Source organism: Andrographis paniculata, unplaced genomic scaffold, assembly GCF_009805555.1.
Source record: "Andrographis paniculata isolate CXL003 unplaced genomic scaffold, ASM980555v1 Contig46END, whole genome shotgun sequence".
Classification (NCBI taxonomy): Eukaryota; Viridiplantae; Streptophyta; class Magnoliopsida; order Lamiales; family Acanthaceae; genus Andrographis; species Andrographis paniculata.
This window is the reverse complement of record NW_026137580.1, coordinates 3,115,835-3,180,726: the sequence shown is the minus strand read 5'-3', so window position 1 is coordinate 3,180,726 and position 64,892 is coordinate 3,115,835. Positions and strand designations below refer to the sequence as shown.

The 64,892-nt window shown below is 33.6% G+C and overlaps 5 protein-coding genes and 1 non-coding gene across 6 annotated transcripts in view; 4 read left to right on the top strand and 2 right to left on the bottom strand.

The window, feature by feature from the left end:
• Nucleotides 1-14,943: 14,943 nt before the first annotated feature.
• Nucleotides 14,944-20,819, top strand: LOC127252479 (vacuolar-sorting receptor 3-like). The gene is made up of 12 exons (XM_051276670.1): nt 14,944-15,478; nt 16,785-17,477; nt 17,555-17,643; nt 17,765-17,834; nt 17,904-17,987; nt 18,074-18,150; nt 18,224-18,305; nt 18,390-18,472; nt 18,558-18,621; nt 19,505-19,633; nt 19,727-19,836; nt 20,348-20,819. Exons 1-12 carry the CDS (start codon nt 15,178-15,180, stop codon nt 20,444-20,446), a joined length of 1,881 nt encoding a protein of 626 aa, XP_051132627.1. The 5' UTR covers nt 14,944-15,177; the 3' UTR covers nt 20,447-20,819.
• Nucleotides 20,820-36,711: 15,892 nt separating this feature from the next.
• On the top strand, nt 36,712-43,086 carry LOC127252667 (uncharacterized). Its single transcript, XM_051276947.1, has 10 exons — nt 36,712-37,075; nt 38,661-38,728; nt 39,312-39,337; nt 39,782-39,872; nt 40,932-41,027; nt 41,308-41,376; nt 41,549-41,607; nt 41,717-41,839; nt 42,447-42,518; nt 42,591-43,086. Exons 1-10 carry the CDS (start codon nt 36,980-36,982, stop codon nt 42,653-42,655), a joined length of 765 nt encoding a protein of 254 aa, XP_051132904.1. The 5' UTR covers nt 36,712-36,979; the 3' UTR covers nt 42,656-43,086.
• A 9,313-nt stretch (nt 43,087-52,399) lies between these two features.
• On the top strand, nt 52,400-55,651 carry LOC127252407 (uncharacterized). The gene is made up of 4 exons (XM_051276559.1): nt 52,400-52,552; nt 53,158-53,394; nt 53,626-53,883; nt 55,289-55,651. Exons 1-4 carry the CDS (start codon nt 52,400-52,402, stop codon nt 55,649-55,651), a joined length of 1,011 nt encoding a protein of 336 aa, XP_051132516.1.
• A 2,982-nt stretch (nt 55,652-58,633) lies between these two features.
• On the bottom strand, nt 58,634-58,740 carry LOC127252741 (small nucleolar RNA R71). The gene has a single exon (XR_007839134.1). It is a non-coding gene; the product is annotated as a small nucleolar RNA R71 (small nucleolar RNA).
• Nucleotides 58,741-60,320: 1,580 nt separating this feature from the next.
• On the top strand, nt 60,321-62,038 carry LOC127252406 (uncharacterized). Its single transcript, XM_051276558.1, has 6 exons — nt 60,321-60,546; nt 60,842-61,136; nt 61,198-61,265; nt 61,345-61,589; nt 61,640-61,751; nt 61,797-62,038. The coding sequence occupies exons 1-6, from the start codon at nt 60,321-60,323 to the stop codon at nt 62,036-62,038; spliced, it is 1,188 nt and encodes a 395-aa protein (XP_051132515.1).
• A 1,933-nt stretch (nt 62,039-63,971) lies between these two features.
• Nucleotides 63,972-64,892, bottom strand: part of LOC127252323 (uncharacterized) — a 3,739-nt gene continuing 2,818 nt past the window's right edge. The window contains exon 4 of the mRNA XM_051276447.1: nt 63,972-64,228. Within this exon, the coding sequence (XP_051132404.1) occupies nt 64,218-64,228 (11 nt within the window). The 3' untranslated portion in view covers nt 63,972-64,217. The remainder of the gene's footprint in view (nt 64,229-64,892) is intronic.

Genomic DNA, 64,892 nt, shown 5'->3' with positions numbered 1-64,892 from the left:
ATAATTCTTTTCCATAAAAGAAATATGATAGAATAAGTGAGATAGTCGAAAATAAAAAATTGAACACGATAAATAGAACAGAGAAAATATTTAAATTTGACCGCATTAAAGGGGTGTTTGGCAAATAGCTTTTTGAAGAGCTTTTAGCTTATTGAACAACTTAGCTGTTTGACCAGTCAAAAAACTAATTTAGATGTTTGGTAAATTAGCTTTTTGGAATAGCTTTTTGGACCCGAAAAACTAATTTCTGAAAAGCTAACTTACCCAGCGTTTTAAAATAGCTTTTTCTGTAAAAAAAATTTTATTCCTTATATGCCCTTAAAAATTTATTATACATTTTACGCAAATAAAGATATTTTGATTATTTATTAATTATATTAGAATATTTTATTATATTATAGTTTTACTTTTATAAATTTAAAATAATTAATTTTTATATAAAATTATTTTAATTGTAAAATATATAAATTTATTAAAATCAACATAAAATAAAAAATATAAATATTAATAATTTATTTTTTTATTAAAATTACATTATATAAATTTTATACTAAAAATAAATTAAATAAATTAAATTTATTGAAAATTATAAATATAATGAACTAATCGATAATTAACATAATAAATATATACACGAAAATTTATTATTTTATATTTTACATCATTTTCAATAAAAAACTATTTATATATTTTAATAAAAATATATTATTTTTTAAATCTAACTGTAATAAAAATAAATACTTTTATAACACTTTTACAATTTTCAATAACTAATAACAAAAAATTTTAAATATTCTAAACTAAAAAAAAAATATATAATTGAATATATTAGAAACAAGAATAAAATAGAAATATCCTCAATTGTCATTTTACATATAAACAGCTAATATCAAACAGTTGTTTTACCAAATATTTTAATATAAACAACTAATCGAATCAGCTAGTCAAACCAGCTAATTGAATCAGCTAACAGCTAACAGCTATCATCTAATTACCAAACACGCCCTAAGAGGTAGAAGTGAGCAAAATATTTAAAATTCGAATTAAAATTAAAATTTTGTTTTGAATTTTTGAATTTGACTGAATAATACTTTTAGTAAATTTTTAGTTTTCGACCGACTAAAATTAATATAATAAAATCTTCAACCACCTGAAAATATAATATATATTAATATTTTATTTTATTTAATGGAAAAAACCAAGGATTTTATAATCCATAAATAAAATAATAATTACATAATACATCGGACATACAGGAAAAATGTAAAGAATCACAAACTCATCAAGGACCAAACTCAAATATAAAAGAAACTAAAAAATCCATAAAATAAAATATTAAATATTTTATTATTACTATTATATATATTTAATATTTTAATCACATATATTTAAACAAAATAAAATTATCAAAATTTGGCTTTTCAAACATATTATATAATTCAAAATTTTCAATTTGGTTCAAATTTGAAAATTGAATTTTAGTTTTTCAAGATTTCGAAATTTTGGTTTACTTTGGATTTTCAAAATTTTAATCGGTCCGGATTGATTTTTACTAAAGAAAATTTTTGAAAATTTTCGATTGATTCAAATTTAATAAAATTCGAATAAAAAATTTGAGTACCCATCCTTTTTTTTTTTTTTTTTTTTTAATGTATAGAACGGTGAATCTACTTTAGTTAAAGTTGATTACGGATTGTTGAGTTTTGTATTCAATCCAATTAAATGTCGCACTAAATATTATAGTATAAAATGATTTTCCATGTACATGTAAAATACTAATTTACAACCTGATGCTTGTTAAAATATTTTCACATAGTTAACAAAAGAAAAGGTATTTTCACACATATTTTAAATTATGAATTTAATTATATGTCAATATAAGGATCATTTATATATTATATTTTGAAAAATATCAAATAATAATATGGTTCTTAATTGAAGTTTAAAATATTTTCACACAATGTATAAAATACTGAATTTTGTATTTAATCTCGTCAAATGTCGTGTTGAATAATATATGATAAAATAATTCTCATGCACACATAAATGCTAAAATTAATAAAATAAAATAAAATATTAATTTATTTTAATTAACAATAATATATACAACAACGAATGCTAATACATATTACCCAAAGGCTAAACTGAAGCAAAATAGGTGTTAATAGTTTAACTATTTTAACTTTGTAATAAAGTGTAATGCATCAAATGTTCAAATTATGTCACTATTTATCTTCCATTTTGTCCATCCAGTTGAAGATGTATATTCGAATTACAATATGTTATCATCTCATGATTATGATGCATTATCTTAATATTTTATAATTTGTTGCATTCTTTGTACTTTGTTATTGATACAATATTTCATGTATTGTATTTGATACAAGTTCTTTTTTATTTTTATTTTTTTCATAAATCTTAATCGTAATTGCAAACCCTTTGTTATGTTCATAGTTACAATATAAATTGTAAGCATCATCTAATTTTGTGAATTTCATTGGATATTAATTAATAGATTTTGTTTATATATTAAATGTAAGAAAAAGACAAATAATGTATTGTCTATTGAATGCTAAGTTTTGTGTATAATATGAAATACTCTCTCATGCACATATAAATACTAAACTCAACTGCACAGGATATTAATTTATTTTAATTAATAGTCACTTCAATATTGGAAAAATTTTAAATTTTAACCTGTATGTGGGTCCAATTATCATTTGTAGACATTTTTTTTAATACTTTCGCACTTTAGGACAATATGTGTACTCCGTGCCTTATTTTTGTCATCCGGCGTTGGAAAAACGCACATGAGGGTTGTTGAGATGGTGTTGCCTAAAAAAATAAAGTGAAATTCGAAATAAGCAATATTTTGAATTTAATGTTATGTGCCTGATATTGGGTAATCCCTGAGCACTGAAATAAACATAAGCAATAGTTTGTTACAACATAAAACAAAACATAATAACACAAATTACTGATTATGGGTTTTTTTTGTTCCCCCATTCAAATGAAAAATCTATGATAAATACATTTCAAACAGGCACAATATTTTTAGGCGGTTTCATTTCTGATCGGGCGGTTTTGCTTTAGTTTGTATATTAACCGTTCGAAAACATCCCAACTTTCCAACCGCCAAGGTAGAAACCGTCTTAAGCGTCCGAATATCAACGGCCTCCGGCCGACCGATTTGCAGAACTAGTGTCCTATTGGCCCTTGGCCCCAAACCCAGTAGGCTATTAGCCCAAACGAACCCGAACGCTGACCCATCAAACCGCCATTCTGAACCTCTTAGGTTTTGACTAGTCGGCCACCGCGGGGCCCATGGGCCCAACCTTAATTTTCGTGGCTCAACAATTTACCGCCCCCGAGATAATGTCAAGGATTACGTCCCGAAAGGTGGTAGAACGTGATCTTTAACATGACAGCTACCCCCTGCCCAAGAATGGCAGAGGCATCATTACCATAACAGGGTTTTAGACCAAAACCCTTTCACCAGCCATATGCCATTTCTTCTTCGCGTATCCCTCTGCAAATTTCTCTGTTGATTTTCCTACAAGCTTCTCTTTGCTCGTTGCTTCATTTCTTCATCAATCAATTGTTCATACTGCCATGGAGATCACAACCATCATTCCGTTCGATGGATCCGCTCCGCAACTTGCTTTGAATCCGTCCTCCACCGTTACTCCGATAGTGCGTCTCTTTGTCTCCACCGTCGCCGAGGGAGCCCCCACGTAAACTTTTCTTCAACACAACCGCCGTTTCGCTATTCACGATGGGGCTTTCAACGCCACCCGTCATTGGGACGGAATCAAAACCAACCTCTTGGACCCAAAAGATGAATTCCGCACCTAGTACGAGAGGGTGGAGTAAAGCTTCGGAAAATAATGGAAACAACAGGGTCTCGATAAAGCTATCTTGTTGTCATGCCAGAACTTCAACATCCATGATACGGTAATCCTGGCAATGACAGCATTCCGGGATCCAAAGGTCAGTGCCTTCATGCTGCCCTCGGGGCCCATCGGCCCGACCTTGATGGATGTCTCCACGATCGCCCATATTTCGATTGTAGGGGAAGATCCAATAGTCGGGATCCTTACCGGTCAGGAGCCAGCAGCCGACCATTCAAGGTAGAAGATAAAACTTCTCCGTACAACAAGGTCGTGGCCTGGGGACCTTATATGAAGATGCACCTTCCGAACTTAATGTTTTGACTCTACTTTCTTTGCACAATGTTCTTATGTGATTCCATTTTCCGGACCCGATAGATACAAAATCTGTCCTTCCTCTCCATCAGTACCTTATTCCGTGTCAGCCTATTTGAGGGTCTTGCCAAAACCTGTCCGAAACTATCTAGTTCCGCCAAACTTGACACCGTTTTCTCCGGTCCAGTTTTATTTTTGGAACTCTGGTTCCGTCTATACTTCAATTCCCTCTTTTTTGGCCGGCCACCCCTAATTCTTGATTCGGATATATCATTCGGGCAGTACATACTATTCTTATGCTCCGACCGCAAGGGCCACAAAGACCCTGAGACCACTATCGGAGCCCTTTTAAGTGTCAACCCCATTGATTGAGATTATTATCCCTACTTTCACCTTAATTCCTTACCACCCCACCCTTTTATGTTCCTCTTCCAATTCCTTTTCCATACCCGCCTCCCTCCGAATCGCCTCACCCAACCTTCAAATACTCTTGGGAGGCGCCCTAAAACCCCGATCCTTTTTTGCTTGTAAAAAGATAGAAAAAAATAAAGAAAGCATATACTGCCTTTCCCTATTATCTACACTACTTATCCTATCAATTCGGCTTTTTCCAAGGTATTCTAGACTTAACCTTCACTCCTCACCTGATTCGAACCTATGCCCAAAACGTCGTAGCCGAATACACCATCAAACTATATACCGATCAACTTACCAAATATTTTATCAAACACATCTACACCCCCTTCCATGATTGCCCTGATACAGTCCAAGCCTTTCAAGAGTGGTGGTTGGATTTGACCTGGCATGTGGTTGGAAAACTTGTGGCCGATTGTCTTCGCCTCATATTCCCTCATTAAAAGGCTTAGTCGCGACATCTTCATGATCAACCTTATGTAGTGGGTTGTCATGTATGGGAATGGGATCATGGGCTTGTCATCTCATATGTTTTTTTCTTAGATAGCCTGGCGGGAAAGGGTCAGTTCTTGCTTATAGTGGAACATTATTGGGGTAGGTGAGAGGTGACTTCCCTCTATCAGTTCTACTTGGAATGGTAACGCTCAGAATCATGCTTTCAATATAAGATAGTCCTGCAAAGTTCGCCTGAAGTCGAGAGGGGGACATTCTTGATGGTGTGGGAACCGATTGGAATGTGACTCTTGAAAAAAGCATGATCCAATATATTTTGCATCAAATTTTGTTGATCATGCAACATTGCTTGCACGGTGGCTGTTTGTTGGTTGTTCAATTGTTGAACATAGGTTACCTATTCGGCGGGTACTTGAGTTGCGTCTCATGTAGACGGGATTGCGGCGCCGGTCATTTGGCTCCTTTCAATAATCCAACCGGATTAGAGTTGAATAAAGTTATCGCGGAATGTATGGTTGAAAATCTTGTTTCTACTCCCACTGTGGTCGCCAATTTGTTGAGATGGTGTTGCCTAAAAAAATAAAGTAAAACCCGAAATAAACAATATTTTGAATTTGATATTATGTGCCTGAGATTGGGTAACCCCTAAGCACTGAAATAAGTATAAGCAATAATTTATTACAACAGAAAACAAAAGATAATAGCAAAAATTACTGTTGTGGGTTTTTTTTGTTCTTCTATTCCAACGAAAAATTCATGATATATAAATTCCGAACATGCGTAATATTTTCGGGCGGTTTCATTTCGGTTCGGGCGGTTTTGTTTTGGTTTGTATAGTAACCATTCAAAAACATCCAAACTGCCTAACCGCCAACGTAGAAACCGTCCTGAGCGTCCGAATATCAACTGCCTCCGGACAGACTAATTTGCAGAACTAGTGTCCGATTGGCCCTTGGCCCCAAACCCAATGGGTTACTAGCCCAAACAAACCCGAACGCTGACCCACCAAACCCCCGCCCTTCTAAACCTCTTAAGTTTTGACTAGTCGACCACCGCACGTGCCTATAGGGCCAACCCTAATTTTTGTGGCTAAAAAAGGGTCACGTGCGCCTACACGGAAACGCCGGTGCAGATGTGGACTTCGTTAGAGCTGAGCTGACACGCAATTTGGTCCATGGTGGTGATAATGTGGAAATTCAAATTTAAAACAATAAATTAATAAATAAATTTTTGGAAAGTGATGTGATGAATGAGGGCGATGATGTGGAAAATTGATATTATTAAAAAAATATATAAAATTTATAAAATATGTTAGAATTATTTTTTTTACACTCTATCTACTTACAATCATAAATATAATTTGTGAAATTATTTTAAAAGTAAAAAATATATACAAAAATTTATTAAAATATAGTTAAAAAAAAGCCAGGGGTTTTCGTCTTCTGCTCTTTCTTTGCCTTCATCTTCCTCATCTTCCGGTAGCCTTCGTTTTCTTTTCACATATCTAACTAGACGGATGAGGAAATCGATTTGAGGATTTATTATTTTTTTGTTTTGTCGTAGGAGAAAAATTCAAAATAAAAAATAATATTAAAAAAGGAAAAATTTAAGGTTCAGATCTGAAAAAAAAAAAAAAAAAAGGCACAGAAGGTGGAACTCCGTCATGGTTGTAGACCACCGACAACACAGGATTTGAATCTGATGCGCCGCCCGAGCGCCATGCCAGGTTGTGAACCTCCCTACCGACTTGCTCAGAAAACAAAAAAGACCAACAATAGAGAAAATTTCATCACAATCTCCTTCTCGCACTATAATTTTACAAATATCTCTTCAAACTTTGAGAAAACAAACCAAAAATTATTCGTAGCTGCGCTAAGTTGGGGCAATTGCCTGGGTAGATGTATATGTGCGCAGTGGTGGAACCAGAATTACTACGGTAGATTTATGCTTCTGTTGCTACTACTGTTAATTGAAATATTGTTAGTTTTTTTTCCGACGAATCACCGGTGAAAAGAAAAAAGGCAACTGCCTTAGAAGAAAACCCTAGTCTCAAAGTCTCCTCAATATTTCCTTTTGTTTTTTGAGTTAGTATTTGGGACTTTTAAGGTTTTCCAGTTGAGTTCAAATTGAAGGAATGAATTGAGTTTCAATGAGGTTGGGGACCAAATAAGAAAATAATATATCGGAATTTTGTGTTTATTTCAATTTGGTCCAATTGGACCAAAAAATTGTAAAAAAAATATCCCCACGTATACCCTATTATCACATTTTTCCTTTATTTATCTCGCTGTAATATATTCTACATGTTTGCAAATGTTGCTATTTTTATCTTTTGGCCAGTGTAATGTTCACACAACGACTGTCCCCCACGCGGCCAAAAGACAGAAATGACAATTTTTTTGTAAACATGTAGGATATTTTTTTTCCAGTGAGATAAATAAAAGATAAAAGTGATAGTTGGGTATATATCACTACAAAAAAATAATATATTTGTAATAGAATTTCGTCCCTAAAGTTCACTACCTAACGTAATTCCATTCCTAATTCCGTTTCTAATGTCATTAGTAACGGAAAAAGTAGATTTAGAGACACAAATATTTTGTTACAAAAATGATTTTTTCTTGTAGTGCATGGAAGATATTTTTTGCAATTTTCCCTAATTGGACCAAATTGAGAATGTTTTTTGTAATTTGGTCCAATCGGGCCAAATTGAGATAAAAAAAAAATTATTTTTTCTTTATTTCTTATTTTTCTAAAAAATCAGACTTTCCGGTTCATGCTAGCGACGCCCATATCTTGCTGCGCAAAGAAATATTGGCGATGTCTATCTTTGCAGTGGGGAGGGCACGTAGGTGCACGTGACCCTCACGTGCGTTTTCCTGGTGCCAGAAGACAAAAATAAGACTCGAAATACACTTATTCTCCTAAACTGAAAAAATGGAAAAATAAAAATGTCTGAAAATGATAATTGAATCCACATAGAACATAAAATTTGCAATTTTCTCTTTAATATTTTAATACAAAAAGAATTGCTAATACATATTATCTAGATTCCTAACAGATGCAAACGGTATTCTTATACTTGGCTACTCTCCAACTCTTGAAAAACTATAAAAATAATCATATTTATACAATTTCATAAATTATTCTCTAGACTTTTCTAAACATACAATATTTTTATCTATCTATTTTTCTAGGATTGATTAATATATAAGTTCACACAATTTTATAAATCGAATCCAATATATTTTTTTTTAAATTTTACTTGGTTGGATATTTTGACTTCGTCATCCGATATTTACTTAATTTTTTTCGATGTCTCCGTTGCTTGTTGAACAATTGATTAAGGTTGGATTAATGGTAACTGAATTTTGTTTGCTTCCATTGATCTTGTCCATTAATTTTGTTTGAGATTTTTTCTCAGTTTTTGTACGCATAAATTGAAACTACGAGAGGAAGAAGACGGTTATATAAATCAATAGTAATTAAATTACTTTTATATTCTTAAATTAATACAGGTCAAAAGTTTTAGTACCTAATTTCTAATTTTGGGTGTTCTTCATTCTATTTTTGCATTTATGAATGCCTTTTTTTTTTCTTATTATAAAAAATTCATTTGCCAACCCTATCGGTTGATATTTACAACTTCGCCAATAAATTAAAATATTAGTGTTAACTATGAAATATTAACAAATGGAAATCATTTTTTAAAAAATATTTGATTTATTTATTTATTATTATTATTATTTTTTAACTTGGAGATGAAATCTCCTATGTTTGGAATAAAGAAACTATAATGAAAGAAATGATCCTCAAAATAGATTCTTTTGAACTTGGTGTGGTCTACTAAAGATGCCTTGAAATGGTAAAGCTGTTAGGGCGTATTTGTTTGTGGGTTTTAGTTTTTGGATTTGGATTTTTGAATAGTAAAAAGTTGAATTTGAATAATTGTTTGATGTGATATAAATAGAGGAAACTTTAGTGTTGTTGGTGTTGCCTCTGCAGAGTATCGCTTAGCACCAAAAGTTCTTTGATTTATGTGCGTTCTCCACTAGCTTCAATTTGAAAAACTATTTATGTTTTTCCAACACATCTATTTAAATACCCTCACAATCTCCTTGATTAGGACAGAAAAATTGACAAGACTTGCTTTTTGGGAGATTGTACTGCAAACTTCATACAACCCTTTAGATGCAACATCCCTATTAGCTCTAGCCAATTACTCCAGCTGGCTGCCAAGTTTTCTATAATGTCCCTTGCCTCAAAGGCTACCTTACACATAATAGAGCTGCCAACTATAGCATAGAGTGTAACACTTAGATATTTGTTAATTCCTATACAAAATGTCTAAATTTCTGGATACTATGGGATTTCATGATGTGGGAGTTCCTCAGTAGTTGTTTGTATCTATTTCAACCTTGAGAAAGGGATTTGACAGTCTCCCAAGATGTATTTCTATACCTTAAACTCCAATCTTGATCACTTTTGAACGATGCAGCGGAATGGAATGCAAACTCAAAAGTTTTTCTGTGTTCAGAGAGATGTTGTCTGCTTGAGATTCGAACAACAAACAAGCAACAAGAAATGCAGTGCAGAGTGAATTAAAACAAACAGCACACCGAAGTTTGTTGACCCAGTTCGGCCCTCAACCGGCCTACGTTTGGGGGTTACCAACCCAGGGAAATTCCACTATAAGAAAAGCAGGAACTAGATACAAAAACTCCTCACACACACTCCAAAAATCAACAGCCACAAACCCAACTTAAATGTATTGGTTTCCCTACCACATACAAGTGCATCTTCCTTCGCAATGGCAAGCATGCAAGGCCTCGACCTCCATTGGTTGTGCTATGAAATGGGACGTTGTTGTAGGCAACTTGTCACCTTCTCCTCCTTTGACTCTCCTTGGAATCCCCTTTGAACCAAACAAACACTCGGTAGTTTGTCGACACAGCAGACTGTTGTGATTCCTTCAGGATGTGATTTTGGCTTCAAAACTCCAGCAACTTCGACAAGAATCAGACCCAATGTAATAGATAAAAATCCTCCCATATTTTTTACTCAAAATATGGTCTAACCTCCCAAAAAAATTCCTCAAAATAAAAGAGAACACTCTCCCTCAACTAGAAGTGAAATTCAACTATTATACTATGGGATTTGGCCTTTCCTTTTGGTGAAGATGAGTAGAACTCTTCAAGTTCTCACTCTCTACTTAGAACACGAAAGATATTAAATTTTCTCTCTTAGAAAATTATGAAAGCCCCATTTTCACAATTCTATGGGTAGTGTATATATATATACATACACAAAAACACTTTTTCCAATCAACATTCGACAACAAATGGACTCAAAATGGTCAAATATGCCAAAACACATCTCATGACACATATCTATGCATATGGGACGAAATTGAAATGTTAAACTCCACATAAATGCCTAGAAGGAAGAGATAGTTAAATATTACCTCTTTTGCTAATGGGTGTTGGAAACCTTTTTCTTCTTTTATTTTTGACATTTTTTTTGCATGCAATTTCGTGAAACAAAGCCCTTTTGTCTTTAATGAAGTAGGATAGTGAGATATATATTTTTTGTCTCACTTTGAAGCTTTTTCAATGACCAGAACATCATACCTTGAACCATGAACTCAAGCAGGTTGCAGTCTTGCAGATAGCTAATTGGTTGTGTGATCTTTCTACAGATCCAAAACGGACCGAGTCTCCCTCCATTTTTCTTCATCTCTTTTTGACTTTCCATTTTGATGCAAGCACGAGGGACAAGATATTTTGTCTTTGATTACAGTCAAGCATTGAGATAAAAAATTTATCTAATGTTGGAGCTTTTCAAAGACCAATATATCAGACCTTGAACTGAGCATCGAGAGCGGATTTGAAGACATGCAGGCATCAGCTTGGTTGTATGATATGTGTGCGGATCCAAAAGGGATAGAGTGTCCATTCCTCTTTGTTCATCTTTTTTTTTTTTTACTTTCCAAATCAATGTTTGCACATTTTTCCTTGTGTCTTTTGTCAATGAAACAAACAAGATTTCAATTGTCTTTTTTATCTCTTAAGAAGACTTTTTTCAACTCATAAAATATGTAGAAAAATATTCCACATCAGCAGCTAATGTGGACAATTTAGTAACCACACATGCACCAGTTGGTTGTTTGAATATTCTGCGGATCTCCGATACATCAAACAAAATTTCATACCAATAGGATTCATCTTAAGCTTGCTCAAGATGTATAATCTTCATTCTTTATTGGACTGTTTTGATTGTTTGATGAAATTTGGCTAAGAACTATTAAGCCAATTTTGGAATAATGTGGGGCATCCAATAGAGTTCATCCATTTTTATGCTTCTGCATGCAATAAGAAATAAAAAAGAATTAGCTTAGAATTATCAGTGACAGACCATTTATCTTGAAAGTGGAATAGATACTAAAGAAGTTTCTAAAGTGATCATATGGGCTTTCACATTGAACTTCATTGTAAGTGTTTTGTGCAATTACTGATACTAGCACTAGCTTTATTTCATAAAATCCTAGTTCTGAGAGTGACGTAAAAAATTAGTGTTGGATCAAGAAGAGCTTCATAGTGATCATCCATAGGGATCACAACAAGTGAAGGATTCCTCGTGTGGCCCATTTATGTTCAGATTTGGCCTACCTTAAAGCTCAACAATAGTCAGTGGTGGAATGCTATTGGTGGCTGCCATTTCTCATTTATTATAGACCATATATATGTCATTTTTTTGTCTGCATGAAAAGACATGTCTAAATAACTCATATTCGCTCTTCTAAAATTTTAATGACACTCGAACCTAAACCGCCCAAGGGTGAACATGGATTGATGTGTGAGCTAAATGAAATACAAAAATTAATGATATCTTATTTCTCCTAGAAAATAAGAACAATTACAACTAGGTATATTCTAAGAAAAAAATAATAATCTTAGCTTAAAAAAGATTCTAGCGGTGGACATAAGAGGTCAAAGGAGGAGTTCCTCCATGAAAAAAAATGTTATAAAAAAAATTATAAGAAAAAATTTCTTACAGTTTGAGCTCTGAACAGTTTACAGCAAAAAATTGCAAGAATAAAAAGTAGTGTTATATTGTATGTATAGAATTATACAAATCAGACTAGTATTTTGATAAGCGTTGGAGTGGCGCTTAAATGGTTGCAACTGCTACAACTACGTACTTTCTAAATCGTAGACATCCATCTGATCATCAAATGGTGATTGTTTCAGCGCTGATCTTCCTCCTAGATGCAGAATTTGTAGGAATTATGCCCTGTTGAAGAAGTCTTTCCTCAGTGTCGGGATCGTCATCATCATGAATTTTGAGTAGAATGCTATGTTCGTCTAAATGGTCACTTCAAAGGTCCCAACATTTGCTTCCGTTGGTATCATATTTACTTCTACGAAGTATCTTTTCTGATCGGCGCTATCTTGGGTGTTGCCCATATGTCTTATAGAAAGTCTCACTGCGCAAATTTTTTGCTGGATTCAAGTCTTTTTTTAGTGAAATTTTGCATTTTCAAGGCTTTGAGTAGGAATCTTATTTTTTATAGCTCCCATCATTTCAAGTGATAACAATTTATAATGTATGTTATGAATAAAAATGGTAGTAATTTTGCATATAATTACAAGTAATAGACATATTTTGTAAGAAATAAATATGCTAGAAATTTAAATTATCAAGTACATAAATACACAATAGAACTATTAAAAAAATGCAAACAAAAAATACAAGAGATACACAAATACTATCATGTCAACTGAAAAAAGTACACAACACAATGTAATCAATATTTTTAACCTAAATTACCAAACCAAACTATCAAACTGTAAATAAAAAATACAAAACAAAAAAAAATATATCGATACACAAACAAACCTTTTGTTCTTTGGAAACATTGTAAAAAGAGACAAAAAGGAAGACAAAGCCAATGGAAAGAATGGCAAAGCAAAGGCAAGTGTCGATGATAGGCAGCAATGAGGAGTGAGGATGAAATCTTTGGCAACTAGCAACAAAAGTTATGTTAAGGAATATGACAAATTACAATTGAAAAATAGAAAATTATTTTTACAATTGAGAAATATATATATATATATATATATATAATATTGAATAGATCCATGATACTTTTATATTTTCGCTTAGGGCGTGGTTGACAATTAGCTGAGAGTTGTTAGCAGTTAGCTGATTCAATTAGCTGATTTGATTAGCTGTTTGTATTAAAATGTTTGATAAAACAATTGTTTGATATTAACGTAAAATGACAATTGAGGATATTTCTATTTTATTTTTTTTTCTGTTATATTCAATTATGTTATTTTGAGTTTAGAATGCTTGAAATTTTTTGTTATTTGTTATTGAAAATTGTAAAAGTGTTATAAAAATATTTATTTTTATTATAGTTAGATTTAAAAAATAATATATTTTTATTAAAATATATAAATAGTTTTTTCTATCAAAAATAATGTAAAATATAAAATAATAAAATTTTCGTGTATATATTTATTATTTTAGTTATCGATTAGTTCATTATATTCATAATTTTAAATAATTTTTTTAATTTATTTTTAGTATAAAATTTATATAAGGTAAATTTTAATATAAAAATAAATTATTAATATTTATATTTTCTATTTTATGTTGATTTTAATAAATCTATATATTTTACAATTAAAATAATTTATATATAAAAATTATTTATTTTAAATTTATAAAAGTAAAACTATAATATATTAAAATATTTTAATATAATTAATAAATAATCAAAATATATTTATTTGTATAAAATGCATAATAAATTTTTAAGGATATGTAAGGAATAAATTTCTTTTTACAGAAAAAGCTATTTTAAAACGCAGGGTAAGTTAGCAAAAAGCTATTCGAAAAACTAATTTACCAAACACCTAAATTAGCTTTTTGACCGGTCAAACAATTAAAAGCTCTTCAGAAAGCTAATTGTCAAACACCCTCTTAATATAAATACTTTGAAATAAATTAAAAAAATTAATATTTATACATTCATAAAAATTTTATGGTTTTTTTTAATAAAAAATTTGTATTTTTAATTTATAGCAAAAAGTTTTTTTACACAATCTTTGATTTATACTTATTTTATTCTAGCTAAATTGTTCATATTAACTTAAATACAATAATTTAGAAAAAATATAATTAGTAAGTAATTAAGAAATATATTAATAAAAAAATAATTAATATATAATAAAAAGAATTATAAGTTAAAAATAACATAACTAAATAATTTAAATAAAACATTATGTATAACCAATGGATGAAAGAAATATATTTTAAACATTATATTCATTTATAAATATGTCACAACTATTTAACTATTCAATTTATATATATATATATATATATAAATTCTACTTTATTAAGTCATTCGTATATAAATTATTTTTATTTTATATTATAATAAACTAATTTAAATGTAATATATATTAAAATTTATGTCTAATAAAAATGACCATATGTCCCGTAAGAGATGGTCTGGTGATGTAAGAGTTGGACTTGTGACCGTAAGGTCACCGACGCCTTATATTACCCTTAATTAAAAGCAATTTTGCCTTAAAATTCTAAAATATAAATAACTAAATTTAAAAATATATTTTATACATTAATTTAAAATCTTTAAACATATTAATAAAATTTAAAAATAAATAATAAAAATAGTTTTTATAAAATTATTTTTATAATAATTCATTCAAATACAAGATACTTTTGCTAATGATTCTACCTTTTAGCTTCTATGTATTTCTTTTCAATCAGTCCAAACGGATCTTCATTCAACAAATTTATTCAACAGAGTTCTTTATTAATTTGCTTTATTTATTTTTGTCCACAGTTGTGAAAGTATTCCCGTTCCCGTTCCCATTCCCAATACACACACCATCACGCCATTTACTGATTCGCTCTTGCAAATCTATCTATCCATCTACCGAGATTTCCGCATCTATTTCACCCCCAAATCTCACGCTCAGTGGAATTTGGGTCAAATTTATTCAACAAACTGAAGAAGGACGAATAAAATCAAAACCCTAACTCTCAACCTTTCCATTCGAAGCAGGAAATGGGTTTTTCCTGCAAATTAATTTTCTTCGTAACATCGGTTCTGGTGGTCACGGATTTGGCGGTTGCTAGATTTGTGGTCGAGAAGAACAGCTTGAAGGTTACATCGCCGGACAGCATAAAGGGGACGCACGACAGTGCTATCGGCAACTTTGGGGTTCCGCAGTATGGGGGAAGCATGGCGGGGACTGTTGTTTACCCCAAGGATAATAGGAAAGGGTGCAAGGGTTTTGATGATTTCGGGATTTCCTTTAAGAATAAAGCTGGTGCTATGCCTAATTTTGTTCTCGTCGATCGAGGAGGTGTGCCTTTTGGGTTTTTTTTTTTTTTTGCCCCAATTTAATTTGTCGCGATGTGTCTGTGTAGATCGCTTCTGTTGTGTTACAAATACCTTGGATTTGATAATTTTTTGAGGCATGCTAGTGGGTCTTAGTTAGTTATCTCTATTTTTGTTTTGCTTGTTTTGAGCTTGATTGTGGATTGGAAGCTAGTCTTTGATCTAATTTTTTACAGTTTGTCTTGGGAGGTTTTTTTGAATTCTGTATATATTTCTGGTAATTATTGCAGGGGCGAGTTTACTAATTCTTTTCCTTATTGTCCTTTTGGTTTATTCAGATAAACTTTCCTAATTTATGCTTTCACACAGTGCTCCGCTGGTGTGTGTATGTAGCAGAGTCAATTTTTCTGGTCTGGCGTTTTATTCTCTATGACTGCATTTGAATTTATAGTATTCTATGTTCTTATTGTAGGAGTAGATTCCCAAAAATTGGAAACTATTTGCTGATTATATTTAGAGTTGGGTGACTCTTATATATGGTTATTCTCTAGTTTTTTATTTTTGGAACATATAATTTTGACACCCCATTTTGTGCTGCTATTACTAATCAACAATTAGACTCTATATTCAATTACCAATTGTCACTGGAAATAGCTAATATAAATAATAACAATCGCTTTGGTTAATATGATGGACCTCTGAAATAATGTGTTATTTATGGAATAGTAATTATAAATTGTGAAAATCTATTTTTGGTAAATGCACTGTATCTTTTTTTTTTGGTTATATATTATTTTTTTTGATAAAATAATGTGTTTCGCTTGTGTTTGTATTTTGTATTTCGTATTTGTATAGTAGTTTTTGTGATGTGTATTTTTCTTTATATTTTGTATTTTGTATGTGTACAGTAGTTTATGTGATGTGTATTTTTCCAAGGAGAACGTCGGATTGCATAGTAAAGAAAAAAAAGTTGTTAAAAGAGATGAGTGTTTTAGAGTGATGGTTAATTTCTGGGATGTGCATGTAGTCAGGTGAGCATATACTTATTAGTAAGTTCTGTTTTGGATCTTAGATCGATAAATTATTTGGTATTATTAATATATTGGCATTTATTTATGATAATAAAGAGGGCAAAATTGTTATTCAAGTTTATGCTCAAGTAGCAGTTTCAAAGGGTTCTAAAATGGTTCGTTGTTGTACTTGAATAAGTTATTTGCTCATAAATGGGTGTCCATGTTCAGTTAGAAGTGTGCATCAACTATTAATGTGCTGTCTATATTTTCATCTGATGTAATTATATTTATCACTGTGTATGTATCCCTGCATTGCAGATTGCTTTTTTGCTTTAAAGGTTTGGAATGCCCAAAATGCTGGCGCAGCTGCGGTGCTGGTTTCTGATGACATTGATGAACCGTTAATCACGATGGACTCACCTGCAGAGGCCCGTGCTTCTGAAAAATATATTGCTAACATAACTATACCGTCTGCATTAATTGACAAGAGATTTGGTGAACAACTAAAGGAGGCTATCAGGAAAGGAGACATGGTGAATGTGAATCTTGACTGGAGAGAAGCTGTTCCCCACCCAGATGACCGAGTTGAATATGAACTATGGACAAACAGCAATGACGAGTGTGGGGTTAAGTGTGATATGCTGATGGAGTTTGTGAAGGATTTCAAAGGGGCTGCTCAAATTCTTGAAAAAGGCGGTTATACTCAGTTTACACCACATTATATTACTTGGTATTGCCCTCAGGCATTCACCTCCAGCAAGCAATGCAAATCGCAATGTATCAACAATGGAAGATATTGTGCTCCAGACCCAGAACAAGATTTCAGCAGTGGTTATGATGGGAAGGATGTTGTTATGGAAAACTTGCGGCAGCTATGTGTGTTTAGAGTGGCCAATGAGTCAAGCAAGCCATGGATCTGGTGGGACTATGTTACTGATTTCCAAATCAGATGCCCCATGAAGGACAAGAAATATAATAAGGAATGTGCAGATGGTGTCATCAAATCCCTAGGTTGCTTTTCGCTCCTTTTCACCTTCTGCATCTATCTTGTTGCAAGATAAGCATGTAATAGTATTCTTCTCATTCAGGTCTTGATCTGAATAAAATTGACAAATGCATCGGTGACCCAACTAGTGATGCAGATAACAAGGTTCTTAAGGAAGAGCAGGATGCTCAGGTGAGTATCATGAGTACTTCAAAGCAAGATTAAAGTGCCTCTGCTGTCCTGCATTACTACTTTATATGATCTTCTGTGCATGGTGATCATTTAATATTACTGAGATTTATAACTCCTGTAGATTGGTAAAGGATCGCGTGGTGACGTAACCATATTGCCTACCCTTGTTGTAAATAATCGACAATATAGAGGTATTTCTATTGATCAAGGTTACCGTGTACACTCTTTCTATTATCATCACTAATGCATCTTCTTTACAGGAAAGTTGGAAAAAGGAGCTGTCTTGAAGGCTCTCTGTGCTGGGTTTGAAGAAACAACTGAGCCATCTGTTTGCTTAAGTGGTGGTAAGTAATGCTCAGAAGTAGATCCTAATGTTGAATTAAAAGAAAGTGTCCAATCAACTTGGAGCCCTTTTATTCCTAATATGCAGATGTTGAAACAAATGAGTGTTTGGAAAACAATGGTGGCTGCTGGCAAGATAAGGCAGCTAATTTAACAGCGTGCAAGGTATTTTACGGTAGTTGATTGATAAAGGTCTCTAAATTCTCAAGTTCTAATACGCTTCCATTTTCACGTTCAGGATACATTCAGAGGAAGAGTTTGTGAATGCCCTGTAGTTAATGGTGTGAAGTTTAAGGGAGATGGATATAGCTCGTGTGTTGGTATGTAAATGATTAGATTTTTGATTGTGTTGGTTGCATAGTAACAAACATCTTGAATTGCTGAATCAAACATTTATCTTGCAGCAAGTGGGCCGGGACGATGCAAAATCAGTCATGGAGGCTGTTGGCATGAAAGTCGAAACGGTATCACGTACTCAGCATGCGTGGTTAGTTAATACTTTCAATTTTGTGTTAGTTTATTCTAGTAATAATTGTCGGATCAGAAGGAAAATGTCAACCTTTTGTTGACAGGATGCTGAGGATGGAAGATGCATTTGCCCTCCAGGATTCAAAGGAGATGGAAAAAGTTGTGTAGGTAAGAAATCTTTCTTTATCCTTGATAATATACGTGGTCATCATACATTTTTGTTGGATTTTGTGTGCATGCCAGAATATGTAACTCTCAACTCAGTGGATGTGACATGATTAAATTATTTCCAATTTTTCTGAAGGGTGATTTGGCACCTGATGTTAGCCTGCATCAATACATGTAACATCCAAACTAGGCCATAGTGGTAACCACTAGATGAAACAATATGCATATTCATTTCTCCAATTCATAATTGACTTCTAAATATTGGATTCGTCAGATACATGTTGAACACTTTATTCATGTATTTCATATTCAACAAAACAGTAACTATTATAGACGTTATATGACCCTGCATTTTCTTTTTAGTATCAGATAGATTCAATGTGTGAAAGCAATTATATCCAGTGGACCAAACCTTTAATGTCAGGATAGGGGGTTTAGATTGATAATTATTCTCTTCAATCAATTACTAGATTAGCATCTCATTATCTTCTTGAATATATGCTGTAGCATTCATTTGAGTGATGCCTGCTTTTGAATTTGGTTGCAACTTGGTAAGTTGGTTTCCAAACCATTAATCAGAATAATGCTAGGAAAGTTAAGACTCCTCCCTTACTTTGTACTTAGTAGGGGTTTGGACAAAACCCAAATTTGAGTCCAAGCATAAATGCTTCTAAATCAAAATCTGATTGACCCAAACACTTGTGTGCAGTTGTGAAACAGAGGTAATCAAGATATATCTCATTAAATAAAATATCACCAATGGCTGCCTGGAAAAGAAAGCCTTTTTTAGTGGAAAAAGCAATTCTTTTACCCCTCGCACCCATCTACAATTATTTCCCTTTTTTGGTCTTAACATATTGCTATATTCTCGTATGGCGCACAGATATTGATGAGTGCCAGGAAAAGAAAGCCTGCCAATGTCCTGAATGCAGCTGCAAGAATACGTGGGGAAGCTATGAGTGCTCTTGTAGTGGAGACCTGTTATATATGAGGGACCATGATACCTGCATAAGTTTGTTCACTTGCATTTGTTACATAACTTTGCATTTTTATGTTGTACACTCAATCTTCAAATTTTCCTGTTTCTCTAAATCTTTGAACACAGGCAAGACATCCAGCGAAGTTAAATCTGCATGGACTGCTGTTTGGGTTATTTTGCTTGGATTAGCCATGGCTGCTTGTGGAGCTTATCTCGTTTACAAGTATAGGTTAAGGGTATGTCTTCTACACAAAATATTTCATGTCAAACATCTTGTTTTTCAGTTTAGTTCATAAGCTACTAACTACTCGTATCATTGTATGCAATTGCATCATCTTATAATTATGTAAAATCTGATAGATAAGCAAATTGTGAAATAATCATCTTTAATATGTCAAAGACATTTGCAGACAAGCATAGCAAGGTCTTTTTAGATATTGTATCTACATTGTGAAGAACTGCCTTTTTTTAATATAATTAGACATGGCCGTAAGCTTATTTTCTTGGTTTTTTCATAAATGATACTTGCAGGCCGTTATTATTCATTCTAGCCCCATTTGAGAGCCTATTGATTTTTGACTGCTACTTTTCACTTGTTTTCCCTATAAAACCTTTTTCTCATTTGAATATTTGATTGATACCTTCAAACATGCATATCTACGGATTGTAAAATATGTGCCATAACTTGTTAACTATTTACTGACTGCAACATTTTTTCCTTTACGTTTTTTGTGATTGCATCTTCAGTCATACATGGACTCAGAGATACGGGCTATCATGGCACAGTACATGCCTCTAGACAGTCAAATAGAAGTCCCAAATCATACACACGATGATCGTGCATGAAAATCCCCACGTGATCTTTATTTGTGTGCAATACAGCCCTGGAGCAAACAGATCTTCACCATCCTGATCTATTAAGGGAAAGAACATAGAGAATTATGTAATCTTTGTGCTACTTGGATGGGGGGAAGTTGAGGAATGAGAATCGTCTATTTGCCTGGTGTCTTTTTAATGCACATCATATCGAAAGTCGAGTTGGGACAGACAGAAGGATTAGATTGGATGTTCGTGTACATTGATAGCTGTAAGTTATGTATTTTGATGATGAAATTGCATTGCATGTTTTCTGAATTGCATTGCTGCTCTGCGTTACTAAATTTGCTTATGATTCGGTGCATTCATTATATAAAGACCGTTTGTGCTTAAGCCATCTGTAGATGATTTTCGCTTCTATTCAATAGAGCAGATTCGGTGATCCGAAACTTGTGAACTTGATGCCTGTGAACCAAAGTTTTCAGAGTTAGTCATAATAATCTTGTGTCTTGTAATTTTGTGTGTTGAAGGGGATGATGATGCATGTATTTTAGAGGTAGAATTTTAATTGCAATACAAAACTTGTTTTGGTGTTGGGGATAATTAGAAAGAAGGTGAGTGTGATTTATGGATCAAAGACTCGAGAAATGAGAAATTACTAGTACAAAGCAAACCTGGAAGATGATTGATAAAATAATTTAATTATTTAGATATTAATATTTACACGCATAAAGACGAGTTCCATGGTGTTTCAGAAAATATTAATTATTTTATTCTATGTGCTCAATTGAGATGTAGAATTTGCAAGCCAAGGTGTTTTACCAATGTGTTTTAGGACTTTGCAGAGTAAATTGCAAAATATATCCCACACTTATACCATATTATCACTTTTATCCTGTATTTATCTTTCTGTCAAAATATATCCCACATGTTTACAAAAGTGTTATTTATGTCCTTTTTTTCGCGCGTGAAATTCACACCACGCGCCCTTACGAACAATCACGCGCAGCCACGCGCGGTCAAAGGATAGAAATAGCGACTTTTGAAAACATGTGGGATATATTTTGTCAGAGAGATAAATACAGGACAAAAGTGATAATGAGGTATAAGTGGGATATTTTTTGCAATTTTCCCGCACTTTGAAGGTTGTTTCTTTGTCCATACCATGCTCCTTAATGGTCCTTTGTCTCTGTAAACCCTGTGGATTGATACATTTTTATTTATTTTTTTATGTTTTATATTTTGGTTTGATTCAATACAAATTATTTACGTTGACTTTTTGTTTTTTACTTTCAAAACGCTAGAGTAACTATTATTATATTAATTAAAGATGTGAATAAAATTTTAATTTAATATATCTTATGAATAATAAATTAGATCAACTCGAGAGGCTCCAAACCACCTCCGAATAATAAATTAGATCAACTCGAGAGGCTCCAACCCACCTCCGAATCTCCCTCCGCCTCCCCCCAAGTTATGTATACTGTTCCTTCACTTATGGAGTAACACTACTTCAATTCTATTTTTTTTTAGTGGAGTTTTTATAGTATTTGCGGTGTTTTTTGTATTTTTGTTATTTTTTGGAGTGTATTGTGTAATTTTATATTTTAAAAAGTTATATATAATTTTATTTTTTTTAAGAAAATAATGTATAATTTTATTTTTATTTTTTAAATAATGTATACTTTTATTTATAAAATTGATATATAATTTTACTTTCTAGAAAGTGATATAATTTTATTTTCTTTCTAAAAAATAATGTGTAATTTTATTTTTTAAAAGTGATATATAAATCAGTTTTAATATATGTAATTTTTAAATAAAATATAAATTATGTGTATAGATTATAATGTAAAAATAAAGTAAAGTTGTGGTGTAATTTATATATATGAAAATTTATATAAAATAATATAAAAAAATATATAGGGAATATACTTTTTTAAGAATAAAAATTGAAATTTATGGTTGAACTAAAATTAATGTAGATCAAATGCATTTGTATTGTAACAACTGCAAAAATGGAGTAAAGGGTCGAAATGACCTTACATATGTCAAAATGTTTTGCACAATGTCAAACACCATTTATTGGTTGTGTCTGTTTGTATTGTGTTATCGTAGAATTTCTTTTTTTTTTTTTTTTTTAAGAAAGAAATTTAAATGCCATTGATTTTATCCACTTAATTATTATACATATTCTTATATTAGATTTAAATAAATTGTATAATATTATTTTGTGTTTAAACATAAATGCATAAAATATCTCGTAGTTTATGTACATCATGAATGTCACTTGTGTTAAATTAAAATATATAGGAAATATTATTTTCGTCCAAAACTAATATTTTATTATAAACACGTAATTAATTATGCCAATTTTATACAACTAAATAATTGATGAATACATCAATTTTATAATTTTTGTAAAAATTAAGTGACAATCATCTCCAAAAAGCTATTAAATGAATTATCGATAAATTATTTTTATTTAGTTTTATTCAAAAGATACTATATAAGATATTTCACCAATTCTATCTATATAAAATTTAAATAATTAGGTCTCCTCTTATAGTCAAACATTAGCTTTGGACGAAAAAAGTATTTATGCATACTTTAGTTTAACACAATAATGTTTTATATTATAAATATAATATGAGGTGTTTTATGTATTTTTAATTAAATACAGTGGGGTATTATATAATTTATTCTATTTAATACTCCTTCCGTCTACTTTTAATATTTACATATTTTTTTTTTCGTCCGTCCAATTCAAAAGTTTATATTTTCATTTTTAGTAGCCGTGGACCCTATCACTAACTACTACTACCCTATTTTTTATACTTATTTATTATCTTAGATTCACTTTATTATACACTTACTTTTATATAATTTGGTCTTTACATTATTATATCTACCAACAACTATTAAAATTTTAATATTCATTAATATGCGTATAAAAAGTAAATGTATATGTCATAGCTGAATGGAGAAAGTATAAGATATATTTGTATTTTATTTTATTTTTTCCCCATTGTTATATTGATATTTTTTAAGAAATGTAATTTTTGGAATGAGTCCGGATGAGAGTCCCAATGGCCGATCAAACGAGGCCAAATTTGGGTGTTCGGGTGCAATCATACATAAAAGAAAAAGTTCAATCTGTATGTAACAAATTTTATCAAAAAGTTTAAACTTAAAGGAATATGCATGATATATTTATTAAAATATTGCTGGAGTCAACCAGCATGCCCCTCACATGTAAAATGGATATACACTATTTACGAATCTTGCATGCGGACAACAACAAATTGGTGGCGTTGGCACTCGAACGCGGGAAATTCCGACACTGATACCATGTTAATTAATCGAGCTTTGATATCATGTTAAATTATATCAAATGACCATTTATCTAAAACCTTCAACCTATTTATTTATATATTACAGGAGTCAACCAACAATGATAAATATTTATTTGAATTTTTTTGTAAATAATATTTCAATATAATATTTTATAAGAAAGTAGTATAAATTTATTTGAGCATTGTGCGAGTTGAATAATAGTATTTTTTATTTGAAATAAAAAATAAATACACCTTAAGAATTTGTTTGATTTTGGTTCAAGATTGAATTTATTTTTATTTAGGGCGTGTTTGGCAATTAGCTGATAGCTGTTAACTGTTAGCTGATTCAATTAGCTGATAGCTGTTAGCTGTTAGCTGATTCAATTAGCTGGTTTGACTAGCTGATTCGATTAGTTGTTTGTATTAAAATGTTTGGTAAAATAACTGTTTGATATTAGTTGTTTATACGTAAAATGACAATTGAGGACATTTCTATTTTATTCTTGTTATCAATATATTCAATTATGTTTTTTTGAGTTTAGAATGCTTAAAATTTTTTGTTATTAGTTATTGAAAATTGTAAAAGTAATAAAAGTATTTATTTTTTATTAAGTTAGATTAAAAAAATAATATATTTTTATTAAAATATATAAATAGTTTTTTTTTATTGAAAATGATGTAAAATATAAAATAATAAATTTTTCGTGTATATATTTATTATGTTAGTTATCGATTAGTTCATTATATTTATAATTTTCAATAAATTTAATTTATTTTTAGTATAAAATTTATATAATGTAATTTTAATAAAAAAATAAATTATTAATATGTATATTTTTTATTTTATGTTGATTTTAATAAATTTATATATTTTACGATTAAAATAATTTTTATATAAAAATTAATTATTTTAAATTTATAAAAGTAAAACTATAATATAATAAAATATTCTAATATAATTAATAAATAATCAAAATATATTTATTTATGTAAAATTTATAATCAAAATATATTTATTTATGTAAAATTTATAATAAATTTTTAAGGGCATATAAGGAATAAAAAAAATTTACAGAAAAAGCTATTTCAAAACGCTGGGTAAGTTAGTTTTTCAGAAATTAGTTTTTTTGGGTCTAAAAAGCTATTCCAAAAAGCTAACCAAATACCTAAATTAGCTTTTTGACTGGTCAAACAGCTAAAAACTATTCAATAAGCTAAAAGCTCTTCAAAAAGCTATTTGCCAAACACCCCATTAGTTTTTGTTTAAATAGAGTTTTAATGTGAAATCTTATTAAAAAAAAATTAATATATTTTTATTGAAAATATGTCAATTGGTAGTAATATTTAATATTTTAGATTTGAAAGAATTCAAAAACATTATTGAATAATGTTGGAATTTTAGATTTGAATTTTAGATTTGAAAAGAATTCAAAAAAATCAAATATTGAATAACTATTTAATTCGATATTGTTTAAATTGAGCCATAGCTTTTCAATGGGTACTTGGATAGAAAAATCTAAAAACATTATATCAGTATTGATCGAATGGATCAAATTTACCATTAATATGTGATGTTGTTTTAATCAAGAATTTCCTTATACTGAATTCTAATTATGGTAGCCACCATAATATAAATTGCTTCCTTATTTTGGATTTTTAATGATAGTTGATTCTTTAATTACTATGATTTCATTTTCTAGGAACCCAAACTAAGAAAGCTTCTCCAGTTAGATGAGTAGAAAGTCTATAGATAGACTTAACCCCTTAGACCTTCAACAAAAGACATATATATATATATATTTACTTCATACATGAGTTTTTTTCTCCTGAAATTATATATTTATCCCCTCTCGTTTTCTCTTCGTCGATGTTCCTACTTTTATCCCATTCGCTAGACCTTTTGTTAGTGGTGTTATTTTGAAATGATATAAGCCATTTTACTTTTTAGAGCGATACATAAAAATCAGAGCGCTACCGAACGTAAATCATTATTCGAAAAGAGGAGTCCTTGACTCGACTTCTCTTCGTTTCTTTTATTTTTATTTTAATTAATTTAGGATAAATTATTTTTTTAGTCCCGTAACTTAACCCCCTTATCATTTTAGTCCCGTAAGTGGAATCTGTTGCAAACTAGTCCCATAAGTGAAAAATTTTCGTTGTTTTAGTCCTCCGGCGCCGGAGAAGCCCGCGTGGCTCACCGGAGGCCACGTGTCCGCCAGGTCAGCAACACCTGGCAGACACGTGGATTCTATTTTATTTTATTTTTTTTAAAATTTATTTTTAATTTATTTTAGATTTTATTTGTCTTTTTTAATTTTTTTATTTGGTTCAATTGAAAAAAAAAAATCTACATGTCCGTTAGGTGTCGCTGACCTGGCAGGACACGTGGCGGACACATGGCTATGGAGAGCCACACAGGCGTCTCCGGGGCCGGAGGACTAAAACAACAAAATTTTTCCACTTATAGGACTAGTTTGCGACATGCTTCACTTACGAGATTAAAATGATAAGAGAGTCCAGTTACGAGACTATAAAAATAGTTTACCCATTAATTTATTATGTGTTTTACCAACTATTTTATATATAATGGAAATTTTATTTAAAATTCTTATAAATTGAACAATGTTTATTTATTTTGTTTATTTCATTAGCACACACTTATACCTCCAAAATTTGCAGAATAATCTAGTGTTTTCTCATTAAAGTAATATATTTATTGTTGATCTTTTGGTTGATGAAGATGGTTTCCCATGGATGGCCAAAGTATTTGATGTCTTGCCCATCACCACTAGAGTTGTAAATGAATCAAATAGGTTTGCTCAATTAAATATTCAATTTGAAATTTTAATATTCATGTTCATAATTTTATTATTCTAATTCGAATATAGATATTTGATTTGATTTGAATATGAATCACATACAAATATGAAATTTTAATATTTGATTTGATGTTTGTAAATATTTGATTCGATAATAAAAATATATAGAGAGCATAAAATATAGTGTACATTCATAACACTAAATTTGCGCATATTTTCTACTTGAAAAACATGTTTATTATATGTAGTTTTGTACGAAAAACATCACAATATTTAAATTTTGGCATACTTTATTGACTTGTTTCGCTTGATATGGTCCAACTATCATTAGATGAGATTTTATAACTTCTTAATCTGTCTTAAGCAAAATTCACGCCTATAATGTCATTCTGGAGCGAGGCAGACACCTTATGTGTTGATCGAGCGAGAATCCGCTCAGCCTGAGTCCTAATGGTTAGTGAATTTTCATTGCTACAATGAGACCCCGAAGCAGAAATCTTTGAGCAAAGTGGGCGTCAAAGCAGTACAACCATTCAATTCCAGCTCACAATGAAGACCATCTCCATTCTAAGTGAGAATAATGCTCTTCACAACAAATAGGGGAAGATCTATACCAGACCCAAAAAGATGCAACGAACGAGTTGAAAGTTATGATAGTTGTAACAGATTTAAAAAATTTAAACCTTCTAACTGTCTAACTACTCAGCAATTGCAATTGGTCTTCAATTACTTTTTTGTTGTTATTTCAACTGCTCAAGGGCGGTTCTCCGTTCTTCTATAAATAGGGGCAATATCTATTGTACAATTCACACTTAATTCAACTATTTGGTGCAATTTCACTGTCATTTGGTTCTTTTGATTTTCTAAGAGCTCCAAACTGTAAGAAGTTCTCTTTAACTTTCTACTTGAGGTTAGAGGCTCAATGGAGCTTTTTCCACCCCTGACCCCTTATCAGTACTGCTCTTCCAGGCAGATTTATTACTTTCTTCTACTGTTTTTGTAATGTAGTGTTTAATACTTTGATTAGTTGTTAATGAAATACATTTTTCCTTTTCATCTATATCTTCACTCAAAAACCCTTGATTGTTTAAGTCTTGATCATTGATTAAACTGTGGAAGGGCAAGAGAAGGATTAACTACATAAGTCTGATATTGTGTAACCAACGGATATTAGGTAATTTGTAGGAATTAAGTATTCGATAGCCTTGTCGACTTGCTTAGTTATAATTTGAATTCAATTTTGATTAAAGAAAAATATCAAATTAGTAGAACCACTAGCGGAACAATGTAAGTAATAATTCATTCGATATAGACATTTATCTATTGGGTCCCAGAAATATTATTAAGTAGTTCATAGCAATTAAGTATGTGGGGGCCTTGTCGACCTACTTAGTTGTAATATAAATTTAATATTGATTAAAGAGAAGTATCAAATAAGTAGAACCACTAGCACAACAGTGTAAGTAATAATTAATTAGACATAGGTACTTGTCTATCGAGTCCCAAAAATATCCAGTGACAATGGATTTTCTTTTAAATATTATTTTTAACTAGGTGTTGCTGAAGCCTCATTGTAAATCCCCTAATATCAAGTACTAGTCGAGTTAATAATCTTATTTAAATGAACAACTATGATCACACTCATTGCTCCTATTTCAGTTTTGTTGGTATATATAGATTCCATTACTATCGTCATCCCGCTTATAACATCTACCATAATTGAGCTATTTAGGAATGCACAAATCACTCATAAACACATCACTTCGTCCTATCACCAAATATATTACCGTTTATAGTTCACTATCACCCTCAACTATCATCTGCTCACTCATTTAGTATATGTATAGACCACTCATTTTCAGCCATTCCTCACCTCAACTATCGTTTCACTCATCACCCATAAATCTCTGTTCCACTCAACTTCGTTGTTCTGTTCATTTTTATTGTTTTCTTTACCTAGTCATTTTATTTATTTTTATCACTTAAGCGATCCATTACTGTATTTCTCGCTCGCTCAGAGTCAATTAGAAATATTTCTTTGATCTTTATTTCATGACTTAAAATCTCTTAGTGCAACCTGGATATTCACTAGTATAAAATAGTATAAATGTACTTTTAATAGGAAATTTTGGGAACTACAATAACTCTTTTCATTAATTCAATATCTGACCATTGGAATATGCCAATACCATGGACATTTTACAATATATAGATATATATCCGCACCCTTTTATTTTTTCTTATCAAAATTTGGCGCCATTTTCAGGGATTTAATATCTAGAAATTTAGTCTTAAGAATATTGAGTTTTGTGCCATAAATTTATGCGTTAATTTCCTCAATTCTCATGATAACCTTTCACTTTGATGTGGTATTATAATATTCAGGGTTTGCAAGCTTATTCAGTGTGAGACTAGTCCGACTCTTTGTTCTCGTACACAAACACATCTATTCAAAGAGATCACTAGAGAAAGGATTATAGAAATCAATGGAAACAAAAATATTGCCTCTAGTCCTACTACTACTGCCACATTCAACTTATCTGCCTAATCCGAGAATCCGCTAGTTGCTACTCCTCCTGCTACTGCACCTCTTACTACCGAGGTCCAGCTAGCGCAGACCCTTGTTAACCTGCAGGAATGAATGTCCTCAATCAAGCAACATCTTCTCTAGGTTGAGCAGGCCAATTCATCACTACGTTGGCTGTTCACACCCCCATCACTATTGATCCTGTCACCATCCCTCCACCGCCTACTGTTGTGCCTACTAGGCAACTCCCAGGGCACCGGGCTGCTGAAGGCCCAAGTGCTGAGGTCCCTATAGACGCTCACTATCAGGCCCTACTAGGCTCAACTCTGATTATGGGCATGGCACCTTGTACCACTGACCAGTATTAGCTCAAGCCCAGTCTGGTCTTACTCATCGGCCAAAACTCTTTTAACATACTGCTCAGTGAAACTAATTTTGTTTCCCTTTTCCTTAGGAGGTGAAGCAAAATCCTATTGAATTTAGCAAAATCATAAGACCAAAACTCCTTTAACATACTGCTTTAAAATAAGATTTCCACTACCTTCAAGGCAAATGGAATATCCGAGGATAGTGCCAAACTAATTTTGTTTTCCTTTTCCTTAGGAGGTGAAGCAAAGAGGTGGTATGACTCTCTCAACCCAGCAACTCAAACATTTAAAGAAGCAGTTCAACTCTTCGTAGGAAAAAATCATCTTGTGGTTAAAATCATCATGTCAGTGCAATAAGATTTTCAATTTTAAGCTTGCAGTTGACAAGACCTTAACCCAAGCGTGGAACAATAGAAGCAACTGCTCCACAATCGCCCCCACCATTAGATTCCTGACTTCATGGAATTGCAATTGTTTTACATAGGTTTATCAAAAGAACTCAGGATCTTCCTGGATGTTGCATTGGGCAACTCGCTAATGCGTGAAAAAGCTTCTAAAGCTCAAATGCTTATTGAAAAAATGGCGGTCAATCAAACAAGCTGGCCAGAGAATAGTAGGCCGCCATTATTGAAAAGTCTCTATCAAGTCAATACCTCCATCTCCAATGATGCTCAGATAGACAGTTTGTCTATCCAAGTTAAGGAGATTTCCAAGCTCTTGAAGCAGGGGATTCTAGTAAAAAAAAAAAAAAAAAAGGTAAGCAAGTAAATTGTAAGGCTGAAGCGAGCGAGGATCGCTCCATTCCTAATGACAGCAATGTGGTGCCCTATGAATATTGTTCTGATTAGATCAGGGGAAACAAAGTTGTATGTTATATGGGCTTAAAGAACTCACATCCCCAACAACAATCTAGAAGTAGGGGTGAGCAAAATATCCGAAAATCCAATCCGAACCAAACCGAAATTTAAAATTTAGTTCGGATTTTTTGGATTTCCGGATTGGATCGGATTGAATTTTTAACAAATTTTGGATTTTCGGATCAGATCGGATCGGTATAATTAAAATCCGAACCAATCCGAAATCCGAAATATAATATTTTAATATATTTTTTTATTATATATATTTAATATTTTATTAGAAAATATTATATTTTAATATAAAAAACTCAAATTTATTAATTATATTTTAATATATTTAATTTTTATATATTATATATATTTAATATTATAAAATAATAATAAAATATAAAAGAATTTAAAAATTTAAAAAATAATAATAAAAATATTTAGAATTTCGGATTTTTCGGTTTGGTTCGGATTTTTTAGTTCGGATTACGGATTTTCGGATTTCGGATTTCGGTTATTTCGGTTCGGTTCAGATTGGTTTTTTCAAAAATTTCGGATTTTCGGATCGGTCCGAACCGAAAATCCAAATGCTCACCCCTATCTAGAAGAATTACCCTTTAAGAAATGCAGGCTTCAGGCCTCTTCAGGAATTTCAATAGCAACAACCCTTCGCTGTAACTTATCATCAACTATAAGGGAGCTACTATCCAGCTCAAGCTTATTACTAGGACCCCTACTTTCCCTGTAGACATTTGTTTTCACTCCGCCTTCTACAACAAGTGCTTAGTCCCTGAGTCTGAAGGATATCATGAGGAATTGTGAGTGAGAGAATCAGGAGTTCCAAAAAATACCATTGGTTCAATGAAAATGCTAGAGACTCAAATCCATCAAATAACTGAGTCTCTTAAATTAATGAAAAATGGATCGTTGTTTGGGACTATTAAGACTGCTCCAAAGGAAGCGAAAGCTATAGAGACTAGGATAGGAAAATGTATCTCATCACCACCAAATCCATCTAGAGGTATTACTCGCTCTCCTACTCCTATTGGTTTAAATAATTTTCCTAGGAAGGATGATAATTATGAATTTCAGTTTGAGGAAGAATGTTCTGATGAGCCACGAGTGTCCACTACTGGTCGGAGCCAACCTCTACCAAGGGAGGATCAAAGAAAAAAATACTTATCGAAAGATATGTGGCTCAAGAAGAAGAACAATTCCAAAGAAATTGAAAATTTTGTGCACACTTTGCGTAATCTCAAAATTACTCTCTCGTTTGTTGATGCTTCGCTACAGATGTCACTCTATGCTAAGTTTATTAAGGACATCATCAACAAAAGGTGTACCATACCTGACGTGGATGTAAAAGTGCAGATGGAGGGTGTGTGCAACAAAATTTTCCATGAAAATATCCCAAAGAAATTTAGTGATCCTGGCAGTTTTATTATTGTTTGTACAACTAGAAACTTAAAGCTTGTTAAGGCATTATGCGAGTTAAGAGCTAGTATTAATTTGATGTCCATTTTCTTTATAGATAGTTAGGAATGTATGATTTAGATCCATGTTGTACTATGATTTTGATGCCTTTTTGCTTTATAGACAGTTAGGGATCTATGATTTAAATCCATGTCGTACTATAATCCAGTAAGCAGATAGATCAATAAAACTCTCGAAAGAGATTATTCATGACATACTGGTGCAAATAAATAAATTTATCTTCTATGTAGATTTTATTATTTTGAAATGAGACAAGATCATGATATTCCTATCATTCTAGGAGGATCTTTCATTTCCACCGCTCAAGCCAACATAAACGTCACTCAAGGCGAAATCACATTAAGCATTGATGGTGAAAAAGTCATCTATAAAATTTTCTTTAAGCCAACTAAAAATGAGAATGATGATTTTATTAATAAAATTAATGAATTAAATACTCTTAATAATAAGCTAGCACCGGAATTCATTCAAACAACTTTAGAAAAATTCTCTCCAGTTCGAGGAACTGAAGGACTCAGTTGAGCAAAGTAGTGATGAAACCAGACAGACTGAGTCCTTAGATGAAGCTAAACGAGAACCAGTGAATGAGTCTACACAAAAGGTTGAGCTGGATAAGCTTCCGGAGCATCTAAACTATTTATTTCTAGGACTGGAGGAGTCATATCCCCTCATAATTTCCACCTTATTGCTACCGGACCAGGAAGCCTTGCTTCTTACACTTTTTACACTCATTTGAATGGAAATATGCAAGACATTAAAGGAATCAACCTAGTAGTGTGCATGCACCACATAATCCTATATACTAAATCGAACCCATGCAGGCAGCCGAAACGGTGTTTAAATGGGAATATGAAAGAGCTAGTAAAGAAGAAAGTAATTGAACTGTTTAATATAGGTATAATCTACCCTATCAGTGACAGAAAATGGGTTAGCTCAATCCAGATGGTCCGGAAGAAAGGAGATTTAGTTTATGACATCAACAAAAAAAATGGAGGTTTCATGATAAGACCAGTCACTGGATGAAGGATTTGTATAGATTATAGAAAGCTCATTCCTATTACCAAGAATGATCATTTTTTGCTTCCATCACTTGATCAATACCTTGATAAATTAGCCGACCATGAGTATTATTATTTTGTGGATAGCTACTCAGATTACTGTCAAATACCGGGTATGCCTTAGAGACAACACATATTAGGTTGAGTGGATCTTCCTCTTTAGTAACGACGTGTGCTTGATTCATCTCTTTCTTTCTTTTCAGCGCCTTGCAGTCTATCAAACGGTGTCCGAGCTTCCCGTAATTGAAATAAGTGCCCTTGAAGCTACTTTTTGCTTTATCAACGCCGTTAGATGTCTTTGACTTCTATTTGCTCTTAACTGCAAGCTTCCAGTTCTTTCTAGTCTGCTCATTGTTCCTCTGAGCAGTCTTGAAATGAGAGCCTTGACCTTTCTGTTCGATTAAATTAGGCTTGCTTCCGAGCATCAGATGTCCCTTACTTGTCAGATTCAATCGATGCTCCTCTTCAATTTGGAGATGATTGATCAGTCTCGCATTTTTCATTTCCTTTCATTTGTGTTTCAAGTAAATCTTGAAATCACTCCAACTAGGCTGTAATTTTTCAACTATCGTCGCCACTTAGAAACCTTCTCTTAGCTCAATTCCTTCGGCCTTATTTTCATGAAGAATCAGCTAAAACGTATCAAGCTGCTTCATAACACTTTTTCCATCCACCATCTTGAAACCCCAAACCGACCCAAAATAAATTTCTTGCACTAGCATCTTCGGTTATGTACTTCTTTTCTAACGTCTCTCATAGCTGCTTAGTCGTTAGCGCATGCTGGTAGACACTGTATAGGGATTCGCTCAAGCCGTTAAGAACATAATGCACATAAAATCTGAGGGTTTCGAGGCTTTCAGAATTTGTACTTTATGTTTTTCCGAGGATCCTTCAGGCATTACAGATGTATCCTTAATTAGCCAGTCTGCCAAATTCAGTGTAGTCAGATAAAACATCTTCTACTGCCATGTTTTAAAGTTCTGCCAGTTGATTTTTTTGACTTTTCAACTTCCGCAGCAAAAGCTGCTGAAAGTAGCAGCAACAGGTTGTATTACGTGGTTCGCAAAAACAACAGGTTGTATACCTTCCAAGTCGTCTAGTTGTTGTCTGAAAGATGCAATGAGACCCTGTGCAAGTCCTGCAGCCATATATTGCGGACAAGGCAGAACAACAACAAACTGTCTCACATGGGTATTAATAGAATCTCATTTTTTCACCTCAGCAATAGGCTGGTGGAGGTCGCAGCAACAAGCTGCGCCCCCTCTATTGCTGCCTTGAAGGCCTATTCGTATGTTGATTTTCTGCAGTAGTCCTCTTGGTCACCTCAAGCCTAGCAGAAGCGATTTCAGCAGTTTCATCGGTTGTGTGAGGTGGCTTAGATCGTTGAACAAAGAGAACGGAGGTGTGAGACTCGCTGGAATCACCTCTTCGTTCTCCTCACCGCATGCACTAATCTGAATATTATCGTTAGGATTTCCTTCTCCCCCGTCATGCATGGGTTTGATCATAGCTTCATCATTAGGAATGATCTTGGGATTCTAGATTTGGTCACAGATCTGAGGGATTTCGGCAGCCATCTCGGATATTGACTCGGCAAACAAAATTCACTTCAAGATTGTTATGAAATAACGAACAAAATATGAGATTCGACAAATCCAAAATTATAGATATAATAACACGAAAGTCTGAGCCTCGGTCAACATGTGATTTTTTAAAGCAAATTTGGTTTGCCATCGATCGTCTCCCATGATAGAACAAATTAATCGGAATGACGGATTCTACAAACCAAATTAGAAATTAGAGACTTTTAAGAAGTGAAATTTCCAGAGATGATTTTTCAAGAAATTTTTTGGAGAAAGAATTTCTTTAGAGATCTAAAAAAAATGTGTATCTTACAAGGGAGGAAGAAAACTTATATATATTAATTTTCATATTTGGGATTATTTTGTATTTAATTACGGGAAAAATCAATCCCATCAATTTGCACACACTTTTGTGTTGCAACTATAATTCTTTATCTGATTATTTGAATTTATCAAGTCAAAATACATTAATTAGATAAATATAAAATAAAAATTAATTAAATTGTTAAGCAATTGAGCTTGGCCCAAGGCCTAAATCTTGAGCTTTAATATAATTAAGCCCAAGCCAAGCAAGCCTAAACTAGGATAGGCCCAGTCCAATTCAAATTTTCCATTTATTCTTGATGGGGTGCAATTTAGAATGCGTTTATTCACGCAGAGTTTGAGAAGATTTACTATTGAGTTACTGTGAGTGGGAGTTCAGCACCAACACACCCCTAGACAGACAGGTTGCAGGGCGTAAACATATAGGCCTGACAGATGGTGGGTTTAATTTTGATCTTTTATTTATCTTTTATTGTAAATGTAGTTGATGTTGGGTGTGTACTTCTTTCATTCATTTTTATTTTTTTGTTTAATTTATGTATTCATGTGTTCTTTGATTGAGTTTGGAAAAAATTAGTTTGTATTTCATATTAAAGAGATATTTTATGAGAAAAATATATATTTTTTTTTTGGAAAATACAGAGTCCAAAGAGTAATATTTGGATAAACGAAGCAAAATAAGATATGTTAAAAATGGATTTTTTTTTTTTTGGTAAATATATTTCAAATTTTTAATCAATAAATATTTTTTAAATTTTATCCAAAAGAAATATAATAATACATTCAACCTTTTGGACCAACACAATCATTACCTAATAAATCAATATATATCAAAATTCTTCAAACTCAAACAAACCTATATACCTAAAGAAATATAAAAAACCAAACTCTCTCCAAAATTCAAATTCAATCCAAACTCAAACTCAACTTTCCTCGAACTTTGTCAAAAGAAACACACCCTTAATACAAGGAAGGGTGATGTTGTTTATGTTTCCTTTGGGGGACAGAATCCCTCTTATCTCACTTATTCCTATGGTACCAACACCAACATTACCCAAACTTGGGTGTTTATGGTGACCGTGGAATCCAGAGGAGGAGAAGCTGTTGCGGATACTAGTGCAAAAGTATGGCGTCCGGAAGTGGTCGTTAGTTTGCAGCAAATCTATTCCGGGGAGATAGGCGAAGTCCTGCTGTGCAACTAGCTGTTGCCAGAAGTGGAGCATCGTCCGTTCACGGGTGAGAAAATCCTTGAGGTATATGCTATGTTTGGGAACAAGTGGGCCAAGATCGTGTGCTTGCTCAATGGTCGGCCTGATAATTCCGTAAAAAATCACTGGAACTCGAAGATGAAATGGAAGTTTGCAGCCGGTGGCGGCGATGAACGACCAACAGTTTTGGGGCGAGCAGCAGCGGAGATCGGAGATCGGAGATGTGACAAATAATAATAATAATAGTAGTAGTAGTAACACGTATATGAAGCAGAAAAATAATCAAAGCACAAGTATATAATTATTTTTAATTGTGTTGATTTGTAGTAGCAGTAGCAACGAGTGAAAAAGTCACAATTGCTTTAGAATGACTTAATAAAAATAAATAAAGATAGGAATTGAACTGCCGACGGACTTCACTTCAATTGAACAGATATTGTTATATGAATACATTTTTTACAACTCAAGTAATTTAGTAATTTATTTGGATTGGGATTTTAGTTAGATACGAATTAATTATTCAAATCAAAGACAGTTAACAAGAGATAACCAATCTGCGTTACACGAATGAATGAGGCTAAGTCCGAAATCCTTAATTTCGGTAGAAGCCCAAAATAGGCCCAGCCCAGTAAGACGTAGCAATATCATCTCAATCTGTCCCATAAAATGCGAGATACGCGCATCCAGGACTTCAAATCTTAATTCATCGAAACCGGTCATTGCAATTGATCCATATTTTTAACGGTGTTGATCGTGTCCGGAGCTGCGCTCCATGGAGTGGCTCAGAATTCCTTACTACAGGCAATCGATCGGAGGGAACAACTGAATAGAAAGAACGATGGGAGGGGAAGAATGGAGGAGGACGAGGAGGAGGAGGGAGATCATCAAATTCGATAAATAAAAAACAAAGAAAAGGTCCTAGCGGAGAGGGAGAGGTAGGCTGCAGTCAAATCCATCCAAGGTAGTAGGCGGTGACGACGACGTTGGAGAAAGGAGAAGATGCTTCCAACTTCTTCATCAGCAGCGAAGGCCCGGTCGGGGCCTCAGGCCCGACCCAACTCTTTGTTACCGCAGTACCTTCGGAGAATAGTCAAGGTTTTTGGTTGCTTTCCCCTAATTTTCCCCCTTCCATTATGTGATGAATTTTTTGTTCTAGATGTAGATCCGATCTCGATGCTCCGCATTATTTCGAATTGCACCTCCAATTGAGTTGTTCTCACTGCGAAATGTGTCTTGAATCGGTGTTCTCTCTATTCTGATTTCGTTGCGGTGGAGAATTATATGAGATTATCGAACAATAGTGTTTATTTGTAGCGTTTCGCTTCCTTAATAGGAAGGTTTGAGCTCACGAATTGATGGTGTTTGTTTGAAACAATTGTGTTGTTTGTCATGGGCCGGTGGATCATTTTGTTTGATTCCGTCCGCCGGAAAAAAGTGCAGTTCACATGCAATTAGCTGACAATTTTTATCTGTGCTTTTCTTCGATAATCCAGTTCCTATAGATGGGATTGTGCCATGCTTCCCGCACTGATTTTCGTAGCGATCGAATATTTTTCATGTTACACTGCTATAGCAATTTCAATTTGAGCTGAAATATGAACTTTCACAAAGTCTGCAATTGGAGTACCCATTGGAGGTTATTAAAAATGCCTAGTTATGGAAGTAACCACAACATGGGGTGCATAATAACCTATCCATTGTAAATTTCCTTTTTATGATCCAGTTCAGTAATATATTTAATAGGTTGTACTTTTAAGCTAATACAGAATTCATATAAGTTGACTGATTTATCAAACTTTGAAAAAGATGTTCTAATCATTGAATTTGATTAGGTTGTCCTTCAATTCAATATCTTGGGACAATCAGTAAGTTAATTGTTAATGTCATAGAGAGGATCCAAGTGGATTCTTACCTGTGGCCCAGAGTTGAAAAAACTTTCGCCCCCACCTTAACCCCAAGTGAGAGTTTTCTGGAACACTTGACCAAATCCTAAGGGTTGTGATAATGCTCGATAGTTTGATCAAAAAGTGTTGGTTGTCCTTGTGTAGAAGCATACTACTTTTGTTGTTCTGATACCTCCGATATGAAGTCAGCAGTGCTGGCACACTATTGATTCTTAGGATGTCGATATTAATCTCTTATTGTTGTATTTGGCTGAGGATAGAACGAAAAGAATGGTGTATTTCTGGCATGAAAATGTGCGGTTGGTTGTTTTACTCAATAGCTCATTGAGTTTATGCCTTTTGTGGAAGGTTAGGATTCATGGACTGCATTTTCACGCTTTTGTCTAATTGTTTTCCATTCTTTTGTGGGATATATATAATTCCGGTTACTCCAATGGAGGAAGATCGGATTTACCAGTATATTAGCATTGATGCATAAGTCTTCCTGGATACTTAAGGGGCCAAGAGGGTGATTAGTTCATGGGAAAGGTGTCTTTGCATTGGTCAATAGTTAGACTTGATGGGGAGAGGAACATGAATTGTAATGACAAATGTTTTGCCAATCATTTGGTGTCCTTTATGTATTCATATAATTATAACATTTCTAAGCTCTCTTTTCTGAATCCTCATCAGAAACTGTATTATATGCTGTCTGCTTAATAATCTTATGTGATTCTGCAAATCTTGTGTATGTATTCTCTCAGTAACATCAAAGTCTTCTGTGTGGTTCTTTGCAGTGGCAACAAATGGATATTGAATATACATTCTGGCAAATGCTTCATCTATGCACTTCTCCTAAAGTTGTGTATGTATACTATCACTCTATGTTTTTGTTTCTCAGTGATCCGAATGTCTGATCCCTTTAGTACATCAGCAGCCATACCTTAATGGCTTCCAGAAAAGATAACTTATATTAATACTCAATCCTGGTTTTCTGATATCATTATAATTAGTAGTAATGACTTTTAAAATTTTACTGTTTTATTTGTGAGAAATTTAAGGGTTTCTAAAATACTTGTAATAAAATATGCTCAAAGAAACACAAATTATGCTGGATAAGTTCTGTCTGGTGATGCGTTAATTTGTTGTTGCGAGACAACTTTCAACCAGAAATTCAAATTATAAACATTTTGAGAAGTATTTATGATTAAGTATATCTTACTACATAACACTTATTTTAAAATTGTCATAGAAGTAATGCCCTTGTGTTTTTACTCGGGTTTGTTATACAATAAATATTTCTTTTGTTTTGTTTGTTTAATACTATAAACATTTTGAGAAATATATATATTTTTTATAGATAGTTATTATTATTATTATTATTCCTTTTTGGCTCCCTGATGGCATTGCTTCCATGTTTTGCATGTCAATTCGTATGACAAATGCAGATATCAACACACCAAGTATCACAAGCGTAAGTCTTCTTTTCTTTTCCACTATCTGTTTTATCTGAGCATTCTTGAGCCACTGGCAACTAATTGCACTAGTTTATCATCCTGAAGGGCAGCCATCCTTTTCAGACTTAAATTCTCAATGTTCAACTACCTATTACAGTATTGCTTCAATATGCAACCATGATTAGATACTTTACTGAATGTGATAGCGTTCGGCATCATTCATATGTTTGCAGTTTTCACAACACAATTTGAGCTATGCTGTATTGTTGCAGCTCTACTGCCCATGACATTGTCACGTACTTCATTTAGCAGTGGTTTTCTTTCTCAAAACACTTACCGATTTTATTGTTATCCATCGTATGGAACACACTGTTTACCCATTTTTCCATTTTCTGTGATTCAAAGTAAATATGCTGGTTGACAAGTTGTAGGGACTAACACTTAAAACTTTTCTCTTGCAGAAACAAAGAACCAATGGGCACGTGATGATCCTGCATTTCTTGTCATATGTAGTTTATTGTTGCTGGTTTCTACGGTGGCTTATTGTTCTGCGTGAGTATTCTTCCATGGCTGATAGCATGATTTTGGTATAATTCCACCTGTTATGACTAATAGTGCTTGTTTATGCATGATATAAACACTTGTTTATGTTAGGAAATGTAATACAAATATTAATTTATAATATAGTAAGCAAGCCCATAAGGTGTCTGGGGGAGTGTATTTCTAGGAGTTATAAGTTCATGAGACTGATGTAATATTATTAAACCTTCCAAAATGTGTCATCTTCTTTTATCGATAAATATTGTTTAGGATAGGATATTGAACTTGTAAACTGCTGCTTTAAAAAAATATATATCTGACTAATGTTTGGTTGAATAAGCAGAGATGGGATATTATTTACATAACATAAATAATAGTTGCGTAATGAATATTCTGACTTAATCATTTTATGATGTCCAAAATATTACTATTAACTAAAATAAGGTTGTTCAGAAATTTTTGGTAAAAAATTATTAGAAAAAGTAGAAAGCAAGCATCCCTTTGGAAATAAAAATGTAGAAAATAAAATATATATATATTTTTTCCATTAATGCATAAAATTTGTAAGAGTAATAAGAATGCCATAGATGTATATAGCTTACATTATTCTGATGAATCTTTTAATCCAAATAACTTGTTCATTGTTTTGCCACTACTGTTCACTTAACTATTAAATACTAGTGATTTCTTATTTATGAGCAATATTCAATAAATATTAATATTCAATGTAAAAGTTGATTAGAGAAGAAGATGGATATACACACACATATATATATGTATATAGAGAGAGAGAGAGAGAGAGAGAGAAATTAAACAATAGATTAAAGATTTAAGAAAAACAGTTAAATGTATTTTTGTCTGAAAAAGGATATAGTTTTAAGCTCAAACAGAAGCCCACTAATCCTTCTTTGAGGTTCCTTATATATTATATGTGTGGCAAAGGGTAAATTTCCTTCCAGAAATTTCCATTCCAACAAACTCTTCTCTTGTTATACTCCTTTTCTATTGGACTTTTGCATGTGTTTGAAGGTGGTCTCTCTCTGTTTTACAGCTGTCTTTCATTGGTTTCAGGTATGATCACAGTGCAGGACATGCGGCCTTTGTAGTTATTTCAGTGTTGCTCTTTCATTTCCTCATAACAGGTGCAATTTTGGCTACTTGTTGCTGGTAAGTACGTACTTGATAGAAGATTAAATGGTACCTGTAATTTCAGTTTCATCATTTATAGGATGGTATGGTGACTGATGTTTTTCAATTATTATAGTTATGAATAGTTCGTGGGGACCCAAGTGTTTGGGGGTTACTTTATCTGCACTAATTTATAGGACAAGGTTTCTTTATTTCACTACTGATCACAGTTGACGTAACTATGAAAACAGTGATCCAGTTTATATGTCTACTTATAGACGTGATACAATTAAATATAATTCTAACATACTCTATCCAGGTTCTTTACAAACAATTACCTCCGGGAAGAAGCTCCAAATAGTCATGTGGTGGAACAACGAGTGGAGTGGCAAGTTCTGATCCTATTTTATGACTATCTATACCATGGTTCATTGGTTATTCCCTTTTTATTTGTAGTAGATGCTATCATAGTTACTCATGTCACAAAATTATTCTGATTATACAAGATTGTGCAATGGGCTGATGTTCTTTGCTAATATCGTGTTTATTCTTGACATTAGGTTGTACGCCTTTGATGTGCACTGCAACTCTTTCTTTCCTATGTTTGTGCTGCTTTATGGTAAGTTGTCGAGTAAAACATGCCTTTCTTAGGAGTCATCTCCTTATACTATGCATAGCTGCTGATGTTTCTCTTTCCTCTTACATTTTTTTTTTTTTTTTTCCTGCAGTTATCCATTATTTTTTATCACCTCTGCTAGTGGCTCATGGTTTTGTTCCCGTCTTGCTATCGAATTTGCTCTTCATGGTGGGGTTCTCTTATTATCACTACCTAAATTACTTAGGCTATGATGGTGAGATAAGTTTTACTTACAGCATAATTTAATTTTTATATTTGTATTTCACTTCAACTGTGCCAGTTTATTTGTTAGATGCCCATATGGCACCATTGGCTACAAAAATTCTTCAGACTTAAATCCTGAGTAATTAAAATTTAGTGCTTCCATGCTGCGAAAATTACAACGGTACATGATCAGTGCTACATTGGTCAGACACTGCTAAGGAAAGCTGATCTGCTTTATTCTACCTTCAATTCATAATTTCATTACAATTGTTGTCAATCGTGGTTAGCTGAAACTTGAGGATATGAAATTTCATTCATCTAGTTTAGTGCTCTAGCTTGTCATGCTTAAATCATCGTGTACTCATATTATCGATTGTCTGCTAATAAATAATAGCTAGAGGCTTGTTGCTTGTTTGGGGTTGATGTACATGGATATTTATCTGCCGAAAGCACTTGTCCTAGAGTCATTATTAGAAAATTGAAAACCAAATTAATAAGGAACTGCATTTTTCACTGCCTGAAGAAATATTAAGTTGGGGCAAAGGGTAACTCTGTCAATGAAAATGGATAAAATGTTGTTCCTTTTTTCTTATGCACGTTTTTCTCTTGTGGCGCAGTATTGCCATTCTTGGAGAGAACGACTTTGTTCCTGTACCCAATCGGTGCCGTCTTTGTTCTTTCCCCTATATGTAAGCATATATATCTTCGATATGACATGGATGCTATTATAGTTACAAATAACAAATTATGTTTGTTTGCAGTAATTCTGAGTGGCTTCAACCCGTCGAGATATTTCATGAACATGTATTTTAGTCAAGTGGTATAGATGCAATTGACGCCACTGCATGCTGGATGTGAGGACCCAAGAAGATCGATGTTAGGGTCGATTTTGTTATTGCATAGGAGTGGGGGGGTAACAGGGAGCCTAACTATTGGGTGGGAGGGGGAGGGGGAGGGAGTTGAGGGTGGTGGTGTTATATTGGTCTTTGTTTAGTGAAGTTGCGATTGAAAAAAGGTTTGGGTCATTGGTGGTTATTTGCTTGCTTGCTTGCTTACTGAGAGAGTGGATATGTATAACGAGTTTCGGGCTCATCAGTCATTCACACACATGATGAATTTGATATAATAGTGTTTCCTTTTTGACGTTTTTTGTAGAAATTGTGAACTAGTGTGTGTGTTCCTCCCTATCATTGATACTAGAACATTGGGAATGGACCCTGATTGAAATTTAGCATACTCAATACTGAGAAATTTCAATAGCAGAGAAAAGTTCTGAAATTTTTTATCACATTTTATTCAACACAGCACGAAAGTAACTAGATTCTCTCTTACAAATCAAAGGAAAGAAACTCAGAAAGAATGGGTTGAGAATGGGCTAGGCCTAATAAGGATATAAAGAAAAATAAAATACAGGTCCAAGGAGTTACCTAGGTCTTCCTGGTTCTACTTTTCGTTGTAATTTTCACATTTGCCCCTAAAGCCATGCGAGATCAAACAAAGTTTGGCACGCAGAGATAAAAACACTGGACCGGAAGGGCTTTGGTAAAAATGTCCCCTAATTGAGATTTAGACCTTACGTAATCAAGAGAAATGAAAGCTTCCAAGTAACGTTGTCAAACTTGGTGATTGGCAATTTCGATATGCTTAGTTCTTCCATGGAATACTAGATTAGCAGCAATATGCAAAGCAGACTTATTATCACAATAAAGAGGGATCAACTTTAGTACAGGTAGATTCAAAACAGTAAGCAGGTATGAGAGCCAAAGTAATTCACAAGTTGTAGTTGACATGCTCCTGTATTCAGCCTGCTTTTTGGCTTTCCATGAGATCAAATTCGACCCTAAAAAAAATGCAATACCCAATTATGAATTTTCTTGAATCTGGGCAAGTTCCCTAATCCGAATCACAAAATGCTTGGAGTTGTAGAGTTGAATCAGGTGGAGGTTCATAGATCATTTTAAGTATCTGAGCAAGTGCAATCCCGCCTTCCAATGAGCTACCAGAGGTTTATCCATAAACTGACTGAGCTATTGAGTAGCAAATACAATGTCAGGTCTGAAAAAATTCAGGTGTAGAAGTCTTCCAATTAGTCTTCTGAATTTGGTAGGATCTGAGGGACTCTCATGTTGATTAATCTCAATGCTCAGATAGAAACTTACATCTCCTAAATCCTTGATTTTGAAGGCTTCATGTAGGTATTCCTTCACTTGATGGATTGATCTTTCTGATAACCCTGTAAATAATATGTCATCAACATGGATAGTGAGAATAAGAATGTTTTTGTCCTAGAATTTCATAAATAAGCAGCGATTGTGTGAAGACTATGTGAATCCAAAGGCGAGCACATTTTCTGTGAATGTCTTGTACCACATACGAGGGGCTTGCTTAAGTCCGTACAAAGATTTCTTTAATTTGCAAACCAGATCATTTTGAACTGAGTACCTAGGTGGTGGTTTAGGATACAACTCCTCATCCAAGTAGCGTTGCAAGAAGCCATTGTTCACATCTATTTGTTGTATTTTTCATCATTTTATCACAATAGCAGCCAAAATCAATCTAACAGTCACACTTTTAGCCACAGAGGCAAAGGATTCACCAAAATCTATCCATAAACTTGGAGATATCCTTTTACACTAGTCGAGCCTTATATCTATTCACCTAACCATCCTTATTCTTTTTTATTTGAAAGATCCATTTGCAGCCTATTTGCCTTTTTTCTTATGGAAAATGAGTCAATTCCCAAGTGTTGTTTTGCTCAAGGGCCTTCAACTCTTCTTTCATAGCGGATGTCTAGTGAGTATGCTTGACAGCTTCCGAGTAGGAGTAAGGTTCCACTTCACTAGAGTCATTAGACACCAAACCACATGAGCACACATAATTTTGCTTCCATGTTGGTTTTCTAAGGGCTCTGTGAGGCCTTGGAGTTGGTTCAATGGGTATCATAGGCGGTGGTGTGTGATGAAGAGTCATGAAGAGAAATAGAATAAGTTAGATAATTAGGTTCTACATTCAAGCTTGGTAACAGAGAACTTACTTCTGGGCTAAAGCAGCGTTGAGAAGTTATTTCTGAGGTGGCCTGAGAAGAGAAACTAGCTGGAGCGAGATCCGTGGACTGAGGAGGGGCAGCAAAAGGAGTGCAAACCCAAGTAGCTGCCCGGGGTAAAGAACACCTTATAGAAGGAGACTCAAGAGTGTTTTTAGTATGTTTTGGTAATATATTTTCATAAAACACATCTCTAGAGAGAGATGATCAAGAATTTATTAAATTCAAGATCTAAGAGTTTGTATCATTTTGTTCCATCTATATACCCAATAAATAAGCACTTTACAACCCTTCTTTGAAGTTTGGTTTTTGAAGGATTGGAATTTAATGCAAAACACAAACATCGAAACACCCCGAGATGAGTCAAGATAGGGTTTGGTCTTATGGAGAATGTAGTAAGGAGATATCCATTTTAGAACATGTGTGAAGAAGATTGATCAGATAGATGGCAGTGAGCAAAGTTTCCCCCAAAATGAGGCAGACAACCCTAAATGAACAAGGAGACTTCTCATTACCGTTAAATGATGTTGATATTTCCTCTCTACTCTCCCATTCTGCTGAGGATTGTAAGGGTAGGTTTTTGGTGAACAATTCTATTTTCTTTAAGTAGCTGTTCAAACACATGGCTGGTTAATTCAGACTCATTATCAGTTTGAACTGTTTCACATGAGCTTGAAATTGGTTTTGGGTCAATTTTAGAAAAGCTGCAAAAGGTGGATTGTGTTTGGGATTTGAATTTCATAAGATAAGTCCAGGTAGCTCTACTGTGATCATCTAAAATTGTTAAGAAGTATCTACTACCATTGGATGAAGGAATGTCGTGAGGTCTCCACACATCCAAATGCAACAATTCAAAACAAGTTGAAGCAACAGAGGAACTTTTATTGAATGAGAGTTTCTTTTGTTTTGCAAAGTGACATGTATCACAAGGGAAGTTAGGCAGAGCACTATCAGTAAGGTTAGGTAAATATTCTAACACGGCTTTTGAAGGATGTCCTAGTATGAGGTGCCAGGGATATTCAATAGAGATGGAGAGCAGCTGCTGGTGTGATTTTTGGTATGGTGGTAGAGGTTTCCCTTGAGCCTGCCCCTCTCGACCATATTTTCACTCTGTTGGACCTAGATGACACAAGTATCAGCATGAAAGGTCACATAAACTTTTGAATCATGGAAAAATTTGAATATGGAAATAATGTGTTAGTTAAAAGTGGGCACAAAATACACATTATGATATGTATGAGTTTAGTTGGATTGAGTACGTATGATATGCCAACTGAATTGCTATTTGGCATGTGAATCATGACAGGTTTCTTCAAGGGAGTTAGGTATTGAAAGTGCAAGATCGTGTTGCTCACATGGAAAGTTGCCCCTGAATCTAAGATCCATGTCCCTACCGTCAAACTCATAGTCCTAGCATTAATAAACTCACTACCTGCATTTTCAAACTCCATTAAGTTGAGTTGATCCATTGTAGTGTTGATATTTCCTCAAAGTGCTTTGTTTATTTTCTTTTTAATCAATTCAGCTATGGAATCAGAGGACCAAGAGGATCCATACGAGCAAGTAACGCCATCATCAATGAGACTTAGTGTAGTTGCAACATTGTTGTTGTTTACCTTTGTTCATTCATTCTTTCGCTTTTCCTGCATAGCTTTGAACCACTCAGGTGTTCCATGCAACTTAAAACATGTTTCCCTGGTGTATCTTGTCTTCTTAGAGTGATCACAGAACATGGCTTTTTTTTTATTATCCTTTTCTCGAATGCCTTAAAAGGCATCTTGTGTGAGTTCATCAGCATAGTAGGTGATGATTTCTACATGAATCCTAGAATTTCTTGTTGTTTCTCAATGCTATAAAGCATAGCATATACTTTGTTCATAGGAGGCAGTGGGTCCCGTATTAGGATCTGACCTTTCATATAGTCATAAAAATCATTTAAACCCATAAGAAATTGAATCAGTTGTTGCCTATGAATATACTCTTCCATTTCATTCTTGTTTTCAAGTATAGGAGTCAAACATCGTATTTCATCTCACACTTTGTTCATTTTCGTGAATTAAGAAAATAAGCTCATGGTACCTTGCACAGTGTTTGACACTTCTCTTTGAAGCTGGTAGATTAAAGGACCATTGCATAGTCCATACCTTTCCTTTAGAATGTTCTACAGTTTTTTGCTTGTATTGACATATCCAAAGGCATCAACAAGGTTGGGAGAGATAGAGTTTAAGATCCATTGTAGGATCATGCTATTTGTCATTTCCCAGATGGTAGCAGCAACTGCTTCGTCTAACTTTGGGATGCTTCTTGTGACAAACCTAGTTTTGCCTTTAGCAGCTAAGGCACACAAAATTCCTTTACTCCAGATTAAATAGTTGGAGTCACTCAATTGGGTGGTTATCAACATTATCCTAGGATGATCTGAGGGAGGAAGTTCAAGGTGAGAGATAGAGCTCAAAACTGGTCGTGGCTCAGTTGCAGGAGAGTTTGATATTATAGCAGAGGATGAGCATGTATCCATTTTGGTAAGTGAATGAAAAGATTATAGTGGCTCTGATACCATGAGAAATTTCAATAACAAGGAACAATTTTGAAAAAATTTCTCACACTTTATTCAACACAGTACAGAAATATATATATATATATACACAATTGAGGGGGAACATAAGCTTCTATGCTAACAAACTGGATTCTCTCTAACAAACCAAAGGAAAGAAACATCAAAAAGAAAGATTGGGCTGAGAATGGGCTAAGCCTAATAAGGATATAAAGAAAAAATAAAATAATATAACAGGCCTAAGGAGTTACAAAGGTCTTCCTGGTTTTACTTATTCTTCGTTGTAGTTTTCACAAATACTTGAATTAGTATTTCATTTCATATATTTAAAGTTAGCATATTGTAGTCGTTGGTAGCATGATCGCTAACTGTGAGCTTATTAGTTCAAACCCTATAGCTTTTCAAGAGTTTAGGGTTTGGGGTGTTGGTGGTGTATTTGCACGTCACCTAAAAAAAAGGTGTTTAGAGCTTGAAAAACTTTCTCGCCCAACCTCAGGGTTTCGAGAAAAATCAAATGAAAGTTCTACGACAATCGGAACTAAAAAATCTATTGCGGGAAAAATAGATATGTTGACTCATTCTTAGACATCATACTCACACACTGATGGCATCCGCAGTGAGTTTCAGCTACGGTATAATGGCCGCAGTTATTTTCAGCGATAGTATGGCAGCGCAAAGCTCCCATTGGCCATCTATCTCAATAGTAAACATTGAATTCAATGAAAGAAAAAATAAAATCTGATGGTTTTGATGGGTAATTTCTCCTTCTTTGGCAAAATAGGGTTAGGACAAAACAAGTGGGCAGAAGAGAAAGATGTTTCATATCAGGAAAGCAGCGGGGCACTGGAGTGACGATTGTCATTCTACTATTCACAATTTGGTGAGGAAATCATGGGAAGAATCATGGGTTTTGTAATGGAGAGAAAGACAGCTCATGGTAGACATAAAATGATAGCACACTGCAAGGGTGTAGACATCGGCAGCTGAAGTGATGGCACAATGTAGGGTTTGCAGATATTCTTCTATATTTGTATTCTAGAGTGTCATACTTTATAATGAAAATATACTCTCTTTGTTCTGACTAATTAAATTGTCTATATTAGTGTCGATATAAAAATTTAGATAAAATATAATTAGTAAATAATTAAGAAGTGTATTAATAAAAATAATTACGGTAAATTATATAACACCCTCTTGTGTTTTAGTCAAAATGCACTGAATACCTTGTGTTTTATTTATTGCGTGAAACTCTCTTGTGTTAATGTAAAGTTTGCACGAAACATCCTATTTGTCCAAAACTGATGTTTGATTCTAAATAAAGACCTAAATTACGCATAAGTTATACAAATAAAAAATATAAATATTTTAAATAATTATTTTAAATAAAATAAATAAATAATTGATTAATCCTTTATTTTATAATTTTTTGAAGACAAATTTTTATCTGATTTTCACAAAAATTATAAAAATAAATGATTGATTAATTATTTATTTATTTTATTAAAAAATTATTTAAAATATTTTACGTTTTTATTTGTATAAAACTTGCATAATTTAGGTTTTTATTTAGAACCAAACAGCAGTTTTGGACAAAGAAAGTGTTTTGTGCAAACTTTATATTAACACAATGGGGTTTCACGCAATAAATAAAACATAAGGTGTTTGGTGCATTTTGAGTAAAACTGAATTGGTGTTGTATAATTTACCCAAATAATTATTGTATGATAAAAATAATTATAAATTAAGATTAAAATAATTAAATAGTTTACTTAAGATTAAAAAATTATAAATTATGAATTTTAAAATATGATTAAAGTATATAATTATATATTTTTTTAAAAAAATGACAAATTATATGAGACGGTCTAAAATAAAAAACATGAACATATTATATGGGATAATTAATTTTATTACAAAGTATAATATTAATTACTACCTCCGTCCCACTTAAATTATCTAATTTTGCTTAGGCACAAAATTTTAGATCTTGTGTAATTAATTAGTAAGTAATAAGTGTATTAGTAAAAATAATTATGATTTAATAAAAATAATTATAGATTAAGATTAAGATGACTAAATAGTTTAATTAAAAAAATTATAAATTAAAAATTTTAAAATATGATTAAAGTGTATAATTATATTTCCGAAAAAAAAGGACAAATTATGTGGGGCGAACAAAAATAAAAAGAGTGGACAAATTAAGTGGAACGGAAAAAGTATTATTTAAACAAAAAATACTAATATAATACTAAAATAAAAAATAAAAATTCCAAATTAAACATATAATAATATTTTAAGGTATTGATTATTTACTTTTTTTTGTCCAGTAAAATTATATAAATGCGCGAATATTAAAAAAATAACAAAATTTCTAATTTTAAAATAGGATACGTAAAAAGTAAAATGAAAATATTATAAAAAAATATTAAAAAATTAATTAAATAGTGAGATAAGTAGAAAAAAATAGTGAAAAATACTTAATAAAATTATGAATGAATAAAATTATTTAATATAAATAAATTGTTTAGCGGACGGCAAAAAAATAGTTATATAATTTGACGACAAAAATACTAGTATATAAAAATGGTTTACATTAATAATTATGTATAATTTTGTTTCACATTACTTTAACCAACAAAACAAACTATAGTTACTTTTATAAATATGACAATCTATATTAACTGATAAATGTCTATGCCTTTAAGCTATGATAAAAGCTAATGTAAATTTTATTACTTCCTCTATCCCTGAAATGTATCATTTTTCATTTATGTTCATGTCAAAATAAAGGTATAATTTCATAATTTAGTAATTGAACTACCTACCTATCATAATAAATACTTTTATAATTTATAATATATTACATAAATATCATTACTTTTATATTACATAATACTAATAGGATTATTTTTGTTTTTTTATTACAATAAGGTAATATTTAAAAAATTACGTGCAAAAATAAATGATACTCTTCTTATGGAATGGAACGAAGGGAGTAATTAATATTTTGGCAATGATATTGTCCTACATTGTTCTTGCAAAAAATTAATTTTTTTTAAAAAAAAATCTTTAATGTTATTTTTTTTTATTTGATTTGTTCATATATGAAGGTAACTCATATTAACAATTATTTATAAATTTATATTTGGATAGACGAGCGGAAACAACATCGACCATGCTATCCAATCGATGCAGCAACAACTTTCTGAGTTGACGAGCTTTGTTCGCAAGATGGTCGTGGAAAAATCTAACACGAGTGTCCAAGTCAAGGCGTGTAGAATATGCACGGGTGCAGCATATACCCTACAGATGCATGTCCGACCCTCCAAGAAGGATGTGCAGTGGATGTGAACGTTGCAAACTACGGTGTGAATAGACCTCCAGCGTACAATCCATATTCCAACACCTACAATCCAGGCTGGAGAGATCATCCGAAACTACGCAATGGAAACGCACAGCAGAATCATGGTCCTCAACCATTCGGAGCCACACACCATATACAACAGCTCGTCCTCATGAGAAAGAGTCCCCCCAAGCACCTACGAGTAATTTCAGTCCGTCTTTGGAAGACTTGGTGAAGTCTATGGCTACCGCTACCTTGCAATTCCAGATTAGCCAAGTATCAGAAGAGGTAAAACAACTACGTGAAAGAAGAAAGTGGCTTTCGCAACCAAAGCAAAACCCGAAGAACATCAGTGCTATAACCCTTCGTAGCGGAAAGAAATTGGAAGGTACACCTCATATCTCAAAGGAACAGAATGAGGATCAGATTGAAATGGAGATTGAAAAAGAAGCTGAACTTCACGAGAAGGTACATCCTAACTCCGTTCCTCCTACTAAAGCTAAATTAGCTCATTTTCCTGACAGGTTGAAGAAACCACAAAAGGCGAACAAACGAAAAGAGATTATGAAAATATTCAAGAAGGTGGAACTTAATATCGTGCTCCTGGAGGCTACAACCAAATCCCCAAGTACGCGAAGTTTTTGAAAGAACTGTGCACCAAAAAAAGAAAATTGCGAGGAGACGAGCATATTATAGCGGGTGAGAACGTGTCTGTTGTTCTCAAAAGAAAAGTACCACCTAAAACGGGTGATCCAGGTATGTTTTCTATCCCTTGGAAAATTGGAAAAATAGAAGTGGCTAAGGCTATGTTGGACTTAGGCGCCGCTATCAATTTTATGCCGCGATAACTATCTGACTCTCTAAATATAGGACCCTTAAAAGAAACAGGTATTATCATTCAGCTTGCTGATCGAACCAATGTCTATCCTGACGGTATGGTAGATGATGTCCTAGTTCAAGTAAATGACCTAATTTTTCCTGTCAACTTTTATATTTTGAATATGCATAATGCACACTGCTTTAACCCACCGTCTCTCTTGCTAGGCAGACCTTTTATGTGCACTGCAGGAGCAAAGATTGATGTAAGGAAGGGTACCCTCGCTTTGGAATTTGATGGAGAAGAAGTCCATTTTAATATTTTTGATATTGTAAAACACCCTGTTGATTCAAAGTCATTGTATGCGATTAATGTTATTGATCCCTGGGTGCAGAAAACATTTGAATTAAGTGGTTCCGACGAATTGAAAATCGTGTTAATGGAACATCTGGAGGAGGAACATGTGAGAGAGAGTCACCACGGTATGAATTGGCTCCAATTTTCTTACATGAATCTAGTAAGTGTTTATTACCATCTTTGATGCAGGCACCTGAATTGGAGTTGAAACCTCTACCTGAGACTCTGAAGTATGCTTATTTGGGAGAGAATAATACTCTACTGGTTATCATGTCTACGAAATTGACACCAGAATAAGAAGATAAATTGATTAAGGTTCTAAAAGATCACAAGAACGCCATTGGATGGACGATCGCTGACATAAAAGGTATTGATCCTTCATTATGTACTCATAGGATCACACTCGAGGAGGATTTGAAACCGGTAAGACAAGCTTAAAGAAATTTAAACCCGATTATGACTGAGGTAGTCAAGAAAGAAGTGTTAGAGCTCCTCGATGCTGGTATCATCTATCCTATCTCCGATAGTAGGTGGGTGAGCCCGGTTCAAGTAATTCCCAAGAAAGCTGAAGTAACAGTGGAAGAGACTCGAGAAGGAGAAAATCTCCCTGTGTGAAAGCAAACTGGATGGCGCCAGTGCATAGATTACTGTAAGCTCAATGCGATAACAAAAAAAGATCATTTTCCTCTCCTTATATTAACCAAAACATTGAGAGACTCGCTAGTCGCGCATATTACTACTTTTTAGATGGATTTTCATGTTACTTTCATATAGCGATAGCACCCGAGGACTAGGAGAAAACATCATTCACCTGCCCATTTGGAGTTTTCGCCTACAAAATGATGCGTTTTGGTTTGTTTAACGCCGCTGCTACATTCCAAAGACATATGGTAAGTATTTTCTCTGAGTATATTAAGCGAATCATTGAAGTGTTTATGGATGACTTTAGCGTATATGGCGCTAGTTTTGATGATTTTCTAGGCAATTTGACTATAATCTTGAACCGATGCATCGAAACTAACATTGTGCTTAATTGGAAGAAATGTCAACTGATGGTTCAGCAAGGAATTATTTTGGGCCATAAGGTGTCAAATGAGGGTATAGAAGTAGATAAATCTAAAGTTAAGCTAATCACTACTTTACCTTACCCTACTTCTGTGTGAGAGCTACGCAGTTTTTTAGGACATACAGGTTTTTACCAACGATTCATCAAGGACTTCTCCAAGATCGGAGCACCATTGTTTCACCTCATGCGGAAGGATGTAGTATATGAGTTCAATGATAATTGCAAAAAGACATTTGAAGCACTGAAGGAGCGTCTCACAACCCCACCAATTATTCGACCTCCGAATTGGGATTTTCCCTTCGAGCTGATGTATGATGCAAGCGATACTGCAGTGGGAGCCGTTCTAGGGCAACGAGTTGGGAAAGCTTCTCATGTCATCTACTATGTTTCGCGAGCATTGAATGACGCTCAATTAAATTACTTTACCACAGAAAAATAGATGTTTGCTGTTGTTTTTGCTCTTGATAAATTTAGATTTTATCTTCTAGGCACTAAAGTGTTTGTTTACTCTGATCATGTAGCTCTACGTTACTTGATGGCAAAGAAGGAGGCTAAACCTCGATTAATTTCATGGGTGCTCCTTCTGTAAGAGTTTGACATAGAACTTTGCGACAAGAAAGGAACTGAAAATTTGGTAGCTGATCACTTGAGTCGCATACCCGTGGAGTCGGATGCAATACCTGTTCGAGAGTCTTTTCCTGACGAACAACTTCTCTCTATTGCAACTACATGCCCTTGGTATGCTGATATTGTTAATTACTTAGTTACTAACGAGTTCCCTACCTTTGGAAGTGATGCAAAATACTACATTTGGGATGACCCTACCTTTGGAAGCGATGCCCTGATCAAATCATTCGAAAGTGCGTTAATGAAGGTAAATTTCATTCTATTTTGACCTTTTGTCACTCTATGGCATGTGGTGGACACTTTGGATCCAAAAAGACAGCTAGAAAGGTGTTAGACAGTGGACTTTACTGGTCTACTCTCTTCAAGGACGCATTTGAGTTCTGTAAGTCTTGTGATAGATGTCAACGAACAGGTAATCTTTCTTCCCGTAATCAAATGCCTCAATCACCTATGATGTTTATTGAAATATTTGGTGTTTGGGGTATAGATTTTATGGGACATTTTCCTAATTCATATGGATGTTTATATATTATTTTGGCCGTTGATTATGTTTCGAAATAGGTGGAAGCAAGAGCCACCCGAACTAATGTCTCTAAGGTGGCTGCATAATTCTTTAAGTTTTATATCTTCTCTCAATTTGGAATGCCGAAAGCAATTGTAAGTGACAGAGGAACGCACTTTTGTATAGAGCCGTCAAAATAGGTTGAGCCTATCGGGTTGGCCCATCCCGCCTCACTTTTAAGGAGGGTTGGGTTGTGATTTTTTAAACCCGTTAAAATGCAAGCCTAGACGGGCCAACCCATGCGGGCCGTAGGTTGAGAGTGGGTTAACCCGCAGTGGGGCTGGTTACCCACAGGCCTAGTAAATATAATAATTAGTACTCACCCGTCTCAACTAAATGTATTATTTTACCATTTTTTACTATCACATTAAAAAATTATAATAAAAGTAATAAAATATTAATATCATAATATATTTTAATTTTATATAAATTACAAATATACCATTATAAATACAATTAATTTATAAGTAAGTACAAAGAGTAAAAAATTATCAAAATTATCTTGTACATTATATAATAAATAATATATTATTATTTTTTAATTTACTAAAAATGGATATTTTTATTTAAGATGAATAAAATATAATTTATATTATCATTAGTTTAAATAAATTAATCAATATTGTCTACACATTTTTTTTTCTAACTCTATTATCAATGTCAATCTTATTTGTTTCGATTTTTCATAATTTGTTTTGTTCATTTTCTATTTTATTGTTTTATATATATATATATATATTCTAAAATATATATTCACGGATTCATAAAATTAATTGTGATTTATTTCTAAAATATTTCTTATTATTAATTTCTTTAAATACACTAATTAATAATATTTAGAATTGAAAATTTTTATATTTTTTATTTATTTTTAAATATTTATTATTTAGAAATAAATTTATTTTTAACTATTTTTAAATATTAACTACCAAAAATTTATAATATTAATATTTTTTTATTTTTAAAAAGTCCGTGGGTTAGCTCGCATAGTTCGCCACCCGCCGATAGGTTGGGTTGGGTTGATGAAATTTTGGTCCACCCCGCCGCAGGTTAGGCCGCAAACAATCCGCTTATTTGCGGGTTATGGTAGGATGTGGATCAATCCGCCTCGCTAACCCGTTTTGACAGGTCTACTTTTGTAATAAAACCATGGCTGCTTTTTTCGGAAATATGGCGTACTTCACAAGGTGCAACTTCATATCATCCTCAAACGAATGGAAAAGCAGAAATCTCCAATCGTGAAGTCAAGTTTATCTTGGAGAAAACAGTTCAACTGAACAGAAAATATTGGAGCTCGAGACTCGATGATGCTCTGTGGGCATACCAAACAACATACAAGACACCAATAAGGAAGTCACCATTTCGATTGGTGTATGGAAATCCTTGCCATTTACCTGTGGAAATTAAACACAAGGAATTTTGGGAAGTGAAAAAGTGCAATATTCATCTTTAAGAGGCCGGAGTCCATAAAAAAAATACAAATTCAAAAGTTAAAAGGAGATTCGATAAGAGGCGTACGAGAATGCGATACTCTACAAGGAAAAGACAAAAGCCTTTCATGATCATCACATCTCCAGAAAAAATTTTGAGATTGGACAGAATGTCTTATTATATCATTCTCGTCTCAAGTTTTTCCCTGGAAAACTGCGCTCTAGGTGGATAGGGCCCTTTATCGTTACTAAACTTTTTCCTTACGGTAGTGGAGATTCAGAGTTTAAGGACAGAGAAAATGTTTTGGTCAATGGACATCGTCTTAAGTCATATTACGAGAGATTCCCACTTAAATATGTAAAGTTGGTGTCTCTCGCTGATGTCGAAGTTGAGAACTAAGACACGACAAAGTCTAATTCAAAGACTATAAAGAAAAACTCTTTTTGGGAAACAACCCAAACCATTTAATTACTTTCTTTAATTTTATTTATTTTTATTATTGTTTAATTGTTAATAATACTTTAGATAGTTTTGCTTGATTTGGTGCAGGTCTTTTGGAAAATAATTGCTAGTTTTTTGCGAAGGCGCGATTGACTTTTCCCTAAAGAAAAAGGCAAAAAAAAATGAAAAAAAATAAGCAAAAAGAAAAAAAATAATAATTAAATAATTATCTTGATGAAGTATTTTTATATAATTTGGTTATTAAAGTTTGGGTAGCGAATAAAGTGAGGATTTCATTGTTTATGCCGATTTGTTTTTCATGTGCTAGCATCTTGTTCTTAATGTATTCTTTTTTGTCATACTTAGCCATTGTTTAACTTTTCCTACCCCTAACCATAAGCTCCGCTCCAACCCTTATTGAGAGTCCATTTGATTCTTTATGTTAGATTCGAATATTTTAAGTAAGGGAGATTTGATTTTTACTCAAGCCTATAGGATAATATTTTATTACACTACTTGAGTGTTGAACCAATTATACACTTATTCCTTCAGAGAGCATGTGCGTATACACTTTATCTTCTGAGGTTGATTGGCTTGACGTATTGAATTTTGAATTGAAATGGTTGTGTTGGATTCTCTTGTCATATTGAGTCGCTTGCGATTTCTTTGGCTTATTTCGAATCTATGCTTGAGGGCAAGCATGATCTAGGTGTGGGGAGATTTGATAATTAGAAATCGTATGCGTTAAATGTTCATGTCATATGCGATATTTGATTGATTTTGATTGGATTCTACTTAATTTCGGTGTGTATTGTTTACTTCCGACATGCAAGAGAGAAAAAGCAAATTTGGCGTAATTGGAAGAAAAACTTAAGAAAATTTCGGATTTGCACCCCCGAGTTACTCATGGCCATGAATAACTCCACCCTCTTGACATGAGAATTTAATTAAAGGGCCAAAAGCCCAACTGCTAAAAAAATAAAGCAAAAGTAAAAGAAAAAAAATGGGGGGAGTCACATACGAACACGCAGATAGAAGAGGCAGAGAACAATCAGAGAGAAAATACGTACAAGAGCAGGAGACTAGCAGACTCATAGATCGCGCAGGAGCAAATCGACAAAGAAGATTTCCCCTCCAACTATGACTTTATTTTTCCTTGCTATTTAATTATGGAGTAGATATTTTTCTGGTTTGGGGATCATAATGTTTGGTTCTTATGTTTTGGAGATTTTTGACTTTCTTTATAAAAGTTCTTTTTAATTATCAATATTTGTCTAATTCTGAAAATAACGTTTGTGATTGTTAGATTGATTGAATATTTTTGTACCGATATTTAAATTAGTCTAATAATCTAAAGTCAATTCAGGTAGGATATCCGTAATTATATTTGCAGTTGAATAGGTGACAACCGGGTTGAATAGTTCCTTCCCGGGGGTGAGACAATCGAATCTAATTGCTTTTCTTAGGTAGTATTTGTTTTGAATTGGGTTTTTCTACATTAGAATACGATTAGGCAATACTTCTTATGGGCACACCTAAGTTTATTAACTTAATTAGGGATAGTTAATGGTCGTACTTTAATTACCTACGCTGTAAGGAAAAATTGGTTGTCAGAGTTTGTTGATAACTATAACCAATTTATTGATACTTTAATAAGAAATAACTTTATTAAATCCATAATAAAACACAAATGTCATAACTGCGTCATCCTTTAAGCCAGACATCCCCTTAATAGCTAGTTCTCCGTTAATTTAATTATTTTGTTATTTTATCTTCATTAAATAATAAAAGAAAATTTCCCACCCCCCTTTTATTTACTGCATTAGAACGCGAAAAAGTGAATCACACAATCCTTATGGAGACGATCTCTTCCCCTGTATTACATTAAATTGTGATCACGGAATAGGTAAAATATTTTATTGACTGTACGACCGGTCAATTTTTGGCGCTGTTGTCGGGGATTGGCGTTTTGTTTTACTCTGTTGTGTTATTTTTATTTATCCTCTTGTTTATGTCTCGTTCTTCTCGTACAGGTGAAGTGATATTTAATCTTGAGATCGAGAAGGTTAAGTGAAAGCTGCGAAAGGAAGCCAAACAACGAAAAGCTGCTTAAGTTGCAAAGCTGGCCGATTCTTTTACCCACCTCAGAATCTCTAGCTCTAGCGACTCTAAAAGTGCTCAAGAGACTATCATGGCTAAGGATACCCGCACTCTAAGGGAGTTGGCTGCTCCCGACTTGGCGCAGCAGCCCTTATACATTAACTTTCCAACTCTGAATAACACGATTGCTTTTGAACTTAAATCTGGTTTAATTCATTTACTGCCTTCTTTTCATGGACTTGCAGGCGAAGAACCTCACAACCACTTGCAAGAGTTCGACGTGGTGTGCTCCAGCATGAAACCACCAGATGTTACTGACAAACAGATCAAACTCAGAGTCTTCCTATTCTCACTCAAAGATGCTACAAAGGATTGGCTCTACTATCTCCCACAAAGCATCGATATGTGGAACGATATGAAAATGAAATTTTTGGAGAAGGACTTTCCAGCTTCCAGAGCTGCGATTCTGAGGAAGGAAATATGTGGCATCAAACAACAATCAGGTGAAACGCTCCAAGGATATTGGGAGCGATTTAATAAGTTTATCATTAAATGTCCACAACATCAAATTCCCCCTCAATTATTGATTCAATATTTTTATGATGGTTTGTCATTGATGGACAGGAACATCATCGATGTTGCAAGTGGTGGAGCTCTAGTAAATAAGACGCCAGCACAAGCTTGGGATCTTATTGCGAGGATGGCTGAAAATACGCAGCAATTTGATTTAAGGGATGATGCAGTTATGACACTTGTGTTTTTATCATGGATTTAATAAACTTAGTTCTTATTAAAGTATCAATAAATTGGTTATAGTTATCAACAAGCTCTGACAATCAATTTTCCTTTTTACAGTATAGGTAATTAAGGTACTACCGTTAACTACCCTAAATTAAGCTAATAAAATTAGGTGCGTCCATAAGAAATATTGTCTAATCGCATTTTAATTTAGAAAAACCCAATTCAAAACAATTACTACCTAGGAGGAGCAATTAGATTCGATTGTCTAACCCATGAGAATGAACTATTCAACCTGGTTGTCACATATTCAAGTGCGATACAATTACAGATATCCTACCTGAATTGACTTTAGATTATCAGACTAATTTAAATATCGGTACCAAAATATCCAATCAATCTAACAATCACAAACATTATTTTCAAAATTAGACAAATATTGATAATTAAAAAGAACTTTTATAAAGAAAGTCAAGAATCTCCAAAACATAAGAACCAAAACATTATCATCCCCAAACTATAAAGATATCTACTACATAATTAAATAGCAAGGAACAATAAGGAAAGATAAAGTCTTTGAGGGAAAATCTTCTATGTCGATTTGCTCATGCACAATCTATGAGTCTGTCAGTCTCCTGCTCCGGTTCGTATTTTCTCTCTGGCTGTTCTTTACCTCTTATCTCTGCGTGTTCGTATGTGACTCTCCTCATTTTTTTTTTCTTTTAGTTTTGCCCTATTTTTTTAGCAGTTGGACTTTGGCCCTTTAATTAAATTCTCATGTCAAGAAGGTGGAGTTAATCATGGACATGACTAACTCGGGGGTATAAATCTGAAATTTTTTTCGCTTTTTCTTCCAATCATGCCAAATTTTCTTTTTCTCTCTTGCATGTCGGAAATAAACAATACGCACTGAAATTAGGTAGAATCCAATTAAAAACAATCAAATATCACATATAACATGAATATTTAATGCATGAGATTTCTAACTATTAAATCTCCCCACACCTAGATCATGCTTGCCCTCGAGCATAGATTTTAAATAAGCAAAATAAAACGCAAGCGACTCAATATGAAAAGAGAATCCAACACAACCATTTTAATTCGAAATTCAACACGTTAAGCCAAATCGACCTCACAAGATAAAGTGTATATGCACATCCTCTATGAAGTTATAAGTGTATAATTGGTTCAACACTCAGGCAGTGCAATAAAAGATTATCATATAGGCTTGAGTAAAAATCAAATCTCCCTTGCTTAAAACATTTGAATATAACATAAAGAATCAAATGGACTTTCAATAAGGGTTGTAGCGGGACTTATAGTTAGGGATAGGAAGATGATAAACAACGGCTAAGTATGTCAAAAAAGAATACATTAAGAAAACGATGCTAGCACATAAAAAACAAATCAGCATGTCGGCAAAGTATGCCAACTTGGGAGCTACGTTGAATGACGCATACATGGTGAAAAATTTGTTCGACACTGTGCCTACTCAGTATTACCAGGTTATCGCCGGAATCGAACAATTCTATGATCTTCCCACCATGCCTTTCGAAGAAGCCGTTAGACGTCTTAAAACATTCGAGAAGCGCATCCGGCAAACAACACTTAGCGGAAAAAGTGGCAGTCAGCTACTCAGTCAGCTACTTCTTGCCTAGACAGATTGGAAAGAGCAGCATAAGTACAAATGTGGAAAGGAAAAAGACCCTAGTGAAGGAAGCGGCAATCGCGGCCGGGGTGGACGTGGTCACGGGAAAGGGTCGTGGCAAAAGTGAGCACACAAACGCTACACACAGGGAGAACACAAAAGGTGCTGGCGGGGGAAGCCGCGACAAGAGCCATACAAGGTGCTACAATTGCAACAAGGTGGGGCACTATGTATCAGAGTGTTAGAGTAAACAACGGAAGGCATAAGCCAACCTAACGTGCACAGAGGAAAAGGAGCCCGCACTTTTACTGTCAGCTGCGGCAAAAAGAGAAAATCGAGCTCTATTAAGCAAGGAACAAACAAATGCTCGAACAAAGGACGGAGATGGACCCGAAGGTGACACTTGGTACTTCGACAATGGAGCAAGTAATCACATGACTGGAGAGCGCAAACACTTTCGTCACCTGGATGAATCGGTGCAAGGAGAAGTAAAATTTGGGGCTGAATCCAAATTTCAGAGTAAAGGAAAATTATTGTACTATTCGATTTCAAGGGCGACAAGCAGTGATTACTCGATGAGGTATATTGCATCCCTGATTTGCATAATAATATCATTAGTTATGGACAGTTGGCCGAAACAGGGAACAAACTAGTGATGGAAGAGGAGCATCTATGGATATACAACTCGAGTGGGATCCTGACCATGAAGGTTTGATGTCAATCTAACCGACTGTACAAGGCTACAATCACCTCTTGAGCTCTAGTATGCTTGATAGTAAATATTTCAGATCAAGGATGGTTGTGGAATGCTCGGCTCGGGCATGTCAACTTCGAGGCCTTGAGAAAGCTAATAGAAAAGAAAATGGTGATTGGTGTACCACTGATCACACGTCCGAATCAGCTATGTCAAGGATGCCTTATCACTAAGCAGCCACGACAGCCATTTCCAACACAAACACGGTATCGAGCAAAGAAAGCACTTGAGCTTCTACACGCCAACCTCTGCGGACCAATCACTCCCTCAAAACAGCCGGTAACAAATATTTTATGTTAATTGTTGATGATTATTTGCGATGGACATAGAGTTTTATGATCAGATCGAAGGACCAGGCGTGTAGCACATTCAAAAATTTCAAACAGCAAGTGGAGACTGCCAGCGGGTACCGAGTCAAAAAATTGAGGACCGATTATGGCGGTGAATTCTTATCAACAGAGTTCACTATGTTTTGTGAAATATAAGGGATTCAAAGACATCTGACCGCTCCCTACACGCCACAACATAATGGAGTAGTAGAGCGCAGAAACCAGACAGTGATGGTGATGGCAAGATCACTCCTAGAAACTATGCATGTCCAAAACGAGTTATTGAGGGAGGCCATGAGACATGCAGTGTACATTCTGAATCGACTACCAACAAAGGCACTCGAGATTGCACACCATTTGAGATATGGTGCGGAACGAAGCCAAACCTCACTCATCTAAGAGTGTTTGGTTGTACTGCTCACTCAAATATTAAGACACCCCTTCAGAAGAAACTCAATGATCGCACGAAGGCAATGGTGTATCTTGGCGCTGAAGAGGGCTGCAAGGCACATCACCTTTAAAATCCTCACCACAAAAAGATTTATATAAGCAGGGACGTCACGTTTGAAGAGAACGTCGCATGGAGGTGGGATACAGACTCAGAAATCAGCGATAGCCAACCTCTTACTGTCGAAGGATGCCAAATCTTGAGGCCTCAGTCAGATTCAGTACCAGATAGATCCTCGGAGGAAGATACAGCGAGTCCCTTAGGATAGAGCATGTCAACCTTTGGATCACCAATGCCCGAACCTGTTAGTCTAGTTGTGACCACATCACCATTATCAGGAGAACGCTCCACCAGCACTGACGATAGATCCATGTTTTTCAAAAATATTGATTCTTTAATATGAGATGCTCAAATATTGGAGCTTCAGGAAAAATATGGTGAATATTTACTACTTGTTGACATAGAAGAACCATATCACTACCACGAAGCTGCCGAACAAATTGCCTGGGAGAAGGCGATGATGGATTAAATCAAGTCAATCGAGAAGAATGCAACATAGACTATCGTCGACTTGCCACCGGGACACAAACACATAGGACTAAAATGGGTTTACAAGCTAAATTGAAATTCAAAAGGTGAGGTAGTTAAGCACAAAACAAGGCTCATTTCGAAAGGATACGTACAAAGATATACCTGGAATTCGAGGAAGTCTTTGCACCAGTGGCCAGACTGGATACGGTATGCGTAATCCTTGCGATATCGGCTAATCGTGGATGGCAGGTACATCATCTAGACATAAAGTCAACCTTTCTGAACGGCGATCTTGAGGAGAAGGTGTACATAATGCAACCAGAAGGGTTCACAGTGAGGAATAAAGAACATCAAGTCTACAGGCTACACAAAGCATTATATGGGCTCTGACAAGCACCGGGGGCTTGGAATATCATATTAGACAGAAGCCTCAAGCAGCTCAGCTTTACCAAATGTGTATAGGAACAAGTTGTTTATACCAGAGGATAGGGACAATCAGGTATCATCATTGGTGTGTACGTCAATGACTTAATTATCACCGGAGAAAGCCCGAAGAAGATCAACCTGTTCAAAAGGCAGATGATGTCTGAGTTTTAAATAAGCGACCTTGGACTTCTTACATTTTATCTCAGGATAGAAGTGGCGCAAGAAGAAGGACAGATAACTCTCAAGCAGTCAGCATACTCCAAGCATTGTGACGTGGAACTCACAGAAGCAGAAGACGGTAGCACTATCATCATGTAAAACTGAATTAATAGCAGCAACATCCACAGCTTATCAAGCATTATGGCTAAGGAGTTTATTGGGAGAACTGACGAAACAAGAACTCAAACTAGTAAAGCTGCTCGTCGACAACAAATCAGCCATTGCTCTGATGAAGAACCCTGTCTTCCATAGGCGAAGCAAGCACATTGACACTAAATTAGACTTTATCAAAACTAAGAATCTATCAGGAATACAGTTAGCAACGAAAAGACATTTGATGAGCGTATTTGAACTCAGGCCAAGTCAGAATTAAAGGGGAGCTTGTTGGGAAATAATTAACCATGACTTAAAATTGTTTTTGATTAATTCTACAAGGGTTACCATGTGTTCTGTGAGCTTTTTTAGTTTTCTATTTTTAGAACAGTCTATTTTGCTCTCAAACTTTTATCCATTCCTGCACCGTCTATAAATACTTGTCTATATTTTATTTTCCACGTACGTTCTGTGAGCTTTTTTAGAATAAAGGTTTTAATATTCCTGCAGTTAATCTCCCTTTTGCTCTAATTCATTTTTTTTTTTCACCTGACATCTCATTAAATCTTGTATTATCTCCTTATCGTTCTAATTCTCTCTCTCCACTCCAAAAATAGGCTGACACACACAAATATATATATATATATATATATACTTTCCATTACAATACAGATAATTTGCTTTTTGTTTGAATAGAAGCAAAGCCATTCCAGAGAGAGACCACCGAGTTAAATATTTTCGTTATCCAAGGAGATTGAAGCAAAGGCATTCCAGAGAGAGACCGGCGAGTTAAATATTTTCGTTATCCAAGGAGATTGAAGCAAAGCAGTCGAGTCCGATTAGATATGAAGTCGTCAATTGTCATATTACACCTGGTACAAAAAAAATACATATTTTTATCTTTATGCTACAATATAAAATCGTATAAATTTAATATTTGATACTTAGTCAACCGTCCAAATAATATTGAATAAATTATTTTTATTAAAATAAAAATTCTAAAATTTTTTATATATTTTTTCTATTTTTTAATAGTTTTTATAAAAGTAAATTATACTAATAATTATTTATAAAATTATATTTTATTTTATAAATAAATAAATAAATAAGACTTATAATTATCATATCATATATATATAAAGGATGTAGGACTACAATATTAATATTTTCTCCGTCTCAATTCAAATTATCTTATTTACTATTTTCGTCCGTCTCATTTCAAAGTGTCACTTTCCTATTGTAATAAAAGTAATCATACATTAATACCGAAATACCCTCAATCACTTTTTTATGTAAAATTATATTCTATTTAATATTATTTTCATTAACAATAATGAATCATAGTTACAATTTATATTAACTGAGACAAGTATTGGTGTTTAGGCTATGATTAAAAAAAAAGGTATAATTTGACATTGCGGAAACTAAAGCGATAGTTTATCCAACATACTTCAACAAAATAAATTATATTTACTTATGCATACATTGATCTTTAAACTATAATAATAATAATAATAATAATAATAAAGTAATAAT

What these genes read in the sequence shown, in the direction of transcription:
- LOC127252407 (XM_051276559.1), top strand. Translation starts at nt 52,400, where the DNA reads ATGACTGAGGTAGTCAAGAAAGAAGTGTTAGAGCTCCTCGATGCTGGT. An exon ending in GAGAAGGAGAAAATCTCCCT is followed by an intron (nt 52,553 to 53,157) that starts GTGTGAAAGCAA and finishes CGATTCATCAAG; the next exon opens with GACTTCTCCAAGATCGGAGC. An exon ending in TCGAAAGTGCGTTAATGAAG is followed by an intron (nt 53,884 to 55,288) that starts GTAAATTTCATT and finishes GGGTTATGGTAG; the next exon opens with GATGTGGATCAATCCGCCTC.
- LOC127252406 (XM_051276558.1), top strand. Translation starts at nt 60,321, where the DNA reads ATGTCGGCAAAGTATGCCAACTTGGGAGCTACGTTGAATGACGCATAC. An exon ending in AGCAGTGATTACTCGATGAG is followed by an intron (nt 61,137 to 61,197) that starts GTATATTGCATC and finishes TGGCCGAAACAG; the next exon opens with GGAACAAACTAGTGATGGAA. An exon ending in TCACTCCCTCAAAACAGCCG is followed by an intron (nt 61,590 to 61,639) that starts GTAACAAATATT and finishes CGATGGACATAG; the next exon opens with AGTTTTATGATCAGATCGAA.
- LOC127252667 (XM_051276947.1), top strand. Translation starts at nt 36,980, where the DNA reads ATGCTTCCAACTTCTTCATCAGCAGCGAAGGCCCGGTCGGGGCCTCAG. An exon ending in TATGTTTGTGCTGCTTTATG is followed by an intron (nt 41,608 to 41,716) that starts GTAAGTTGTCGA and finishes TTTTTCCTGCAG; the next exon opens with TTATCCATTATTTTTTATCA. An exon ending in AAATTACTTAGGCTATGATG is followed by an intron (nt 41,840 to 42,446) that starts GTGAGATAAGTT and finishes CTTGTGGCGCAG; the next exon opens with TATTGCCATTCTTGGAGAGA.
- LOC127252479 (XM_051276670.1), top strand. Translation starts at nt 15,178, where the DNA reads ATGGGTTTTTCCTGCAAATTAATTTTCTTCGTAACATCGGTTCTGGTG. An exon ending in CTAATTTAACAGCGTGCAAG is followed by an intron (nt 18,151 to 18,223) that starts GTATTTTACGGT and finishes TTTCACGTTCAG; the next exon opens with GATACATTCAGAGGAAGAGT. An exon ending in TCACGTACTCAGCATGCGTG is followed by an intron (nt 18,473 to 18,557) that starts GTTAGTTAATAC and finishes TTTTGTTGACAG; the next exon opens with GATGCTGAGGATGGAAGATG.